The sequence below is a fragment of the Colletotrichum spaethianum genome, assembly GCF_022836535.1.
Source record: "Colletotrichum spaethianum MAFF 239500 DNA, contig34, whole genome shotgun sequence".
In the NCBI taxonomy this organism is placed as follows: Eukaryota; Fungi; Ascomycota; class Sordariomycetes; order Glomerellales; family Glomerellaceae; genus Colletotrichum; species Colletotrichum spaethianum.
The window spans coordinates 15,884-83,809 of NW_026054804.1; the positions used below are offsets into that span (position 1 = coordinate 15,884).

General features: G+C 51.9%; 17 protein-coding genes and 2 non-coding genes across 19 annotated transcripts; 9 read left to right on the plus strand and 10 right to left on the minus strand.

Moving 5' to 3' along the window:
* Positions 1–6,755: 6,755 nt before the first annotated feature.
* Positions 6,756–7,176, minus strand: ColSpa_10206 (uncharacterized protein; the record flags this gene model as incomplete). Its single annotated transcript, XM_049276418.1, has 2 exons — positions 6,756–7,033; positions 7,119–7,176. The coding sequence occupies 2 exons, from the start codon at positions 7,174–7,176 to the stop codon at positions 6,756–6,758; spliced, it is 336 nt and encodes a 111-aa protein (XP_049132375.1).
* A 4,694-nt stretch (positions 7,177–11,870) lies between these two features.
* ColSpa_10207 (uncharacterized protein) lies at positions 11,871–12,380 on the plus strand (the record flags this gene model as incomplete). The annotated part of the gene is made up of 1 exon (XM_049276419.1): positions 11,871–12,380. One exon carries the CDS (start codon positions 11,871–11,873, stop codon positions 12,378–12,380), a length of 510 nt encoding a protein of 169 aa, XP_049132376.1.
* Positions 12,381–13,149: 769 nt separating this feature from the next.
* ColSpa_10208 (uncharacterized protein) lies at positions 13,150–13,875 on the plus strand (the record flags this gene model as incomplete). The annotated part of the gene is made up of 1 exon (XM_049276420.1): positions 13,150–13,875. One exon carries the CDS (start codon positions 13,150–13,152, stop codon positions 13,873–13,875), a length of 726 nt encoding a protein of 241 aa, XP_049132377.1.
* A 2,830-nt stretch (positions 13,876–16,705) lies between these two features.
* On the plus strand, positions 16,706–17,779 carry ColSpa_10209 (trans-enoyl reductase fsr4; the record flags this gene model as incomplete). The annotated part of the gene is made up of 1 exon (XM_049276421.1): positions 16,706–17,779. The coding sequence occupies one exon, from the start codon at positions 16,706–16,708 to the stop codon at positions 17,777–17,779; it is 1,074 nt and encodes a 357-aa protein (XP_049132378.1).
* Positions 17,780–18,864: 1,085 nt separating this feature from the next.
* Positions 18,865–20,864, plus strand: ColSpa_10210 (uncharacterized protein; the record flags this gene model as incomplete). The annotated part of the gene is made up of 7 exons (XM_049276422.1): positions 18,865–19,013; positions 19,089–19,439; positions 19,508–19,617; positions 19,668–19,936; positions 20,044–20,428; positions 20,489–20,700; positions 20,757–20,864. The coding sequence occupies 7 exons, from the start codon at positions 18,865–18,867 to the stop codon at positions 20,862–20,864; spliced, it is 1,584 nt and encodes a 527-aa protein (XP_049132379.1).
* A 2,266-nt stretch (positions 20,865–23,130) lies between these two features.
* On the minus strand, positions 23,131–23,328 carry ColSpa_10211 (uncharacterized protein; the record flags this gene model as incomplete). Its single annotated transcript, XM_049276423.1, has 1 exon — positions 23,131–23,328. The coding sequence occupies one exon, from the start codon at positions 23,326–23,328 to the stop codon at positions 23,131–23,133; it is 198 nt and encodes a 65-aa protein (XP_049132380.1).
* A 559-nt stretch (positions 23,329–23,887) lies between these two features.
* ColSpa_10212 (tripeptidyl-peptidase sed3) lies at positions 23,888–25,696 on the minus strand (the record flags this gene model as incomplete). The annotated part of the gene is made up of 2 exons (XM_049276424.1): positions 23,888–25,059; positions 25,111–25,696. The coding sequence occupies 2 exons, from the start codon at positions 25,694–25,696 to the stop codon at positions 23,888–23,890; spliced, it is 1,758 nt and encodes a 585-aa protein (XP_049132381.1).
* Positions 25,697–26,569: 873 nt separating this feature from the next.
* On the plus strand, positions 26,570–27,808 carry ColSpa_10213 (pepsin B; the record flags this gene model as incomplete). The annotated part of the gene is made up of 1 exon (XM_049276425.1): positions 26,570–27,808. The coding sequence occupies one exon, from the start codon at positions 26,570–26,572 to the stop codon at positions 27,806–27,808; it is 1,239 nt and encodes a 412-aa protein (XP_049132382.1).
* Positions 27,809–27,927: 119 nt separating this feature from the next.
* On the minus strand, positions 27,928–29,322 carry ColSpa_10214 (bifunctional cytochrome P450/NADPH--P450 reductase; the record flags this gene model as incomplete). Its single annotated transcript, XM_049276426.1, has 1 exon — positions 27,928–29,322. One exon carries the CDS (start codon positions 29,320–29,322, stop codon positions 27,928–27,930), a length of 1,395 nt encoding a protein of 464 aa, XP_049132383.1.
* Positions 29,323–30,324: 1,002 nt separating this feature from the next.
* ColSpa_tRNA_274 lies at positions 30,325–30,436 on the minus strand. The gene is made up of 2 exons: positions 30,400–30,436; positions 30,325–30,360 (listed from the first exon to the last, which is right to left on the minus strand). It is a non-coding gene; the product is annotated as a tRNA-Phe (tRNA).
* Positions 30,437–32,070: 1,634 nt separating this feature from the next.
* On the plus strand, positions 32,071–32,648 carry ColSpa_10215 (glutamyl-tRNA(Gln) amidotransferase subunit A; the record flags this gene model as incomplete). Its single annotated transcript, XM_049276427.1, has 2 exons — positions 32,071–32,513; positions 32,537–32,648. 2 exons carry the CDS (start codon positions 32,071–32,073, stop codon positions 32,646–32,648), a joined length of 555 nt encoding a protein of 184 aa, XP_049132384.1.
* A 103-nt stretch (positions 32,649–32,751) lies between these two features.
* ColSpa_10216 (uncharacterized protein) lies at positions 32,752–34,137 on the plus strand (the record flags this gene model as incomplete). Its single annotated transcript, XM_049276428.1, has 1 exon — positions 32,752–34,137. The coding sequence occupies one exon, from the start codon at positions 32,752–32,754 to the stop codon at positions 34,135–34,137; it is 1,386 nt and encodes a 461-aa protein (XP_049132385.1).
* A 2,713-nt stretch (positions 34,138–36,850) lies between these two features.
* On the plus strand, positions 36,851–38,521 carry ColSpa_10217 (uncharacterized protein; the record flags this gene model as incomplete). The annotated part of the gene is made up of 3 exons (XM_049276429.1): positions 36,851–36,910; positions 37,015–37,740; positions 37,772–38,521. 3 exons carry the CDS (start codon positions 36,851–36,853, stop codon positions 38,519–38,521), a joined length of 1,536 nt encoding a protein of 511 aa, XP_049132386.1.
* Positions 38,522–38,771: 250 nt separating this feature from the next.
* On the plus strand, positions 38,772–38,863 carry ColSpa_tRNA_270. Its single transcript has 2 exons — positions 38,772–38,807; positions 38,828–38,863. It is a non-coding gene; the product is annotated as a tRNA-Pro (tRNA).
* A 610-nt stretch (positions 38,864–39,473) lies between these two features.
* Positions 39,474–41,530, minus strand: ColSpa_10218 (uncharacterized protein; the record flags this gene model as incomplete). The annotated part of the gene is made up of 3 exons (XM_049276430.1): positions 39,474–40,892; positions 40,946–41,108; positions 41,172–41,530. 3 exons carry the CDS (start codon positions 41,528–41,530, stop codon positions 39,474–39,476), a joined length of 1,941 nt encoding a protein of 646 aa, XP_049132387.1.
* Positions 41,531–52,875: 11,345 nt separating this feature from the next.
* Positions 52,876–53,073, minus strand: ColSpa_10219 (uncharacterized protein; the record flags this gene model as incomplete). Its single annotated transcript, XM_049276431.1, has 1 exon — positions 52,876–53,073. One exon carries the CDS (start codon positions 53,071–53,073, stop codon positions 52,876–52,878), a length of 198 nt encoding a protein of 65 aa, XP_049132388.1.
* A 1,037-nt stretch (positions 53,074–54,110) lies between these two features.
* On the minus strand, positions 54,111–54,862 carry ColSpa_10220 (uncharacterized protein; the record flags this gene model as incomplete). The annotated part of the gene is made up of 2 exons (XM_049276432.1): positions 54,111–54,749; positions 54,809–54,862. The coding sequence occupies 2 exons, from the start codon at positions 54,860–54,862 to the stop codon at positions 54,111–54,113; spliced, it is 693 nt and encodes a 230-aa protein (XP_049132389.1).
* Positions 54,863–56,380: 1,518 nt separating this feature from the next.
* ColSpa_10221 (uncharacterized protein) lies at positions 56,381–60,169 on the minus strand (the record flags this gene model as incomplete). Its single annotated transcript, XM_049276433.1, has 1 exon — positions 56,381–60,169. The coding sequence occupies one exon, from the start codon at positions 60,167–60,169 to the stop codon at positions 56,381–56,383; it is 3,789 nt and encodes a 1,262-aa protein (XP_049132390.1).
* Positions 60,170–66,591: 6,422 nt separating this feature from the next.
* Positions 66,592–66,786, minus strand: ColSpa_10222 (uncharacterized protein; the record flags this gene model as incomplete). Its single annotated transcript, XM_049276434.1, has 1 exon — positions 66,592–66,786. The coding sequence occupies one exon, from the start codon at positions 66,784–66,786 to the stop codon at positions 66,592–66,594; it is 195 nt and encodes a 64-aa protein (XP_049132391.1).
* Between the last annotated feature and the right edge of the window lie 1,140 nt (positions 66,787–67,926).

The following is a 67,926-nucleotide window of genomic DNA, read 5'->3' on the forward strand; positions in this document are numbered from 1 at the left end:
TGAAATGCGTACCTCGAAAGCATTAGATGGCACATTTTGGGTTGTCAAGCCGGTTTTGCAGTTCCACAACAACGCTGTTGAAATGAGATATAATGTGGGCACGAGGGGTAATGGTGTTGATGAGCCGTTCTGGCCCACTGACCTAACTGTAGAGGTGGTACAGAAATAAAGGCGGCGAGGATGGTCTGGCCGAGTTTATTAGAACAACCAATACGGGCCTTGATTTTTGAGAAAAGCTAAACGAAATCTTTCGGACGAAGATAAAAATAGGAAGATCAGGCCTCTAGAATGATTCTTCGAGCTTCTTGGTTTTTCGCCTCAATGTGAGCGCCTGAAAGAATGAGTAAGAACTATTTAAACCAGATACTTTCAGTCTGCTATAGTATTCATGTCAAGGTAATTAAACCCCTGACTAGTTGACAAAATTTGACGCTTCCTGAATTCGAGATTTTAGCCCAGGAGCCGAAGAAGGTTGCGCCTTAGGTTGCGCATCCGGTAAATTCATAAATAACGGCTCCACGACGTTGAAATGGTCAGCAATAGGCCAAGGCCAAACTTCCATCCTGACAATCTTACCAGCAGCGACTGGTATATCCTCGTCGTGTGCCAAAGTTTGCCAGTATTGCGGGGAAACCTCAGATACTACCTTCCGCTTAGAAGCTCGCAGCCTACGGTTCGGTCCAAGATACATGAGTAGATTAATGTCATGAATCTTTTTTTCTCTTTCTTAATTACCAATGTCGTCGATGGCGATGTTGAGATCTTTAAGGTCTTTACCCTGGTTGTTCTACTTTCGGAGTGGCGCTTAGATGTCGAAGTCACTAGACCAAGTTGTTGACGTCCTCATATGCTAAAGTCGTGTATTCGCCATCTTTGAATCGCCCGAGAGTCTTCTCATGATTCAAAAAGAAAGAATCTTGCTTCGAGCTGGTGCCGGTGGGTGCAAGCCAAGGGAGCTTGTCAGAGGGTAGGCCTTAGAAGAGTGGCTTGTTGAAGCCAAGAACGACGAAAACTGAGCATATCGGTTAATTTCAACTAAATATTAACTAGAACTATGCTTGCTATTTACGGGTCGCAAGGAGTCTGGCGCTGCCCAAGTGTTAATCCATTAGCGGCACAGCCTCTTGAAAGAGATTGAATGGTGTCAAAGTCTGATAAAGCAATACAGCAATTCTTTCCAGGTAAAGATTTAGTTGATGCGTCTAGAGATTTGTACAAAGGCACTTACCCCTACGGACGGAAGCACTGCACCCTTGGCAGCACTGCAGAAATTATTGCTCGGAGCTAACTTTCCATCAATGGTTTGGCAAAAGAATGTACCATAATCTTGTCTACATCGAGGAGAAATCATAAGTTAGGATGGTTTGTACAAACAAACGGGAAATTGAAGCAGACATAGGATAAACTTGCCCTTTTGTACCCACAGACAGGCAGATAGTAGCAATGGATATAGTACTAATAAGACGCATTGTATCGGCAAGGAGAGAACTAAACCGTTGCTTAGCTGGAGAAAATGTCGCGTTGATAGATTGGTAAACGCAGTACCTGTATGTAAGTGACTGGATTTCCGACACTGCAGCCTGCCTTGGCTCTAAATACCTGTCGCTTTAGTTAATCAAGAAAGATACTTATCAATTAGAAGAACCTGCATGAGGACAAATATAACAGGGTTAAATGATTTAGCGTTTCAATTAGAGCAAGCAACCAGTTCGAATCATGAACTGAGTTAGCTGACAGAAAGCCATGCATGTATTTAATGAGTCGCGTTGACCAAATCGGCCGTGGAGTTGCTTTGAGTGAAACCATGAGTAGTTTTATTTGCCAGCTGATGCCTGTGTTATCAACGATAATCACCTCCTTATGGCCCACTTTCTGTAAACTTTCGTCTCGCGCAACGCCGGTGTCAAAACGGCAAAAGAGTTCCCGAGCGCTCTTATTGTTACATATTTCTGTAAGCTTTATGCCGATCTATGTACCCTGCCGAATATGATGCGCCCCCTAGCTTTGAGCGTTTCTAGTATTCAACTTTCTTTTACAAGAGGGTAAAGATTATAATGGACACATGATTGACTTGTTCTTCTATCGACAGTGTATCTCATAGATCAAGCCAGCACTTTCAGCTGGTTCGTTCCAATCGCCAGTTCTATGGCGTTACGTATCAATTGTGACGTCCCTCGTTGATGTCAATTGGCTCGTCAATGGGTTGTGGATCCTATGTGAGTTACCGGGGTTCTATTGCTAAAGTATCTAATGCAGGCTGTCGGTGGCAGCTTTCTTGACTTTGCACGCTTGTATTTCCCTACATTTGTCATCACGCATGCCTTATTAAACAATTGTCGGGTAATGTGTGTCCATCCTGTGAAGAAGTTGCTTCGTTATACGCCTACTACGCTGCTTACCTAATTGACTATAAACATCACCCACCTAATCATGTGCATAAAAGCTCAATTTTGCGGAGCTTATAATGTTACACTCTGACATCAATTGGCTCTTACTCCGAACTCTTGCGACATACTGACGTTCATTTGCAGTTAATGGAATACCTATCCAGACTGTTCTTGCCAGTCTTATCGTGTCGTCCCGTTGTAACTCCCTACCACTGACATAATTGTGTTTTTTCACCTATGTGCTCCTTTAATTGACAAAAGCTCTCGCGTCTCGTGATTTAAGAGTCACAGCCGCTCTTGTTATAAGCGAGGCTAGAGGAAGCCTCTGATCTCTCAACATGTTCGTTTCGCCAACATACTCGTGGAATGACCTTCTCCGACAAACAAGATACCTCGAGATAATGCCCGGGACCCATAATAAATATAGCGATCGCATCTTGCTCCTGTCGGATGACTTGCTAAAGTATAAGTGTATGGCGGAGGGCTTTAGCATAGCATCTAGCTTGTCCTAATCGCCTTTAACTGATACACCTATGGTTATCAGCTAGGTTAACTAAGCCCTATGAACAATTGTGCCACACCGATCCCACATGCAATCTTGAGCTAGTGGTGTTTGAAAATAACACATGACTATAAGAGTGCTAGCGACAGGCACGCTTTAGTCTACTTCCGTCACTCGCTGTATCTACAACTATACCAAGCTAACACCTAAATTACGTCCTTATATTCAGCTCATTGCTAGCGTATCTCTAGGATTCAACTAATAATAACCTATATATCTTCACATCCTCTGCTTTTACTACTACACAGTCACTATATTCTCAATTACTAATAGCCCACTGGTAGCCATAGAGCTACTCTGATATAGATACGCTGTTCATTTTAGAGATCCGATGTTTGGATAGGAGGTGTCCTTTATCTCCCAGGAACCCCCCCTCCCCCCCATGTCTTGAACTACCACATGGCAATAAAACAATTAGCGTCTCCAGAACAGCCCTTTCTTCACAAAATGAGCTGAAAGTCACAGTGATCTATGACCTAGTAACAATCTGAAACATCCATATTCTGATTAGCTGAATTACGCAGTGTCTTTATCGACAACATATGGCGGTTAACATCAGGGATGGAAGCGTTGGAATGCCCCCCCCCCCTCCCCGCTTCAGCCCCGCAGTTGGGGTCACTCAAAGACGGACCCTGGCAATCAGGGCATGTCAGAGTCTCACTTGGGTACTGCAAACAGCCCAACTGCCCGAGGAGGCGCCTTAACTCTGAACGGAGCGGCCACATCTGGAAGATGAGCAGGTAATTGCACAGTACTAGAGTCGTAATTGGCTTAGCAAAGGGTTGAGACTACGATCGGAGCAGCGCATAGAATTTGTAAACCTAGTTAGGTTATAGGTTCCTTCAAAATCTAGAGATATTAATTCTCTATATTGTAATGTTTGTTTTTGACACAGTTCTTCTTGCAGCCGTTTCGGATCCGACAGGCGGAATGGACTGCGTATGTGTGCCAGGCACATAGCACGGCGGCGCCGCAAAAAGACGCGGTCAGACAGTGAAGCACACGATAAAAGCAATGAAGCAGAACTGGAGTGACAAGGACCAAGGAACGGGACAGGCAAAGGTAGGTCAAGCTATTCGTGAGTATGCAAGGTTGACCTTACTCTGGTCAAGATCAAGCCGAAGACTGGCTAAATACTACATGGACACTTGAAAATACACGTGGAAGCAGTTATGGACTATAGAGCTTACAATGGTTTGTGACAACAAGCTTACCACCAAGGTCGTGAAAACCTTGCAGCTTGATCCACACAGCGATGGCTACCAGGAACCTACTACCAAAGTGTGATTGACGCACTAGCGATGGTTTCAATTCCTTAAGCCGAAGATAGCTTCAACTAAAGTTCTCTAAAGACCTTACGCAAAAGCTAAATACTGCTAGACTGTCACGAGCAGCTCGGGACAACCAACCACGCCACAATGCAAAAGCGCCGGTAATGAGAACCTTGTCTCATTGTCCCCTTTACTACATCATCTAGTCATGATCCCGCCTGGCGCATCCCAACGCCATCAGATTGTAACACCTAACCGCAATGTTCAGCAAAGCCTTGAATATGGGCCTGGCCCGTCACACTACTTAAAGATCAACAATCCCTCAAGTTCCTCTTTCTATCAATAATTTATCGGTCTAAGCTGACTTTTGTGGCATCCGGCAGAACGGCAAGATATCCGGTGGGATATTAAGACCACGCATGAGATTGGGTGGAGGAATGGTAACTCTAATTTTGAGTCGGGTCTAGCGAGCCGGTTCCATCTCGACTATGGAGCTATCATCTAGGATCACCCTAATAGGAGACGACCACTGAGCGATAGTCCCTCGGAATCTAGTAGATTTTGGGAGGGTACAGTAGTTACAAAGGAAAAATAGCAACGGCCGCGGCCTGAAGCCCGGTTGTTAAGCTGTGAGTACAATTTTAGTGTTCAAGTTAGCGACGCTCTTAGGCTCAAGTTGTCTCATGGATAACGATATTCATGTTCGTAATCATAAACGAGTCATCAAGTAGCATAGCCTCTACTCAAGATGTTTCACCAAGCCTCGAGCTCAGGGGTGTGCGTCTAGCCGTGAGTTTGGGATGTAAACAGGCACCTGGGAAAGGCGAGCGAGTGAGTTGTACTTTTCAGCTGGCAATGCTGTTAATATAAATATAGAGATTCCTGTTACAACCTCCATCAGTTAATAGCTAGCAAGGGGCTTTGTAAACGTATTTTGTCTCATTAGGATATGGATTTGGAACTAGAACTGGTGATGGGTCCAGAGTGGTTGCCGGAACTTCCGTCCCTATCACCACAGCAGCATATCAGCGCCTGCGATCAGTGCTATCGGCGGAAGCTCCGGTGCTCAAGACAGAAGCCAGCCTGTGAGAGGTGTAACTTTTCAGGACTGCAGTGCACCTACAGCCTGAGTCGACCAGCCGGTCGTCCTCGCCGAGCAGCGTCAATCAGCTCCAAAATCTGCCCACCACCCGGCAACTACGAGAGCCTAAGTAATACAGAAGATTTGTCCATACAAATCCCCAAAACAATCTCGCTCAATGACTCTTCCGGTAACTGGACTCCCTACCTTCGGCTGCGTCCTATGGGCGTTGTCAGATCATAGTGTGCTAATTGCGGCCCCGTAGCACTCTTCTCGCCTGATTGTATTGTGATTGACGCCGTAGCCGACCCATCATGCGACTGCACCGAAGTCCTCCTTCGTTCCGCGTTGAGCCTAAAAGCGGCCGTGGTCCGGAAGATGCAACATCCTGATTTTCAACCAAGCGCCGAAGAGGAGGTTCTTCACATAGCCAACAGCGCGTTCGAGTTGCTCATTATGTGCAAGGATGAGCATGACGGTCTTCCGTTCTTGCTCCTTCATGCTTTCTTGTATCAAATAGACAAATATGTCACGGAACCTGTTTCCCAAAAGGACCTAACGACACCAAAAAGCGGCGGCATACACCTTACGCCGCAAACCCAAGATCCAGTGTTGCCGCGAGCGAATTGCCAGCAGTCTCTAGAACCAGGGCTAACCCCTGATTTTTTAGAGTTGATGCCGCGCGAGCTGGTAACCAAGACTTACTTATTGCTCGCGGCGATATGTTCGGAACTGCTGACAGGGGATGGGGGCTTTTGCTGCGAGCCAGGAATAGAAACCGATTCCTTAAGGAGCCGAGTTTATCAGCTAAAGCTCAAGTTCAAAGCTCGGCTTAGACTTACACTGTGAAATATATACGCTATTATAGGCCTTACAGAGTGATCTCACGGTGCACTGTTAGTATTAATCCTGTTGTCGAATCATCAGCAGAGACTAAGTAGTCGAAACTAAGACTAAAATTCTAAGGCATTCTAATCTGAAGTCGTAAAAGTATCCTATTAGTAATGACCACACTATTTTGGTGGCGATAGGTATTTTGGTAACCTCGATGTGGCGGCCCTCTCTGAGATCTACGGGTAGCACAACGGTTGTTCTACAAGATCATTCATTACTAGAGGGGATAGATTTGAATATTCACAGCACCTGGGACATGATGGACCGTATGAAAAGGCACTAGAAAGATAGGTACAAGCGGTACGTTAATGCTGAGAAGCTCCTATAAGAGAGACCCGAGTTTCCCTGCATTGTGAAATGTGTCAGGTATGCGTACATGCAACCATGGGCCCGATATCGCTTCCTTCTTCTAGGCTCAACAAAACCAAGCCTTGCTTCACACTTTGCCTGCAGATTTTCTAGGCAGATCGCACTTGCACAAATCCAAGAAACTCCTCTTTGTTCCATCTCTTGGGCGTCCTGCTCTTAGAGTCACCGGCAGCTTATCTCCATCGAAGAGATCATTTGAAGAGGAACCACTCAACAGGCTCGCGAGCCTTAATGTTGTTTGCTGGAGTGACCTTGGCATCCTTAACATTAACGGTCAAAAGGAGCTTATCCTCCGCCGTTGCTTTCTCATAGGCATTGAAGCTATCGCCGTCTTTGCTGACGGTGCCAACCAGAGGCTCATTTCTGGCCATGGCCGCAAGGATAGCGTCCCGCGTCACATGCAACTGGAGATTGACGTTACCCGTGGGGGATTCAAGGACCCGGGCGGCTTCATCGGGAGTGACGGCAGCTGCATGGAACGCATATTAGCGTTATATTCCCTTGACTAATCAATGAAATCCGCTTCCTGCGGTTGGGGAGTGGACGTCACTAACCTGCAGCCGCCCCGAGGGAGAGGGCTAGTAAGGCAGTGATACGAGTGATGCAGACCATCTTGGCTAAGACGAAGTGGTTACCTAAAAAATGGCCTGAGTAGGATTGTTTATACTTGAAGTATGTTTAATACTCTGTTATTTATTGTGTTGAGCGCTTGTAGATGAAGGAGTAAAGGGGTTGTGGATTAGGACATCCTGCCTTTTTTATACAAAGCGAGTTCATGTTCTTGATCACCTTCGTATGATCCTGTGCGCTTGAAGGAAAATTACAAACCTCAAAGCCTCGGCCTAGTTCTGTGTTGTATGCTATGGTTGGGCAGTAGAACTACACACGCAGTCTCGAATACCGATGTCGTTTCCGTCCAAGCCACGAGTCGAAATGACCATTCAGAGATTGAGCCCGGAAAAGTTTGGAATTAAGCTTCTGCCTAGTCTAAACTTGTTTATTCTCTCACCCGAGGGCATTTGTGTTGCAGAGAATACTTCCGAACTTTTGGTTTCTAAAAGCTTATTAAGGTCTATGTTTACTGGAAGTACATTGAGTTTTCTTGTTTCCGCAAAACTTTAATAGTAAACGGGGATTTAATTCACACCCGGCTTTAATATCCGTTACCCAGTCACAGGCTCTAATCAGCTGGGTTTGATTGTCCGAAGGCCCTCAACTGACACAAATCGCCGAATATGCAGCCTAAGGCTCAAACCTGGGAGGGATAGAGAACTCACAGTATACGAGAAACAGTCAGCATGAAATCAGTTTCCTAATTCTTTTCTGACATTGGCAAACAGAGCCTTACAATTTCTCAGTGTCGCCTCTCACGTCTTCTTGCAAGTGCCCAACTGGCTAACCTACTCTCTGCCATCCGCGCTACCCTATGCAACACAGCAACACAGCAACACGTGAATACAACTTCATCTTTACTTACATAGTTATATCTTTTCTTGATTGCATCCTATGGCCTTCGTGCGTAATTTTATTTCAAAGCCTGAAAGGGTGAATGCAGACGCCCAAGACCTGCAGGAGCAAAATCTTTGGCTGCTGCGTGAGAATCCTTCGGGCTTGAAGCTGCACCCACCCGAACTGCAGTGTGTTTGTGCAATGCAGCGCAGGATTGGCAACAAACGACTTCAGATCTGGGCATCAGCCAACTTTTTTCTGTGCCTAGCTAGCTTCATGGTGCTCTTACAAATTCTCTTCGGACAACACTCGACTAAGGAACCTCTTACACAAGCCTGGGGGACCTACGAGACGGGCTGGCGGGAGACAGAGCTTCGTATGTTCTTTCTCGTTTCTTAGCTTCCGAAAACGGCTTATCTAGTTCATAAACCTAGATTCGGCCTTTCCTGTGATCGGGCTGGAGAAGGTCAGATTCCAGCAATACGACATACCTGACGACGTTTCAAATTTCATTCCTCCCCAGTCAGATTACACTGGCGAACCAACAAAAGAGATAGACGCAGCTTGGGAAGAGTTGATAGCGCGCAAGTCACCCCAGCCCTCTTTCAAAGTAAACTAGGTATCTGTTTCCAGAAACAATGGGCTAACTATCTCTTCCACAAAAGCGAACGTTATTTTAGTATCTGAAGCGGAGATTGGGACTTACGCGAACCTGACGGTCAGGAACGGGACGGGTTACTACACAGGGTACTTTACAAAGGACTCCGTCTTTAAGAGTGCGCTTGCTTACTAGGGTTGTGGCTTTTGCAGGCTTCAAGTGTATCACAACCTTCATTGCCTGAATAATCTCCGACGAGCAGCATATCAGCACGTCTACGGCGCGCCAGACCAACGAACGCTCCGCCACCTTGGTAAGCATACCGTATAGCAAGACAGCATACTCTTTTGTTACATCTGTTCTGTTCCTCCAGCATGTAAGAGTGTAACACTAACTGCAATTTTCCGCATAATGTGTAGATCACTGCGTCGACCTCCTCCGCGAGGCCAACCAGTGCCATATGGACATGACCCCCATGCTGTTCGATATCGTCGACTCCAAAAACGGAAGCAATACCTTTGCGCTGAAGAGACACACTCATACATGCAGAAGATTCGACTCCTTGCATAAGTGGGCCACGGCGAGAACGGTCTGCGGTGGGCACACGGGTGAATGCAAGCTTACAGAAGGGAAGATGGTGGGCGATAACTTGATGATGCATGATAATCATTAATGAAGGAGGTTGATGACAGGCTGATCTACCATCATGATGTGCAGTCTTCACTTAAATAGAAGTAACCTAGTGCTCGTTTTTCAGAGCGCCTCATTGACATAACGGCTGAATTGAGACTGTCGTATATTACTTTGCTAGTTTATGTTGGCAGGCACAGACATGGTGAAATTACTTTGAGTACCGTGTTGGTGTTCACTGTTCAGTAGCGATATAGCACACGGCAGGAGTTAAGAATATCTCGTTCAAGAGACGGACGGGATGCAGCGTCATCGATGCTAATCCGCAGATAATCTTCGCTAATGGTTAGGGTTTCCAAGACTTTGACGCAGTCCTACAAACCTTTGAAACGATCCCGATGCCCTGCTTCGTCCTGACGCATTTCTCTATCCTTACAGATCCACTTCCTACAGCCCGGCCCTGCCGTTTTCAAGGACGCACGTACTGGCTGTGTAGCTTGACCGCATTTCCTCTAATGCATGCCATTAAATGACACGTTGTACTCAATACACAAGATTCTATTCCCAAAAGTTTCTTGTCCCTGACTTCTTGTTAGTCTTTGTCTGCAAAGTGCCGGAGCTACGCGAGTCGGTAGGAGGGGAAGCGATGAAGTATGCTTTCCGCCGTGACAAACTTTCCGCACCGGACTTTTTTTCTTTTCTTTTTCATAAGACTATATCGATTGTCGGACGCTTGAAGAAAGTTGGGGCTTCAGATTGTGTTACCGGGCTCTGTATCCGTCCCCAAGAAGTGACGTTGCCACCCATTTGACATTGTTGGTCATTGTGGGTTTTAATGTAGGACCGACCTCTGCCTCAGATTTGATTGTTCCCATTCACTTGGGGCTCTTGGAACATTCGTCCAATTCCGACATGGCGATTCATTGTGACAGAGAATCCGCACCAATGCTGCCAGAGTGCAGCTTGGAAAAATACAGGGGAGGACAACAGAGAGCAGCTTGGGCTCGTCGAATGTGTGCTCACCTACCGGATCTGCGGTGGACAGTAGTACTGTCAACGCAGATGTGCATCATCTTCTTGCTGATGCATAACCGGGCAGAAGGCAACAGTACGCCTACTCCCGGTGTAGATATCAACGGCATTGTTCCAAAGCGTGAGATCTTCCTTATGACCAGGTCCTGCCGCTTACCGTACTGTCTTGTACTAATAAGCCCATGCTCTGAAGTGCCGTATAATATTGTGCGATTTGAAGCGCAACTGGAAGAATTCACGAGCAACTACACATCGGATGAGCAATCACTCGCTGTTCGGCACAGGTGGACAGGGCTCTTCCCACGTAAGTACTCACTGTCTATCTAGGGATAGCAGTCTGTAGCGACATTCATCAACATTACGAGAATATCGCCTAACAGAGAGACAATAGTCGGTGGCGGAACAGTCCGTGTTGATGACCACAAAAAGTACGAGTTCTTAGGCGTACCATTCAGTGATCCTGAGAAGATGCTAGGGCCCCTGTACCAGGTTTCATGGACTCATCAGCTTCACTGTCTCGTACGTAACTCGTCCACGCTTGCTAAGATGCAGAACTGAGAGACGCCGGCTCTTAAACAGCTTATTTTGGCAGTAACTAACTACACTTTACTAGTACTACGTCATGAACGCATATGACCAGCTCGTTCGCAATGGGCGAACCGGATTTGAGAATACAATTCCTCATGGGCACCACAGCGTGCACACCAACCACTGCTTCGACTATCTTCGGCAGGCAATCCTCTGCACCGCCGATATGACGCTCGAGGGAGGTGTTCCGGGCGAAGAAAAAGGAACTGATGGGTTTGGACATGCGCACATCTGTCGGGACCACCGCAAGGTCGTGGAATGGATCGAAGGAAGGAGGGTCAATGACGAAATCAATATCTAGCATCAGTCTCTGGATCTAACAGATTGGTGTAGGTAATAGCAGCTTGAAAGAAACCTAAACATGCTTGTGTTGACCTTTTGTTACCTTCTCTTCGTCCCCCGCTTCCTCCTTGAGGAGGTGATTTTGCACCAGATTTTGGCTTCTTAGATCGGCTATAGTTAGTCATCATACTCTTAATCGTGCTAGATGATAACATAACTTCACTTACATTGATACTCGCATTTCTATTGCACGTGCGCCATCGATGCAGCGTAATGAATACCACGACAACTGTGTCTATCCAAGTCTTAAGCCCGCATACGGTCGTCCTACCCCCCACCCCCGACCCAGCATACCGATCCCGGCGGTTCCATAAAGGGGGTCATACTTATTTATAGAGGGTGCTCCCCTCTCCAGGCTTACCGGCTTGCTCTTGGCTTATTCTTTCCAGGGTACTGTCAATCATTTACTACCTACTGGAAACTTCAAGTTGTTCAAACAATGTTTGGGTTCCCCCACTACTTTCAACTACCCTCTCGCAGCAGCTGCGATGATCCTCTCGAGGTCACTTTTCATGCTGTATACCATGAAGAAACAAAGAAGTTTGCCGGAACGCCTGCCATCGCAAGACGCCGCGTGTTATCACTCTTAGCAGCCGCTGTGTTCATTGTTTTGTCAGGCGCAGTACTGTTCTCGTACCGACATCGAGCCAGCATCACCAATATCAGCATGTCGAGTTCGATAGAGTCCTGCGGGACCACGCCAGGCGAGGCTCGGGCGCGGGGTTGTTTGTTCGAGCTACACAACTTCGCATGGGTCCCGCCGGCGTGTTACGACCACGAGCTCGCGGACACATGGGACGCCGACGACGGTTGGCTTTTCTCGCACAACATGGAGGGCACAGACCTGATCCCGAAAGAAGTCGCGCTTCGCGGCGAGCTTCCAGCGGCTTGGGTGCCTTGGAGCCAGCACCTCGCACACTGCGCCTTAATCTGGCGCAAGTTCCAGCGAGCCGTCTCCTTTGGGTGGCCAATGGATAACTGGACAAGCAGCTATAGCCATACGGACCATTGCGCTACTAACCTCATCCGTCGTGACCTGGAGGAGGCCAGTTTCAATAGCCTCCTCTATCTCAAGTACCCTACTTGCGACTTTCGCTGGCGGACGCCGATAACTCCGGCAGAGTTCAAAGCCAGTTTGCCGGCGGCAGCTGCGAATCACAAACACAATCATTCTTGAGCTTACAGCACAACAAGCATGGAGAAAATAGGCAGGGGATCCATGAAATAACGGAGCTCTGGGGGTTAAAGTGCAAGATGGTGTGGTGTTATCGTTACTGTGTATTCGTATAGTAAGAAATTGAAAAGAACATCATCCATGATCCAAGAGCAGACAGAGTCAAAATGCCAGACTCACAATGCACATGCACCTAAGACGAGGCAGGATAGAGCTATGGTAAGTTCACGCTGCAGCATGCATTAGAATCTGCTTCTAAGCAGGGAAGTAGAGAAGTCGTCACCAGCGTGCCGGTCGCCGAGACTTGAGATCGGACGGGAGCCTAGCTTTGGGCCGGACTGATCAAGCTCGTATGACCTCCAATCGTAGGACGCGAATCAAACTGTGTTGACAAAATGACTTACGTTGCTGGACCGGCCAGACCTTATTCACTCGCCAAAAGTTGGTTAGCACGTTTCAAGAATGCCCGAACAGGAATTGCCGAAGGAGCGGGGGAAAGAACCTATTTTCAACTCGAAGGCTTGTTCCAACGAAGGCGCGCTTGGAAAATGTAGGAAAACGTCCACCTCGTTCCGGACAACACTTTCGGCATTATATCGAGCTTTAGAGATTGCCACGCGTCCCTTATAGTGTATGGCATAGCAAAGGTAAGTAATCATAACCAGATCTAGGTAGTGAGGGGCGTGCTGGAGAGTAACACAGTATTCTCATCATCTATCAGAACAAGCCTGCATTCATGGCCGGATTTCCAACAACGACCTCTCAATATAGAATGGGATATTCCAGCGTCGGCTTGACTAGCCCCGGCCTCGGCAACGGGGATGGGGACTCCGACAGGTACAGAGACGATCATGAAGAACTCTCGTCCTGGTCAAAGGCAGGCCAGTTCGAGCCCAGTGAGAGGCCTCATTTCAGATCGAAACTGAGCACGGGTTTCAAGAAGTTCAAATCCGCAGCGCGGGAGTGGTGGCCCGGATCGGCACGCCACCGGGCGGGACTTGCCATCATCGTCATCAGCGCCGCCATCGCCATCTCACTCTTGATCGTTCTGGTTTCCACAGCCCTGGGCAGACCGGCCCGTCCACTTCCACGCTGCGGCGGATCGGTGGAGGAGGCGAACGACCTCGGTTGCGTCTTCGATATCATGTCCAACGCATGGACGCCGCGCGAGTGCTACTTTGAGGACCTGGCCCGCGACTTCCTGTCGTTGCCCAATACGACATGGTACGCCGACGAGCAGCACCGCGAGTTGGTGCCACTGGAAGAGTTTGAGAAGGGCGAAATGCCTTCCGTCTTCCCAGCTGCCGACCACCACGACCGCCACTGCCTGTACACCTGGCGGAAGCTGCAATTTGCGATAACGGAACACCTGATGATTGACACCGACTCTGCATCGGGCAAACACGTTAAACACTGTACCGACTACTTGGTGGGCAGACACCCGGATGTTAAACCTGTTCTGTCTATAAGGTCCTTTTTGCGCTGTGTCTACATCTGATGGTTTAACCCTACCTCTAAAGTGCATTCCATCGAGCGATAGTGGGCACGATTACTGCCAAGACCTAAGAAATCCATTTAAGTGTTACTCGTACTCTGCAGTTTATTGAGTATGTAACAATAAATTATATAGTCCTAGGCCTTTCAATCCATTATTACTACTAAGCTTGTTCTTGAAGTTAATGCCCCAGTGTCTTCATGTGACTCTATTGCTAAGGTGCCCCATCATGAAGCAAGATATATCTAACACAAGCCATCAGAATACCACTGCCATGGCTGCAATGTAGCTGTAGAAAGATGGTAATATAAGGCGCTCAGGATCTGGAACGAACACCATATACGTAGTCTTCAGGTGCGCCAGGTCTTAGTGTGGAACTTAATAATGTCAACAATCAGTCGTTTGTTTGGTCACCGCTCCATGCAATAGGAACGCTCATTATATATCAACCTGTTCATATCGTGATATTGCACGTTGCCTTGCCTTTGATAAGTATAGGCTTGAAGTGCACGACCAGTAGCGTGGAGAGGCAACAATAACTGAGCCCGGTCCACGGCACGATTGGGCAATTCCTTGTATGAGCTATATTATCTGGAATCGTTCTTCTATTTGTGAAAGGGCGTTTGGGGCATCACCAGTGAAACTCAGCATAGCCTTGCGCCGTGGCGCCTCACGACGTCGTTGAAGAGCTGAACGTTAGTCAAGGCAACCCCGGACGAAAAGAATCATTTACTTGAAAATAATGTAATTAAATTATGTAGGAAAATTCTAGAAATACACAAGACTTTCATATAAGACTTATGTTTTATAATTGTACTATTTGTGACTATGGTTCTTTTTTAGTAAGTTAAATAATATAAGAAATGATATTGTGCTTAAGGGAAAGGAGATCTTGTTGAGAACAGGGGAGGTGTGAGAGGAAAAGAGAAAGGCGGTGAAGAGCAAGGGGAGAAAAGAGAGGGGGGGTAGCGGCGTAGTGTAGAGAGAGGGCAGGAGTTGTAGTTGTTTTTGTAAAAAGAGAATTAGTAAACGGTTGGCGCTATACGGCTGTTTGACTGGCTGATTGAAACGGCCAACGGATTGCTCAGCAGGGGATCCTGCTCCTCTAGATAAGCCTTCTCTTGCTGGCTTATCTAAGGGAGAGCGGACGGGTCCCGAGTTCTCCAGTGGGTATGGTCGTATGTGGTATACGTTGGAGCCACTGGTGGTTATGAAAGCTTGGTGGGCGACGTTGAGAAGTACGACCACCTTGGTGAGGGGTTGGTTCATTGTAACATTTGGGGAAAAAGAACCATCAAGAACAAGTTCTTTGATAAGCTGGTTGAGACCAAGAACCACTTCAGAAACTCGACAAGACTACTGAATACTGCACGATCAACAAGTCAACAATCAGTAACAATAACAAGGGCTGCGAACTCGTCCAAGCGTATCACACTGGGTATAATAAAACAATCGAGACAAGAGTTAAAGGATAAAGCTTCTGTCGGATCAGCTTCACGACGCCAATACCAAATGCTTCCTGATGGTTTCAGTTTTACTCTCAATTGAACATACGCCTTTGTCTCAAGGGCCAAGGAAGTCCTTAATGTTTCTCTAGAGAAAGGCCGCTCTGTGAAGCTCTGCAACACCCAGTATTGTTACGCGACCTCTCACAGCTATAAAGACTGTTTATCAATTGGCGAAACTGTATTTCTTTCCTGGGGTAATAGTGTTCCTTTGCGTGATGTCTTGACTGCCATAGTTACTGCGGCCGTAGTGATTATCAATTATGATTGTTACCTTACTAAGGTGATCACTCTTTCCATATGGAGAACACGTTAGAGTAATTATCATAAACTTTCTGCTCGGTCTTCGATCGATGAGAATCAGCCAGAATGTAGGCCCTATCTCTGAGAGTCACCGGCTGATCTTATTCAAGTACAATGCTGCAAGTTAGTAACGGCTTGCCCTCTTCTTACTGCCAGCTTGCAGCAACATGCTAAGGTAGACGACGCGTGGAGCATCGAGGTGCTTTGATGTCATTGACAAATGGAGGCGCCCTTTTTTGTTCTTTGTTTGTTGGGCTTTGATATAGAGTACGTACGGGCAGCCCTTTAGGGATTTTGAGAACATGAAGGAGAGTCAATGGGCTTTGATACAGAGCACTGTTAGATATTTCTCTGGACTTGCTTCTATTCCCAGCTAAGCCGGAGATGTTGATTCGTGTCAGATCAAAAAGGGGTAGATCTTCGGGTACTAGAAGGGATGAGTCCATCCCACCGGTAAGTTGGCGCGGCATAATAGCATCCCGCTTTTATCTTTACTGGTCCTTGACAGATGACAGAAGAGAGAAGAAGAGCCCTAAAGCTCCCATCCTTATTAGAGTCACGGTCTGGAGTAAAAGCATGGCCAAGTTGCCGAGATACGAAGGAGTTGCAAGGATCTATGCAAGGGGGTCCGCCCATTTTTAGAGTTTCCCCCGCCTCAGGACCGGCCGACCGCTTCAATATATCATAGGTTCCCGAAAAACGAGGACCGCTTCGGTCTTTTGAAAAGTTCCGATGACCGATTACCTACTCACTCTTAAGAGACTCGTAAGCCCTAAAAGGCCCCAACGTCCATTTTCTACAGCCTAGGTACCCCGCTATTGTCCGACACTTGGATGTGACCTTCAGCACTGGGAGAACCGTACGGGGGCTGAGACGCTTCGGAGGGGTGGACGCTAACGAAAAACCGTTCTCTCTGTTTGACTGACAATATAAAGTCTTCTAAGCCGGTGGGAGGCTTCTTGTATATAATGTTAACCCCATGCCACTTATGCTAGTAGCGTTTCGCCGTATGTCACATCTTCACAATGTCTGCAGCTACCAAACCATCCACCCCCGCGCTCTTTGTCGACGAAGACTCAAATCTTAAAGTTATCCATGATGTCCCGGTCCCTGAACTTGTAGAAGGCGAAGTCGTGGTGAAGGTGCTCTACTCAGGAGTCAATCCCGCCGACGTCAAACATGGTTCGATTCTCGGGGTACGTCCCACGATCATCGGATACGACTTTTGCGGCCGCGTAGTGAAAGCGGCAACAAATTCCGACTTCAGGGCTGGTGACCTCGTGGCCGGTTACACGCCCACGGGCGTCGGTAGGCCCTTGCGATATGGCGTTCATCAAGAGCATCTAAGTTGCCCGGAAAACATGATGTTCAGGGTTCCAGAGAACCTTCCGCAGACGCACGCCGCCAGTCTGACTACGGTCTTGACGACGGCCGCCGATGGACTATACAACATATTTGGTTTGCCGTTGCCGGGCGAGAAGCCCAATGACGGCTTCAGGCCTGGCCCGTTGTTGATCTGGGGTGCGTCAGCAAGTGTGGGAGCATGCATGCTACAGCTAGCCCGAGCAAGTGGCACATCTCCGATTTTTGTCACAGCGTCGCCTGCGAGGCACGAACTGCTCAAAAAGCTCGGAGCGACGCAGTGTTTCGATTACCGGGCCCCCGACGTCGTATCACGTATCAAGGCAGCAGCTGAGGAGTCGAAAGCGGGCCCGATTGCTTATGCCGCCGACTGCGCTGGGTCTCTCGGGGAGGTCAGCTCGGTGTCGCAGATGGAAGCATGCGTCGACGACAATGCCATCATCTTGTCGGTTGTGGTGCATCCGGGCAAACAGTACAAGCTGCCGCTGGCTTCAGCGGCTGCGCCGGTCAAATTCCAGCTCCGCAACGGACCTCTACTCACATTTCCGGCCCGGCCGGAAGATTGGAAGAGAATGTGGAAGGCATTGATGTGGGCTGTTGACAAGTACGGCGCGGAGTTCGAACTGCCTGCGGTAGATGTGTTCAAGGGTTCTGCGGAGGATGCGTTGGAGAAGGTAAAGATGGTGGCGGAACAGGGCAAGTTCGGAAAGCTTGTCTTGGAGCAGCCAATGTCGTAGACGTTGGTTTATTCATTGCCAACAGAGGCTCGTAAAGGTGTATCTGTTGCTTTGCCTATCTTTTCCTGTTGGCCGTTTACCGAGAGAATCGTTGCCTCTGTAAGGCTTGTGTTATGGCGGGTTCGACTTAGGATGCCCGTTCATTGATATTCCGCATAGGCCACACACAGCAAATCAATAGATAAGAACAAGGACCAAGACACATGCATTGCAGCGATGGCCGGCGTATTTTGTGCATCGAGTCCGGAATCGGGCCCTCCCGCGGCGGGGCGTCATCGTGCCGGGCTCCTCTGCTGATGCAGGCCGACGATAAGCACACATTCCCGGACAAGCTCCGGTTCAGCGCCGGTCTTGCACCCGGCGACTTTATCTCGGGCCTATCACATGCCCGCATCACTATGTAGCCCCCACACCGCCCACCCGGGTCGGCAACACGAACGCCGCGCTCGGCTCCTTGATCGGCTGGGCTGGTCTGGGCTGCAAGTTCGTCCCACACACAGATGAACGCCGCCAACAGAAACGCGCAGAATCTCTGTCTTCTATCTATTATCTGCCGGCTGACTACCACACACCCACTTCCTCAGTCGCGCGCACACACACACACACACACACACACACATACACATACACACACTTATTCCGTACTCACTCACTCCGTCTGTTACTGTCGGTCAGCTGTGGCGCTCCACTAAACTCTTTTTGAGGAGGTCCAAAGACGGCAGGTCCATCATTTTTCTGACGAAATAGCGGGGATTCCGCACGTCTTGCGCAACAGTCAACGGTCGAACCCTTTCCCAAGGAATCCCAGCTATCCGGGGAACGATAGTGGAAACCGAATCGATTTTTCATCCTTTAACCGCTTCGCCCCCCTCCTCCCGAGTTCGCAACAGCCATACTGTCTGCTCCTCCGTCGTCTGGTTCTTGTACCATTCCCCTCTTGACTTCCCCCTCCACCCATCTAAACGACCTTCCTAGTTCTGCCAAAGTTTACTTGAGCCTCAAAGAACGCTCTGTTGGCACTCTTAATTGCGCAACGCCGGAACTCTGTGACTGAATACCTACTCGTACCCTAAACAATCCACCCAATGGCCGCAGATGCAGACGAACGGACGCCCCTTCTCAAGGGCGGCGCCGGCGCCGTGAAGCGGGTCGGTCGCGGCCTGTGGTCTCCCGCGAATCGCATCCTCTTCGCCGGCTTCCTTGTGTCCCTGACTCTAGGACTGACTCAAGTTCCGTACGTGATACCATAATGCATACATTGTTACATGTAAGGTAGATCAACACGAGGCACGAACTGACAGCACCGCAGTATCATTTACGTCTTCCGCGTCATGGCGTGCGAGACCTTCTACGACGGCCACGCACCCTTCGACGGCCCCGCCGCCGATATGTGCCACCGCCGCGAGATCGACGCCAACACAGCCCGCCAGGTGTCGATCCTCGGCATGACCACCTCTGTCTGCGGTATCCTCAACCTCTTCATATGCGGCGACCTCATCAAGCGCTGGGGTACCCGTTGGGCGCTCATTAGCCAGACGGGTCTGCTCGGCATCCGCGTCTCGTGCCAGATTATCGCCGTCTCGACCGGTGGTCAGAGGGGTATTGACTTGATGCAGTACACTCAGCTGATTGGTATCATCGGCGGCCCGCGGGGATACATGTAAGTGGGAAAGAGCGAGCATCCCATTCAGACTGACAGACGGACGCTAATGCAGTGGTGATTGCCAGGCTTGTGCTCAATACCGCCGTTGCGGAGGTGGTTGAAAGAAGAAAACATACTGGCGTATTCGGCCGGCTGCAGGGCGCAGTAATGATTGGCACCGCCATTGGCTACCTTTGTGGGTATTGCCCTGGTCCTCTTCTCAACACCGACTAACAGTTGTTCCAGTGGGTGGTGTTCTGGGCGATGTCTTCGGCATCGTCAGCCCCTTTGTCACTGCCGTCGGCTGCTTCGCGATTGCTACGACTTACGGCGCCATCTTCTGGCCAGCGCCGCCTGAGCAGAGCGACGAGGCAGCGGCCAAGACCACACCCGGAGCCTCCGGCTTCCTGGCCCCGATTAAGGTCCTCATGCCTCAGAAGTACCGTCTCGAATCCGGAAAGGTGGTGAGGAACTACGGCCTTGTCTTCCTGGCTCTTGGCATCTTTTTCGGCGTGGTAAGTGCAAGCACTAGGTCATTGGTTGTACGGTATTCCCTCCAAACGAGCTTGCTGACCGATGCATCCTGTAGTTTGCCACAGGATATGCTCCGATCCTTATCCAGATGTACGCAACCTCCCGTTTCAACTTTGGTACCACAGAGAACGGCATCCTCATGTCCGGCAACTCGTGGATACGTGGCATCTTCCTCATGTTCATCTTTCCGGAAATCATCGACAGCGGAAGAAGGTGGTTCGCTTCCTCATCTCACTCCGGAGCTCTTCAGAAGACACTCACTCAGGACGAGCGTAATCTCATCCCAACGCACCCGGAGGACATGGACCCGGCGCCTGGCTTGATGAATGCCTCGGAGCCGACAAAGGCGCCACCCGAAGAGGAAGACGAGGACAGTACCTTTGACTTGTTCTTCTTGCGGTGGAGTCTGGTAGTTGATGGAATCGTCACTTCCCTCGCTGCTTGGGCAACCAAGGGATGGCATGTTTATGCTGGTAAGCTCGGGCACTTCGCAGCGCTGATGAACAACTTTGATATACTAACACTGCAAACAGCTGCCTTTCTGCTTCCGTTTGCTTCCGGATCAGCCCCAGCCGCCAAGGGTGTCATTACAGAAATGTGCCCACCTCACATGCGTCAAGATGCCTTGAGTGCCATCACCCTTGTCGAGAGTGCAGCTACCCTAACGACGCAGGGTATTTTTGGCTTAGTGTTTGCCACGCTATCAGAAATTGGCAAGCCCAATTTGACGTTCTTCGTCAATGCGGTAAGTATTTTCTGGTCATGCTTTTTGTCTGTCGAATACTAATGATCGTCGCACAGGCCCTCGCCGTCATCGCCGTCGGCATTTTGCTCATGGCCCATTACCCCCCTCCCAATGCCACGAGACTTGAGGACGAAGAGACTGAAGAGAACCGTGTCCAGGGCTAGTTCTAGCGACGATTTACGAGGTATTATCGACAGACGTTGACATCCAAGTTCGACTATCGGGACTGGATTGGCAGGTCTCAAAAGTCATTTTCATGGGATATTATGCACAAGGGAAAGGGCTTTCCTCCCGTAAAAGTTTGTTGTCTTTTCACTCACATGCAGCATCATAGCATCTAGATTTCTTCGTGCTGCCCAGTAGACAGTACCATTGGAGAACTCAGGGGAGGCGTCGCCGCGTCGGTGAGTTGGTTGTGTGTATTCTAGAGGAACTAACATTAGCACCCCTGGGTTAGGTGCACATAGATAGGTTTAAAGAGAAATTAAAGTCGTTGTTTTGATCAATATTCTGCATCTACAACTCAGCACATGAGCCTGGACATGAATGGTTTGGAGGAACGACATATTCATGGTCTATATGTTCCAGCTATTTGTTCCAGAGTCATGAATAGCCACAGACTGGCCGTAGAGCCAGGTTGCCCTGGCTACTAGTAACAGCGGGCGTGGACGCTGTTTTCAGTCTGTCGGTATAACATCCATCTCACCAGTTCAAGTGGAATGTCCCCCTTCCTAGTCATCTTTAGATTTCGGTCAAATAAGCCTTCAGGCAGAAGATGCGTGTGGAATGAGGTGACTCTTTCAAGCAACCACCTAGGGCCCACTCCGATTGCCTCGAACGCGTAGTAATTGCAGCGGAGACGTGTTCCGGTGTCATCTCTTCATCGTAGTGCTCGGTATAGAGCTCCTTGCAGGCGGGGCTGCAAACAGATGCCAAGTGCGTTACCAAAGAGGCTGCTATTAGCCACAACGGTACGGAACGCACTCCAACTGGTAAGATAACTCAACGTTGAGCCTGGATTTCTTCTCACAGGAGTCCATCGATCTTGCAGTTGTTGCTGTCGTGCCTGGAACGGTCACTCACGACGATATCTCGTGGAAAGCCATTGTCCAAGGTGTGCTTAGGAAGAATCAATGAGGCGACCTCAGGTAGATCTGCAGTTTACAGGCGGCTTCAGATCTCCTTCTCAGTAGTGTATACATATCTCGGCGCACTGAGCGTCGAAGAAAGCCTAATGAAGAGGTGACGCGATGATCTTGACACTGTCAGCAGATTCGTGCGTGACGCACCCAATAAGGCTCGCGCGAGTCTGGCGGCACAAATTCGACCCGTTTTATACGTCTTATTGTGGATAAGCAGGCCGTACTTAGAACGCTACGGCTGGAGACCGGCTTCGGGGTCATCTGGGCGCTTCCCAAGACGATGTACGCGGCGATGGTCGATGCACGGTCGTTGTTTTGCGTAGGTCCGCCTGCTATCCTCGGCTCGGGGAGTATTCTTGATATATCCTATCCGATAGGGTTCACCACAATCCACTTGGTTCTAATTATCTTCTATTTATTTTCAGTCTTCTCATCTTCGTCTGAGAGATGATGGCAAGCGAAAGGCATTTTGGAGTGTGGGAAACAGGAGCCTGTTCCGTTTGAATCATATTCTTTATTGGTGTGAGTTATCTGCTTCACAATTATCCACTTCTGAAATTCCATGTGAGCCGCTATGCATGTTCCGCCTCAGTGTTGCCTAATGAGGAGGCTGTGCTGACCATGTGTCATATCCCGCGCCGCCTCGTGATTCGTCCAAACCGAACGATATGCAGCCTTAGTGTATGCCTCGTACAGTGGTACTTGAGTAGCCTGGGAGAGGCAATGGATGTTATTTAATAAACATCGGTTCGACTGAGCAGAGAAATTGACTTTGTATGTGTTTCGTATACAAAATTGCAGCTGAACAACTATACACGAGATAGCAAAACGGCTGTGACAGACGATAGACAGCAGATCAGCAACAATTACCACAGATACGTCAGCAGTATCATCTTTGTTTCAATAATAATAATTGAGAAAAATGGAGATCAACTCAGCGTCACTTTTGCGTTCTCTTCGGGGGGTCGCACAAGCCGCAAAGCTCTCTAAAGCGGAGATTGAGCCGATCGTTCAACAGCTGTTCTCCTTGACAGTTAGTCTAACGCTCAGAAACTGGCAATGCTTTTTGGAGAACATTACTCCAAACGAAGATAGAGACTCGCCTAATTATGCTAGTCTCAAAATTGCGCTCGCAGTATCGTTTCTGCGTGAGACAGCCCGTCAAAATCAGTCAGCCTCACCCGAAGATCTCGACCAGTGCTGGGACATGATCTATCAAGCTGTTACCTGCAAGAAATCCCTAGCCTTCACGGCGGCACGAAGTGCCCAAGGTTTTCTCTCCGTCGCTTTATGCAGCCTCGTCAACGACGGCAGTATCGATGAGCTTTTCCGCCTCCATGTCTGGCTGCCGGACGGCAAGCGCGGTAATCCCGACTTCAGACTGCACTCGCATCAGCCTTTTGCACAGAGTTGGATCCTTGCAGGCGAGGGCGTAGATCACACCTGGGAGGTCAAGCCAGTTGAGGAGGCTGGAGACGCTACGCATGCCGAATACGTTATTGGGTGGGACGACGGAAAGGGACAAAACAGCGCATATAAGACTCACCAATCCTCTTCGACTGTCAAGAATACAGGGAATCTCTTTAAAGCTACGGAAACCCATTCCGAGGTTCATCATAGAGATTCAACATATACAATCCCAGCTGCCGCCTTTCACACTTCCGACGTGGCACCTGACGCTTTACATGCGACGCTGTTCTTTTTCGACTCACACCGGGGCTTTATCAGAGATGCCGGAGTTCTTGGACCCAGAGACGGAGATTCTTATACTCAGCTGCGGGATCCGGCAGGGATTTCGCCTCGCGCGCTGGTAAAAGCAGTAGAAGCGGCTCGCTCACTAGGACTGTAATGGCAATACTAATTACGAAGACGCGGAATAATACATGGGGATGCGGTCAGAAGACCATACCTGAGTAGGATAGACTTGTGAGTGAGTAAATGGATTGATGATAAACGAGGTCAATGGAATGGTAGACGGGTTTGTGCCATTACAATTTGAAGTTCCACAGAGTTTGATAGATCTTTACCATTCAAGTTATTAAACGTTACTCAAGTGCCTCGATAAATTTGGCAAAGTCCAGAGTACCAAGACCCGTTGCCGGATCCCACCCAGTAGTCGCTAACCAGCCACTCTCCACCTCGTTACCAACGGCGCAACTGCCACTTGAGCCACTCGTGACATCATTAATCGCGGCGCGGACTTTATCGGAGTACAAAAGAGGGTTAAGGAAACCCAGCGGTGGCTTGCCCTCTCTCATCCGCTTGTCATTGGCAAGAGCAATCATGGCCGCAACCACCGGCGTGCTAGCACTAGTCCCCTTTTGCGTCCAACCGGGCTGCATCAAGAAACGAGAACCGATAGCCGATATATCAGGAATTCCTCGGCCTTGGGGTGCATACCAGCCAGAGTGCGATCCGTTGATGGCTGCGATGTATGTCTTGGCCGCGGATTCTTGCCAGGCAGGACGTTCAAAGTACTCGCTGAATCCACCAGAGCTGTACCAAGACGGCTCCGTTGGGGCGTAGCTTCCCGTAGCACCAACGCCTGTGACATAAGGACAGTCTACAGGAAACGACGGGAGGAACTTTGTCGTGTTCTTGCCATCGTTTGAGACACAGCTACCACCCACGGCGCCCGCAGCGCCACCGTCTCCGCTTGCGATAATAACGGATACCCCACGAGCGGTGACTTGCATGAAGAGGTCGCAGACACGACGAGCGTACAACAACGGGATGGATTGCTCGTCGTCAGTGTAAGAGATGGAGATGACGTGGGGAATCGTCTCGCGAGTAACAAGGGCTTCCAGGAATTCGATCCAAGGCTCGTTGGTGTTCTCACTGGGATCCAACTCTGTACCGTCATCGCCGATTTTAGGGCCACGACCACCGGTTGAGAAGTAAGTGACATTCATCGGCTGTATGAACGGCATGCTGTATTGAATATCGAGCAGAGCCTCAACGCCGTTGCCGTCCGTAGTGTTCCCGCCACCGTTGATAGACTCCACGGTAAGATTATACTTGGAGGAGTAGTTGGTAGTGTTTCGCAGTGGACTGTACGATGCTAGGAATGCTTGCATGGTTGGTACACTGGGATACTGCTCAATAAAGCCGGCGATGCCAAAGTCAGTGGGAGACTGGTCGTTTGGCAAGCTGTAATTGATGTTGTATAGGTCCACAATACAGTCGGGGGTAGTGTAAGACCAGCAGCTTTCGGGCACTAGATGTTGTCAGTGCTAGAGAGGCGTATTATGGCTTCCTTCAAACTCACTGGTGCTCTGGCGCTTTGTTTTGCCCGTATTCCGCATTCTGATTTCCCGTCTCGGTGGCATTCTCACGAATTGGGTGACGGGATAAACAAATTCGACATGCTCCGAAAGCTGGGCCGGGAGCTTGTACTCCTTGGCCCGGAGAACCACCTTCCCGTCGTTGTACTGATACTTGGAGAACTTACAGTCCAACAAGTGGTTCGCCTTAGCAACAGTCGTGTTTAGGCGAACCCCGGTTCCGTCTAGAACGAAGTCGTGGATGTCGTTGGCCTGAAGCCACGATGCCACTTCGGAATAAGAGTCTGCGCTTGGTTGTTGGAAATATCTCAGAAGGTCCCTAGAAATATGGGACCCGTACTCAGAGTGGTTAGGGTCGCTGGTGACCTCGAGACGTGCCTTGAGCTCAGACAAGCCGGGCTGCTTCAATGCAACGGACAGCCGCACCGTGTTGAGATCATGGGCCGGAGCGACGTGTCGCCAGCCCTGGGGCAGCTGCTTGACGGACTCGTGAACGGCATTCTTGCCTGTTGCTGGATGGCCGAGAGCCAGTCCGCTCAACGTCAGAGTCGCAGCCCACAAAGATCTCATGCTTTCTCAGTCTCCTTGTTTGTGTCGGCTCGGGATGAAGGGATTGATGAGAAAGCGTGCATCAAACCGACACGCACTTCGTATAATTATAGCGTCTGATATCAAAACACAGGGAGCTCTAGACAAGCTTTTCGGCAAGACTGCCGAGGTCGTTGACCCGCTCCTTGGCGATAAAGAACGTCCTGTTCTCTATTTGACATCATCGTGAAGACTCTCATCCGGGGGTGACCCATGCAACCCATCCCCACCTGGCATAGTCTCCGCTCAAAAGCTCGTATTCAAGACATCGGACGACTGCCGAACTGGCAACTTCCAGCCCTGCCGATGGCCCTGGCCCACGAGTTCACCCTATCTTTCGGTGCATTGAGCCCAATTTCCTGTTGGCCTACACTTATATGGCAGGTGATTTACCTCACTGCAACCCCAGCCCTGCACGCTATATGGAGTCTATCACAATCTTAATACGAAGAAGGTCCCTGCCTTCGTTTCCATAGCTGCCATGCTTTTCGTGGTTCTTGTTAAGGAAATATGAGGTGGTATTTCTGGGACAATAGCGGGTAAATCTACGTGGGACGTGGGTTTCCAATAACTCTTCTCCAGATTCTGCAGGCGATAGACCACTACGGCGAACTGTTGCTGGACTTCTTCCGCTTCCGTGGAGCAAGACAAAGTCCCAGTTTTAAAATAGCGTTTGCAATACCCCATTTTCATGTTCCCCGCCAAAAATTTAGTTTAAAATGGCTCGCAAGAAGAGCATCTGCTCCATTAAAAGTTAATAAGAGAGACTAGAGTCCTCACTTACCGAGTCGAGATTATTTCCTCCTGCACGATTCCTTCTCAGCTACTCGCTGAAACCCATTCACAACCAACAGAATGCGGACCCAAAGTTTCGTGATGACGGCTCTTGCCAATGGTACACTCGCCGCCATTCCCACTGTTAGCGTCCCTCTGCATTACTACTATGGCGGCGGCTACAAGATTGCCACCAGCCTCGTGAACCCAGCCAGCAACATCTCGGTCGAGGTCGTCTTCGACCAGGGATCTGAGAACTACTGGGTTTTCGGCCCCAACGCTATCAACAACTGGGGCTGCACAAGCTTATTCTGCCAGGGTCAGTGCAATGTTACCGTCGAGCCATTCTACGACTACCCGCACAGTCCGTCGGCCACGAAGCCGGAGCTGTTCCCGGCGCTATATGCCTACGGCGGGTTCACCAAGATCGTCGAGGCATCGGAGAGCGTCAACGACACTTTTCTCTTTGCTTCCGACTCTGGCGTCACATCGATGGTCGACGCCCGCGTTGCTATCGCGACCTACATGCAGCAGCGCCTTGGCTACAACGGCCAATGCATCCCGGCCGCGTATGACCTCGGCATCTTGGGCGTTTCACCTTTCTACCGCTCTGCAGAATGGAACACCACGGGCCCTCACGTCCGTCAGGATCTCCTCGAGAAGGGTCTCATTAGTGCTCCGGTCCAGAGCCTCTGGTTCGACGAGCCGCCTGCCGAGTGGAATGGTACCTTCACAGGCAATGCCATCTTCGGCGCCATTGATCTGTCCAAGTTCACTGGTGAGCTCGTCAAGGTGCCTCTTGTCAAGAACGACGGTGGTGCTACCGTCGGATACTTTGTCGCCCCTCCCGTGGTCAAAGTCAAGAACACAACCTTTGACAACTCGGTGGACAGAAGCTCCTGCCAGCTTGACTCCGGCACGCAGATCAACGACTTACCCATCACTGACTCGGCTCTTAACTCATTTATGGCCACCACTGGTTTGACTCGAGACTCTATTGGCCACGTTTCCTGGAACGGCAGCTGCGACTCCGTCCCCAAGGACTTGACCATTGACCTAGAGTTTGCCGGTGTTGACAACAAGACGATCACTATCAAGACCCCCATCCGTAATTATATCCGCAACAATGCGGACGCGGAACCTGCGTACTGCGCGCTTAACATCGACGTGGGTGGCTGTATGCTCGGTGCACCATTCGCTACCTCTGCCTTTTTCGCTGCCGACGATGCCGCGAACGAGATTGCCTTGGCCCAAGGCGGTATTTCGAAGAAGGGAGACGAGGTTGATGAGGCTTCCCTCTCTCTCACCATCCCCCAATGAAGACATGAAGTGTATATTATCAGATAAAGTAATGAAAAAAGAGCAATTTAATGTCAAAAGTTTCCGTCACTAGGGCAAAGTACAAGTTCAAATCCGCGACCAGCTGCTACATGAGAATTTCACAGTTCCGGGGCCTTGCTGCTTGTTCTCGGCTTAATCTTCACATAGAAATCGACCGGCCTCAGGTTGAACCAGCCATCCTGCTTCAACTCATACGACGGATCCGCCATCGTGAAATCAACCTCCTTAATGAGCTTTGCCACAACAACCATGTTCCAGAGCCATGCGTAGTGCTTGCCGATACATTCGCGCTTGCCATTGCCATAGTACCTCTTCACACCCATCGGCAGCTGGTCATACTTCTCGCCCACCATGCGCTCAGGCTTGAATGCCAAGGGGTCCTCGAACACCGAAGGATCGCGGTTCACTCCGGCAAGAACGAGGATCATGGGCTGATTATACGCGACCTCATATTGGCCTCCTGCAAGCAGCACTGGGCTCTTGTCACCCTCCTTAGGGATAGGTTCGATGTTGAAACCCGGCGCAGCGAAAGACAGTCTCAGACCTTCCCGAACGATGCCCTCAATGTACTTAAGCTGCGCCAAATGGGCATATGTCAGCTCGCCGCTACCAACGACGCGGTCAAGCTCCGCCCGCGCAGTGGTGATGACATGCGAGTTCTTCTGAAGAAGATAGATGATGGCGCTGACCAGGCCTGGAGCGGTGCTGCTGCCAATGGGCATGGTAACAATCTCATCAATGACCTGCGAGTTGGTGAAAGATTTACCAGACTCGGGATCCTCGGCGTTAAGAAGGGCGGCAAGAAGATCCTTGCGGTCTGATGGGTTGGTTCTTCTATGCTCCACCAAGTCTGACGCATACGACCTCATCATTTCTGTTGCCTTCTTGAACTTACTTCCATATACGAGCCAGTTCAAAAAGCCAGGTCTGTTTGGTCGCTGCATAGCCTCGGATGTCGAGTCCTCCATGCCCTTGAGCATCGGGTGCTCAGGGCCGGTCAGGCAGTTGAGCTTCTTGCCAAAGAGCGCCAGAGTGGTCGCCTCTAGGTTGAGTCTGTTCAGCTCGCCAATGGCAGACACCTCTTCGTTAGGTCCGAGGCCCTTCCACTTTTCAAGTAGCTCGTTGGTTGTGCTCAGCATATCGTCGAAGCGGTCTGCCACGGACTGTGGTGTCAGCTTGGGCGCGATGATGCGGTGGGCGACACCCCAGCTCTCCTCATGGTCGTAGGCTGTGAAGAGCGAATCGTGGACGGCGTATCTGATCTCGACAATCGGACCACCGACATACTTGCGGAATCGCTTCTCGTCGCAAAGCTCTTCAGCTAGGGCGGCACCAGCAACAAAGACAATGGTGTGTCCCAAGACTTTGATCTGAAAGATCTCGCCGTATTTCTCAGAAAGCTTCTTCAACGATGACCAGGTGTTCTTAGGGTCCACATCGAAGATGTTGCCCAATAAGGGCACACCAGGGGGCTGAGGGATTGGAGTCGGCATGGCTTTGGTTTGTCACTGTCAATGAAACTTAAGAGGTAAATTATTTGAGAAGAGGCATTGGAGCACACGAGTGTTCTCAAGCTCCCACTTTAAAACTTGAGAGCCCCCCGCCCTGCCCAGCAATGCCAACCTCCAGGTCTGAGTTGGAATCCTTGTTGTTACCCCCTTCGCGTCATTGCCTTTGAATTGTCTCTTAAAATGTTTCACCGAGAGCCACAGCATCTTACAGGCGCGACGGCCCGTAATTAACACATGGCCGTTATCATTGGACTGTTGGGTGTCGATCTCAGTTTGCTTTCCTGCTTTCGGGAAAGCCATGTCTCACAGAGTCAGACACAAGCTGAAAGATTTTGATGGCGCCCTCCTGCCGTTACACATGTGCGGGGGATTATGGACAGTTATTCTCAGTATAATGCAGCTTCCACTGTGCCAAAAACTACTTGTCTGCAACTTTGGGCGGATATCTCTGTGCCTCAGCCTATCGAAAACAGTCTAGATGAAGTAGGGCATTAGGGCCTATTCTGGGAACGTCATCAAGGAAAGGGTCATCAAAGATCTTCGGGGGTCTACGAGGTGGCTCTCCCTAGCCAGTCATTTAGTGAGACATGTGTTAGCAAGATCGCTTGGCGTGACTGGTGAGCATGTGCCTTTGAGCTAACACCCTAAGAAGCAGCTCCCACTGACTGGCCGACCCTGGAAGAATTGAATTAAGGAAAGGCAAGTCCAAATCTCCCAAGAGATTGATGACCTATACAATTGTTTCCATGGACGTTAGAATCTGATACAAGAGATTTTTGAAGCAAAAGCTGACCACGTCAACGAAGGACTTGGTCTCCCTGGAGGTAAACCAAAAAAAAAATATTTGCTTGTCTGCGTATATAATAAATACCACACACACTACGTCATGTTTATGGATGGAGCTTGTAATTTATTGTGGATTCAATTGAACCACTTAATCGTGGGGGAAAACTCAGCTTATGCCACCAAGACAAAAAGCGAAGATGCGGCCAGTGTGGATTGAACACACGACCTTCAGATTAAGTGAATGAAGTTTTTAATGGGTGCTAAAGATCCATACTTCAGTCTGACGCTCTCCCAACTGAGCTATGTCCGCCAGCTATCTTCGGGTTCCACATGGTTATGCAAACTTTATGTACTCACTCGACGCCGACACAGACAAGACTTTGTTGAGAAATGTTGAACGCTGAAGTGCACCTTCAAATGATTACATAGCAACGGGGAAGTAATTATGCACAAGACCTGTGAAAGCCAACACCGAAATTTCAATGCCCAAAGCTCATGTGACGTGGATCAGCCAAGCTTGAACCCTCCCTCAAATTTCTGTAATACCGATACGTTTTGCTTGAAGCTGTTGTACTTACAGTAGTTAGTACGCTCTCGGTGCTCCAAAGCAACATCGATATCTTTCTCAGGTATCCTAACAGAATTTGAGGCGTGAGTGATAACAACTATAACGCCGGAAACCGCTACCAAGGTACCTCTATTTGTTGGTAAAGCAGGTGGCAAGCGGTACGGTGTCGTCAGCTCGGTCAACCTCATTCTAGTCAAAGGTTATGCCCGGCAAAGGACATCTGCGCCCTGTTGGAGAAGTTTTTGACCATTTACTGCTGGTAGTTCAGGACGTCATCAACATAATCAGACACGGGAAAGTCGTGGTCAATATATCTTTTGGCGTTAACCCTGAGCAGGACTATGATAAGGGTTTTTTCCTCCCAGAGACTCTTTACTTGGATTCCAAAGAATCGAGATGTGGAAAAGACAATTTGAAGCTCACTTGTAACAGTGAACTTTAACCATTCGCTTGGAACGGTGAGGTCTTCGACAATGTATCCTGTCTCCGGGATCATGACAGGCTCATAGCTGAGGACCCAGGTCTTGGTCCCTGAATCATGAGTCCTGCGCAGATGCAAAACCAAGATCCGAACGATCAAAGCCTTGGTGAGTCGGCGGGCTACCCGTGCCCCGCCTATCTACTTCTGTCCCGGTCCACCTAATCCGACCTGTCCCAGCGGCGCCAGCAACTTAGTCTGCGTCTGCGGATACACCTGCTCAGGCTGTTTCTGCCAACCTACGCCGACGGGAACGCAGGCTTTTCATGACCCAGGTACACCCGACATCACCAGCCAACTGGAATTCGCTCCGCCGACGGGCTGCATTACCGCCGGTCCCTCACAACTTGCTGGGGCCTATTGAACTAGACTTTGTAATACACTTGACAGTCTTCTATGTCTCGATTGAGCAAATAGCGTGCGCACACCCCATAAGAGCCAAACTCCCTCCTCAACGCCGATCCCTGTGCCAATGAGGGATCTCATTTAGGCAACTTTATCCAGTACTTGGTGTTGGCGGAGATTCACCAGCGTTCGGGTAACCGCTAGCGGCTGCAGCAGGGGCCTGAAGGGGCTGCAGATAGGTACCGGTATGGATGCCATCGGCCTCAATCGGCGAAGTGGGATTCGATTGTTATCGGAGTCAACGCTGGTCGGGACCATCCCTATCTCTCACATATCAGTTTCCCCGCAATGCAATCGGCGAAGCAGATATCTACAAGCTTCGCCACGGAATATTTTCGCCTACTTCAGTTTGCAAATATGTCTTGGCTGCCACTCTTCTATGTCTGTTAGAGGAAGAGTCAATAGCCACTCTGTGATGTGCGGTGTCCTAGACTCCTGATATCCCACAGCAGAAAATATTATGGACATGCAAACGATTGAACTCGACCCAACCATGCTGCAACTCAACCTCGTCGAGGCTTCGATTGAAGACATACACAATGCTCTCAACTCGGGCTCAATAACCAGCGTTGAGCTGGCTGCCCGCTATCTCCGTCGCATAAGCACGTACGACTGCCGCAACACATCACTGAACTCCATCCCGGTTCTGAACAACAAGCTGTTTGAAGAAGCAGCCGAATCTGACGACAGGCGCGCATCAGGTGCACCAGTGCGAGCGCTCGAGGGTATACCTTATACCGTCAAGGATAGCTATAAAGTCAAAGGGCTTGTCGCCGCAGCTGGATCGCCCGCATTTAAAGACCTCACCGCCAATGAGGATGCTTTTCTAGTTGAGAAGATTCGGGAAGCAGGTGGCGTTTTAGTAGGCCGGACGAACATGCCAGCGGTTGCGTGCGGTGGTATGCAAAGAGGCATTTGGGGGCGGGCGGAGAACCCGTATAACCCAGAATATCTCGCAGCTGGATTCGCGTCGGGTTCTTCAAACGGGTCTGCGGTCTCTACAGCGGCGTCATTCGCATCTTTTGGACTCGGCGGAGAGACGGTGTCCTCTGGGAGGTCACCCGCCTCTAACAATGCGCTTGTTGCATACACTCCATCCCGACATTTTCTCTCCCCACGGGGGAGCTGGCCGCTATACCCAACATGCGACGTCCCTGTTCCTCACACAAGAACTATGAAGGACATGTTTGCCCTTCTAGACGTCATCGCCGTGGAAGACCCAATCAAGAAAGGGGACTTCTGGCGCGAACAACTGTTCGTTAAGCTTCCAGAACCGTGGCAGGACAGGCCGATATCCTTCAAAGAGCTAGCTGGATGCAATTCTCTCTCAGGCTTACGGATTGCGGTTCCCGAGATGTACCTTGGCGGCCCTACCCCCTCTGGAGCAAAGCCAGTGACAACAAGCCCAGCGGTTGTTGAGCTTTGGAAGCAAGCGAGAAAAGACCTCGAGGCGCTAGGTGCTGAGATCGTTATGGTTCTCGACTTTCCTGCGGTGACAGCCTACGAAAATGATGAACTTCTGCCTAATGGTTGCCCAAAAAGGCCGAATGACTGGGTTTCCATGGAAAGAAGTGCTCTCATTGCTCATGCCTGGAACGATTTTCTCAAAAGCTTTAAAGACCCGCGAATTCCGGATCTCGCTGCAGTTGACCCATTCAACATTTACCCAGACGCACTACGAACGGAGCCTGAATTGAGACATTTCGACAAGCCTAACGCTATTCTGTACCACAAACTGGTTGATTACATCAGAAATGGCAGTATCAACAACATCGAAGGGCTCGATGTGGCTATCAAGGCTTTGGAAGGGATGCGTAGAGTTCTCCTTGAAGACTGGCTCACAGATCTCGGCTGCGACTGTGTGGCTTTCCCGGCAGCCGGAGACGTTGGTCCCGCCAATGCTGACTCTAGCTTCGAAGGCGCGGACTTGGCATGGCGAAATGGTGTTCATTATAGCAATGGAAACAGGACGATCCGACATTTGGGGATCCCGACTGTGTCCGTGCCGATGGGTATTCTTGCCGATAAGGGCGTCCCGATGAACTTGACCTTCGCTGGGAGAGCATACGATGACGTCAAGTTGCTGAAGTGGGCGAACGCCTTTGAAGTGCAGACGCAACGACGGATCCCGCCGCCTCATACACCAGCCCTAGACTCGGATATTGTGCAGCTTGATTCTTCGGTTGAAGAAAGGGCTCCCCGTCCCGAGTTGAATGTTGAGAAGTTCGAAGTTGCTCAAGGCTGCTCCGGTTCAGTACTTGACGTGATCATTGACGGTTCTGTCAAGACAGCGACCTATATTCAGGATGTTCCAGTATTGGAGGTCACGGTCGACGGTGCAACGGTTCCTTTGGAAAAGATCAACATAAGTCCAGAGCCAGAGACCTTGGAGGGGGAGAGAAGATATCACTTCAGAGTCCGAACGAAGACTCCAAAGCCCGTTGACAAGAACGGGCTAGAAAAGACTTGGGTTCCTGTCGCCCGTGACAAGAACATGGCTGTCATCCTAGCTAGGACTGCTATTGGTGGAAAGGCGACTGGGTGGTTCGGACTCATCTAGACAGTTTAGCTACGTACCCCACGTTGAAACTGCTTGTACACATCGCAAACCAGCAAATAAACTAGCGATTCTTGAAACGTAACGTTTTTGATTGACCTCAATGAGCTGCAGGTGTAAAATCAGAACTGAACATGCCTTTTTACAGCTCTTCTCACTCTATCACCTCCTTTTTCTTTTCTGACTGCTTCATCTCCATGGCTGCTAGGGCTGGGTAGTATGAGAAGCACAGCAGTCTGCCCAACTGGAGTAATCTCTAATCAATAGATGTATCCTGGTTGCATTAACAACGTCTTCTTTAGATGTCTTTTCTTAGAACTTTGTAGTCTTCTAAATTCAGTCACAGTGAAATACTTCAACAACCTTTTAACATAACAGTAATCCTCAAGGCAAAACACCTTATAAGAGGCTGTCTACCCTCTTCCTAGAAAAGACGTTAAGGGCTTATAATAGTCGTCAGGCTAGTAGTGACTGTTTGATCTCTAATCCTACATGTCCTATTATCTTTATATCTTTGGTCTCTTCCTTTTTATCATCAGTGTTTGACCCCCCGACTTTATTTCCTTTGGCCCAGAGAGTTTGAGCAAGATCTCTACATTAACGAGATGTAAACATGAAGGAAACACGTGTCGTTCCGATGATCCCATCGTTCATTTTGTTATTGTGGTGCGGACAGTTGTGACGTGGAATCGTCTTGAGACGGTTTAGGGCTGGCCTGCCATGTCGCGGAGTCGCCAATGTGGTCCGCTGTCAATCCAGCTCTCCCAGCGGGGTTCATGCCAGCTTCTAACTGTCTCTTGTAGGAAACGTTGCGTAATCTTTCTGCCTCTGCTGGGGTGAGCCTTAGCTATAGCCAAACTGGTTAGAAGCTCACTCATATGAAGGTTGTGTATGGAACCGGGGCTCACGTATAACTCTATGCCAATAGCGTGGATTGCCAATGCTAACCAGAGGGCCATCCCAAATGGTAGACTAGCAGCCGCTCCAGCCTCAGCAGCAGATGTGGCGTTCAGAAGATCCGCATGAACAATCGTTTGTTGACCGGGGTTGGCCCCAGAGAAGTAGAGTGCACAATCCGGATATAACTTGATTGTTCGGTTTGTGTCACCAACCATGTACGCAACTTGGTCACAAGGGCGTGCAGCGTAGTAAGTACCGTTAGCGCTGATGATGGCCGCACATGAGAATTGGATAAGGCGGAGTGTGATAATGGAACCGGCCTGCATAAGATTGTTTAGTGACTGGAAACCTAGAAAGACCGATAGGGGTCACTCACGTAAAACCAAGCTCGCAACATCCAAGCTCGGTGCTGCTCAATCTGAAGCCTCTTGATGTTGACATATGCCAACGTAAGTGAAACAATGAACATGATTCCCAAGAGACCAATCCCAGCTTGGACATCGAGACCACCACCAAATGCATTTCTTGCAATCATGAAAGCTCCCGCGGTACCAACGAGCGACAACAAAAGGATGATGTAGCCGCTGATACGATGGAACAACAGAACCTTGTGGCGGATCACAGGTACGAACTGAAAGCATGCCAGAAAGCCAGCAGGAAGAATCCCAGAAAGATGGATAATGATTCCGGCTTTTTCGTGACCTTTTTGGTAGTTGAAGCATTCTCCGGGAGCTGCGCCTTTGCAAAATGTGTCGAAGCTGAGGTATTGCAACCGGGCGAGGGTGAATCCCATGAGGGCACCAAAGAAAATAAAGAAAAGGACAAAGTTGTAACCCTTAGAAAACCCAAGTGGGTTGTAGAGTTTTCTGGTTGCGGCGACGAAGCCATTGGCAGGTGGTCGAGTTGGTTGGACCATTCTTGATATGTTTCTGTGATTCAGTCTCGCTATATGTTGTAACTATGAATGATCGAGTTGATTGTATCTTCTGGGGGTTTAAAAGTACGCCGGATAGTGTCGCTGCTAGTCGTTCCCTCGGACCACATGTTTCCGGTAGAGAGCCATGTCTCTCTTATATGTTTACCTGGCTTCATCATCGCGATCTTGCTCCTTGAGATGGAGAGACCCTCGCGTATGCGCAACAATATGATGGAGGTCGGGTCACACGCGTAGGACAGAACGTAGAGACGCTGTACCGCTTCGGGTAAGATAATGCGCGTCTGCTCGTATGTTGAAAACGGGGCAATGCAAATTGAGGTCGATGAATGGACAATCGGACGCCTGGCGTCAAAGTCTCCCGAATCGAAGATCTCTCGAGCTTGACAAACCCACCTACAATCCACAGCGCGCAGAATGGTTCCCAATGGGGTTTAGGCTTGCGCCACGTTTGCAACGTCGATCCGACTCGCGTAAGCATGTGGACTTGGCCTGGATATGTTGCGCCTGGATGAGCGGCGCATCTTTCGCCCGCATCCATAGGTCGTCGTCGTCATTGACGCCGTCAGCAGAGGCGTTTCTCATGTGCTTATCGGACTGGTCGCTTTTTTGCAGCCGCAAAGCCATTCAGAGTGAGGTCGTTCACTTGTCTAACATCTTCTTGCTAGCCCGCGGCCTCCGCTTCTAAGGCCCGTACGTAGGTCGGCCGCTCCACCGCCTTTGAAGTTGATGCATAGCTGCCAATCGCCCCTACTTTCTCGCGCATTCCTCCGCAGTTGATAAACGGGTCCGAATCCGTGGTTTTTTCCACCATTCCTAAATCAGAACCATCTCGCGCGCCGAATCCACCGTGCCCGGGACCCTTCAAAACATTGGCACGCCATGGTCGGGGTTCCCGGACGCTCAAAGGGTTGCAACACATGCCGGAAGCGAAAGAAGGGCGTAAGTCTGCCAACACGAGATGATGTGTTCTTGTGCTGTTCCGACATGCACGGTATTGACAGAAGCTGTGCCAGTGCGACTTGCAACGTCCCTCATGCGGACAGTGTCGGAAGGCGGGGATCGAGTGCGCGGGCTACGAGAGGAAGCGCATCTTCGTCAACGTCACCAACCCGGCGACCAACCGCAACTCGAAGGCGGTGGTTGCTTTTACGCGCACAATTATCCAGACACCATCTTTATCTCAGTCTGCCTTTGAAGAAAAGACATTCGATCTGTTTTGGGATGGGTACATGCCCGAGGCCCCATTGTGTGCCCCTGGAAGCCCTATCGTGAGATACTCCAACGCTGACTGGGCAACAACGGCCCGCGACCTCTATCGTACCGATGCCGCGTTACGAGAGAGTTTATTGGCACTCAGTCTGGGAACCATTGGCCGGCGAGACAAGGAGCAGGGGATGATCGATGACGGCCTGAAGTTCTACTGCAAGGCTCTGAGTGAGCTAAATATCGCGCTCCGACATCCGAAGAGATGGAAGACAGACGCCTTGATGTTGGCTGCGAGGATTCTTGGATTCTATGAGGTAAGATACACATTCCTGGTCTTTGTTCAAGCTGACTTGAAGTATCTGAAGCTACTGTATGGAGCTGATGATAGGGAGCGACATGAAATCTCTCAAAGTGAAAGCTGGGAGGGCCATACCATAGGCGAGATGGCCTTGGTATTGCAACGCAGTCCGGAGGCTCACATCGAAGGCCGGGCACACGACTTGTTCTCATCGGGACGATATCATTTGGTAGATATTCTCTCACTCTCAGAGCTCGACGCACTTGTATGTAGTCCTGCTAATGCTGGCCGAGTAGGTCATCACCCATATCAAGCGCAGACGCAGATGTCCGCTCAGCCACCCTGCTTGGAAGACCGTTCCATGGCAAAAAGTTCCCAAAACGTCGAAAGACGTCTTGATCGATATCTTTGTCGACGTTCCTGGCCTTCTCGAAGACCTCGATTCTCTGAGGAGATGCAAGGATAATTCCGAGAAAGAGTCAAGGCGCGTCAGGCTCGTCAGGGAGTGCTGGCATATTGACGAAGAGCTCAACCGGTGGCTGGATGACCTTAGTCCTAAACATGAGCTAGAGGGGCTCATGAAAAGAGGTCTCGACAATCCATCAGCCTGCGATGTCGTCGTTGCTTCCGTCATGGCTTTGAGCTGGACGATAGCACTCTTGTCCTACAGCACTCTCCGTCTTGCAGTCGGTGAACAGGCCAGTCTGGAGTTACCCGAGCGGACAGACCCCCTCCTCTACTGCACCAAGATCGCCGACATTGTCGATGTCTTTTTCCATCCTTCAGCGGGCACTTTTGGGATACAGTCTGCGCCGTTACCGATAGGCATGGCTTTGGTCTACCTGAATTCGTTTGAGGAAGGCTTCAACTGTGAGACGAAATGGAAGTTAGCTGGCTTCTTCGGGCGTACGGCAAGCAACGGCATCGGCATCGGCAAATTTCTTCTGAGCACCCAACGAAATGGATTGATAGCGAATAGCCCCACGCCGGTCACGCCTGATGGTATCAGGGCCAAGGCACAGGGTTGGATAGGTGCTGCAGTTTAGGTCGCATCGGCTTCTTCCTTAGGCGAATGGACAGACTTAGAATTGTCAACGACCCAAGCTTCCACAACAGGTCTCAGCAGACCGAATACTCATTGTCGGTAAGTGGCAGGGGACCACATTCAACGAGCCTTGCTGCGACTAGCCCTACCAGAATGAGGGCTTCGTGACTCCACAGCCCACAGGATGCATATGGCACAATTTTCACGTCAACATCCACAGCAGTGATACACAATCATCACACCCATCATCTGCCCTGGTGGTCTAGCGGTATGATTCTTCCTTAGGGTTCTTGATCATTCATTACCTTGGAAGAGGTCCCAGGTTCGATCCCTGGCCAGGGCCTAGTTAACTTTTTGCACTTCACAAAAGCACCTGGCAAGAATCTGGAAGGAATGACGGACTTTCTTGTGTTCCCACAGAGTTCGCAAAACCAAGAATAAGGATGCACCCGAGCCAAATTTGTAGTATTTCAGGGTATTTCTGCAAAATTGTACCCCTGCGGCGCAGTATTCAAGACACTGTATGCGCATAGGCCCTGGCATATGAGAGACTTGCTCGGAGTGAATTCGAAGTAATGCAAAGCCCTGAGCTGTGTCTAGAACATCAGCTTAAACACGAACCGCACCATACATGTCAGGAACAGTACAGTCCATTGTCGCATAGGATAAATGCGCTGCATAACTTAGAATCCGAACCACGCCTGTACTGAAGTTGCACAACGACAGCTCGTTGCCACCATGAGTTAGTTCCTTGGGGAGACCATATTTGATTTCGAACAAGGCGGCCAAACTCAAGCTCCGGAGGAGTTGTCGCCTATGATGAGTAGCCTTTTGAAAGCATCATGAGACTATAGCGAATGTTTTTAGGGCATAAGTTTTTGATATTTGATGAGATTAGCTGTTTCAGATAATCTCACTATATTCGTCCCAAATCCAGATTCTTAGGAAGCAAACTAAACAATAGAAGAGACAACTTTCTTCCTGTTCTGGAAGATGGGCCGTTTGCTGTGCGACTTGAAGCTGCAAACCAAACCAGTCCTCGGGCTTCTGCTCACACCTCCGCCAACAGCTACGCCCTTCCTGTCTAGGCCTATCGCCCTCAAACTTGTAATAACTTTGCTGTAGTCACCAAAGAACCCATGCGCCCTTGTATCCCGTCCGGTAACGAGCCCATGGCCCAGAGTGACACCCCAAACACCAGCGACGTTCAGCGCATGTGCATTGGAGTCCTGATCCGGCTGCAACAGAACAGAGTAGATGCACCCCGTATACCTCACCGGGCGATCCGCAACGTTGGCAGGGAAAACCCAGCTCTTGCCCCCGTTCAGGGAAAGCGGGTGCCAAGGCGTGACGACCAGGCTTCCAACACGGCACATGATCTCCCTCTGCACCGGCGTCTTGAGCACGGCGATGACCCGGCGCGGACCCGAGGGAGTTTGTACCGCGACGCCCCGTCGAAGAGCTTTGATGGGGACCGTCTTACCTGAACCCAGCCGAACTGGGGTGGATGAGACGAAGCAAACGCCAGACGAGCTGTTGTACGAGCTCATGACGACTCGTCCGTGATGGGTTGCCATGTGTTGGTTCGAAGGCGTCGGCGCGGGCAGGCTGTCGAACGCCGCGTCCAATTTATCTCTGCAGGCAATGAAGAGAGGGCTGTGAACTCCATATTGAAGCGGGCCGGGGTCTTTGAAAGTGTTGCAGATTTGGCGAGTGTGTGCGTTGAGGAGGGACGGAAGGTAGTGAACGCCCCATTTGATGTAAAAGTCCGGCCTTGTCAGGGCGAGAGAAATTTGCCCCTTTGGCTGTTCGCCCACAAGGTCCTCGATGAGAGACTTGTTCTGGGGATCGGACGGGAACTTGTTGGCGGGGAGGCCTTTGATGAGGTTTTGGAATTGTTCCAACATCTCGGGCGATATGTCATTCATGGCCTCGTGTTCGCCGTCGTCGCGGATAGGGATGATGGAGGAGAGAATGGAGCAGATATGAGAGCGAGAGAGGTGGTAGGCGATTTCGGACTCGGGCAGGGTTGTCGGAGTTTGAAGAGATTGTTCGGCTGTTTGCTTATAGGTGTTGCTGGTCATCCGGGAGTACTCGACCACTGCCTTGATGGTCGACTTTTCTGCTGCAAGGCCTTTGGGGGCTGTGACGTTGAGGAAAATGTCTCGTGATTGGCCGTACTGAATGTTTCCTAGAGATATCGAGAGTTGCTTGGCGCCGTCTTCATCGGGAAGTGTCAGCGCCTCTTGCTTGACAACAGAATCGCCAGTTGTCTCCTCCAGGTCGATGGAAGCAGGATAGTTCAGGTGCAAGGTGGCGTTAATAGCATAGGTTGCCTGCAAATTGGCCACGGCGTGGACGAAGACAGTTCCCTAGTGGTGAGGTTAGCTAACAGAGAGGAGCTTGTAGGGGCCTGTGTGCTTACAATCATGCCAGCATCGGGGATGAAGGAGTAGTTTCCACCACCAATCTCGGCAATGGACTTCAGCAGACCGGATCTGAGGGAATATCCAAAACCAAAAGTGTGAATCGAGGCAGGCAGCTGTTCCATGCCACGCAACTTGGGGACATATCCCTGGATCGGGCACCTGCAAAACCGTTAGTCTCCAGCAATAACCTGCCAAGGGATCAAGAGCAAGGGCATGGCCTACATATGATTCGGCATCCCGTCCGTCAAGACCATCAGAGCGGGGACCCTTCCCATATTCTTCTCGCCGCCCGTGTTGAACAGCTTAATACCCTCCATCAAACCATGCCATAGGTTCGTTGCGTCGATCTGTCTCATGCCATTGATGTTCTTCTCCGCGATCGTCTTGTTCTTCTTGTTCATGGGCATCAACCTTTGCACGACCTTGGCCTTGGATGCAAATGTCACGATCCCTAGTCTGTCCTCATCTCCCATGGTCTCCAGGACGGTACGGGCGGCATGCTTGACTAGGTCAAGCACCGAAAGGCCGTAGTTCTCAGTCTTCTCGCCAGGGTTGACAGGGACTGGCGCATTGGCGCCCATGCTGCCCGACACGTCGATGACCAGGACGATGTCACAGGGCACATGGCCGATGGGCTTGGCGGGCCGTTTTGGGGGAGTGATTTTGGCAATGAGGCCATCTTGTGAGGGAAGCGGGTGGATGGAGAGGACAATGTCTTCAGAGGGGCCGTCTCCCTGGACCGTGCTGGTGCCCGTCCATGTTGATAAGTCCGATTTGACCGAGTCTACACGCGATACAGGGGGCGAGGCGCTCTCAGAAGAGCTTTTGGAAAACCACTTTCTGACCTTAAGCCTGTGTCAGTGGAAGATTTCTGTGATTATCTCAATATCACCTACCATTGTGAAAGTTGTGCCGTGATGTTCTAGGCAAGCTTGAGTTGAAGTGCTAAGTTGACTGAGGATCGAAAACGAATGCTGATATTGAAAAGGTGTGCATCATGAAGGTAGCACAAATATATCTAACTTATAAAACAAACAGCCTCACGATTGATTCACTCTCTGGCCTCTGGTGAGATCCGTCGAGGAGGGGCTGTTGCGGTCAGACACCCCGGCTCGCCGCGAAGGAAGGATGAGGCCAACTCACATCTCACTCCCTCGACCAGCGAACGTTGGCCAATGGCAACTGGCGCTATTCATTTACTCAACTCGACTAATCCGAAGTCAGGCGCGTCTGCCTAAAGGCAAACTCCCCTCGCGAACTCTACTTTACCAAAGCTTGCGCCCATTCAAGGCAGTGTTGGCCAGATCGCCCTTCCCGCAATGTTGGTTCTGGACTTTGGTGGGGACAGAAATTGTTTGTCACCGGAGCCAGCCCGAGGCCGGCGCCCCGGTGCCGGGCCTTTTTTGGCGCAGGCGTTTGGGCAAACCCCAAGGCAGAGTCTGTCCCAAGAACCAAAACACCGGGAACCTGTTGGTTGTGTGTAATGAGATGGGAGCAATGCCTCTCTATGGAGCCCCGGGGCTAGAAGCGGCCGTCGGGTCGCTCAGCCTCACAGCCATCGGCGAACCCCATCCGCCTCAGCCTCTTTTGCGAGGGAGGCGAGCGCTGTCGGTGGACAGTCATACGGCCACATAAAGAGCCAGCCAATCCTCTCTGGAGGAGACACCAAGGCCCAGCTTCGTCTATGCTATTGTCTCTTCCTTTCATCACCGTCGTCGCCGCTATTCCAGTTGCGTTCATGTTGGCTCTATTCCGCTGCTCGTGAAAGTACCCTTGGCCGCTGGCGGCCTGTGACTCAAAGTGCCGCTCATGTCAGACGGGCTGCCGCAGCAGCAGTACCCAACCAACACACCCCGCAGCTTCATCCGTCGTCTCATGCTCACAGATCCCACAGACAGTCAAGAAAACATAATTCGAACTGCAAGAAATCGAACGAGAGTCTTGGGAGGGACTCTATTGGGTGCGTGGAGCCTTGACCGTAGCGAAACTCGACCTCCCTTCAAACGGCCTCATAGCGTCCCCTTGCCACTTGAGGGGTCCGTCCTATTGTGCCAGGATGGGCGCGATTGGCAATCATGCCTTGCAACAGCAGAAAATGAGCTCGCTAGGACTCTCGCTCGTCTAACAGGCGTTGTGCAGCGGCGCAGCACAGCCTCTCATTCCCACAATGTGTCGCATTGAGAACCCCCTCTCAATATGCAGGACAGGGATGGCCGCCGTTCCCCCAGAGCGCAACTCTGTCCCCACAAGGGACCCTGCCGCCGCCCCCTTTTTAGAGTTTCACGTGCGTTCAACTCTTTGGCAGAAACATTTGCGTCATAGCTGAGGGTGTTGGGTTGGGGGAAGAGACAAGTGAGTGGGTGAACAAGAGGGTGTGACTCTGAGAGACGAAGAGCTAGGCTGGAGTACCGAGGCCTTGGCGCCGCTTGGTCATTTCCGGCGACAGTTACAGACCTGGCGCCTGAAGTTGGTGTCGTTTAGCCCGGCTGTCGCCTGTCAGGGACCGTAACATCGCTGGGGAGTCAAGGAGGGGTTGGGCTCAACGTCGTTGCGCATCGTCATCAACTTGGTTGCCCTAGGAGGGTGCCTTGATCCTCTGACGTAGACGGATGAAGACAAACACAGGGTTTATCAACGAAAGTGGACGAGCAATCGGAATTGTGAGATTCTAACAACATGGTTGAGACACTTGCTCACTTTGTTACGTGTGCTCCAGGACCTCCAGGCGAAGAAGCGTTGGACATTCTACTAATATCGTCATCTGTCTGTGCCACGGCGCTTCACTGCCTCTCGCCAAGAAGCACTACACCCGGGCCGCACAAGATGCAAAGGAACGCATTCGTCTGTGGAGAGACCGCTGTACAGTACAGAGAATGAATGAGACACCATCTGATCGTGACGAAAGAATCACGAAAAAAGGCCCGCCGTTGGAAAAAGGAAACTATCGGCGCAGTTTCTGGACGTGTACCGTACAACACCCGAGTGTCTTCGCCTCGCCCTTCCACCCTGGCAAACCTGGCCTTTTTTCGCGAAGCGCCTCTGGAACGAGGAGACCGGGGGCGTCATCTCCATCAGCATTGCCTGTTGGTGGCCAGTGCCGGATGCCTCGCTCTCATATGTGCTCGCCTGGTTGCAACAGACGGCCCGTTTGACGACGGGGGAGATCCGGGAAGAGGCCCCACCCAACGGACATCGCCGGTTTGCATCTTCTCCACCAGCGTTTGGCGTCATGAATCGAGCTCCGGGTCGGTGGGCTGTCCAGTGAGTCGATGTTTCCCAGCACGGGCTGATGCACCACCTTAGGCCGCATTGAAGGCCCCCATCCTCTCTCTATTTCTTTGTCCTTATTTTTGGTCATTTCACATTGAGAGGTGCCTCTGTTCTGTGGGTTGTTGCCCGACCAGGAGATATTTTTGGCGATACTCCTGCCAACCCCCGTCACCCGTGGGCATTTTGCTTGGAACCCGCCACCACCCTTGATGGTTCGACAAATCAGCGCGACCCTCAAAGTTTCGGAGGGCAGAGGTACCCCAAACCATGCTGGGAACGTTGACATCCGTAGCTCGCATGGCGCAGGACTGTTGCGACTGCTGAGCCTGTGAGAGGCTGCCATTCTTGCCCCAGGTTTTCCACTTTCACCCCCCTTCACCCTCCGCCTCCGAGCCGTCCCCTGGATGCATCTGACCGTTTGGATTCGGGAGATCTCAGTCGAGTCGATCCTGCCCATGTTGCGGGGTAGAAGGAGGGCGCCATCAAGGGAGCTGAGTGACGGTTGGGCATATCCTATAGCGGATGCACGATTATTACCCTTCTAGGCACCTGCAAAGGTCATCAGCCAGCCCTCCTCCTGGAGCCCGTCAAGACTGGATTGGGCGGGCGGAGCGAGGGTCGGCCGGTCAGGTAGTTGGATCGTCAGACTGACAAGCTCCAAACCTCCGGTCAAGGAGTCAACAAGTCTCGCCCGCATTCATCTCGTCTACAGAAGCCCATCCCCGGCTTTCAATCCGAATAGCCCGGCGGCTGTTGGCTGCATCCTGTGTCTCTCCCCTCCCTCCCCCGAGTGCTCCCCCTCCGTCTTCCATGTCTGCCTCTCCACATCGTGCTGCATGGTAATCGGGGCCCTTCCATTAGCTCGGTTTGCATTTCGATTTCCCCAGCATTTGCATAATAGACCCTCTCCATCCAATGGAAGAGGGCACCCCCGCGATGGGCCCAAATACCCAACTGGCAGACCGAACCTCCCCTGTCTTCCCCCCGACACCCTTTCCCCTAACCCTCGCCCCCGTCAAGCTCCCTGCAGCTTTCGTGCAGCGGAGCTTGCAGCCCAGTCGACGTGGGGGAACACTGGAAGTGGAAAGCCGGAAACCGCACGTTACCTGCTGCAAAAAGCTTGTGAGACGAACTGCAGAGTCCTTTCCCACACCCACTTCATCTCTCCCCTCCCCCGGCCGCGTGCATGCAGAGAACGAGGCCGGCATGGTCGGAGCTGGGGAGCTGGGGAGCTAGGGAGCTAGAGCTCTCTCGAAGTTTCTGCGAGCTGTCATACATAGTACCGTGTTTGGGTAGCTCCATGTTTTGTTGGCTTGATGGAAGACAACTGCGTCGGGCGTAGCGTCGTGCCTCACTTGCGCATCTCTGGCAGCAAATGGAAGCCCATCCTGCTGACGAGGGAACCAGCCAGGATAGTCCATGGAAGAATCGGCCGGATGGGGTGTCGAGGTGGTTGCCATCCCACCAGACGACGGAAGAAAAGAAAAAACGACCTCCTCCCCATCTGTGCATCTCCAAGCGCTGTGTTTCACCCGCCGAACCCCGGAGCCTGCCGGCGAGAAAGGGTATGGGCGTGCGGGTCTTGGCAGAAAGTGTAAGAGCCGGACAGAGGGCGGAAGCGTGGTGTTGTTGAAAGTGTTACTCGATGGCCGAGGGTAAGAGAAATCCATGATTAGGATGTCCCGCCGAAGTCGCATTTGCCCAAACGCATTCTTTTGCTTTTCCCTCCCGTTCCACGCCTGCATTTATTTTTTTCTCTTGGCTCGTGCGCACGCTCCTTGACACCTACGTCAGGCCTCATCAGGGTCGGGTGTGTGTGTGTGCGGTCATGTTGGCCTGTCATTCGCCCGCTAGGAGGAGGACGAGAGCGAGAGGAGAGACACACAGAGGCTGCGCATCCTTTCCCCAGAGTCCCATGTCGCAGCTCAGAGTTGTCGAGGTGTAATAAGGCCCTGTCAACCTTTGAACTAAACCCCGCATTGGATTCGATCGGCACGTCGAGTTGCTGGCGTCCGGCTGTGCTGCGCGGCCACTCATCTCAGGGTCCAACCAACCATGAACCCGGCCACGGCACCTGCTCCCATTTTGCCTTGGGGGCTTGACTGCTTTCTATGCGGATGGGGTACCTTGTTGCATCCTTTTTTGCCTTGCCGTGGCCTTGCCTCTCTCCCCCCTCAACTCTTTTCGGTCTGCTATGCACACCCGACCGAGCCGTGCACACCACCACTTACACACGTCTCTTCCGAACCACAGCCGCTCCGGGCAGACCAGGGGTCCAAGGCTCCGGGAGGGCTGGCTGGAAAGGGCAGAGGTGTGAGGGTCGAGGGTTGAGGGTGGGCAAAAGGCAAAAGGGAAATTGTCTATAAGTGCAACCTCCCTCCTCCGTCTTGTCCAACATGTTTTTCCTCTTCATCACTCACATCGCTCTCACTCTCGACAACTAAGCCTCAAAGTTCTACGTCCAAAGCCTCAAGAAGACAACAACTACCAAACACACCTACATCAACAACCACCACCAACCAACCAACCGCCAACATGCCCGTCGCTCCCTCCTGCTGCAAGTGCGGAAGCATGATCGTCATCAGCACCTCGTGCCCGTCCTGCGGCCACCACGAGTGCCGTACCTGCCTCTAAGTGAAGAATCTCTTCCATGAACCGGCGGTTCAAGGGAAACGAAAGTGGAAGAGAAAAAAAACTTTCCAACTCTTCCGTAGTACATTACACCGAGAGAGGCTCCGAACACCCATCAATACCAAAAAAAACCCCCAACCCATTACACACGCAAACACAAACCAGGCTGGCCAACGGGCCCCCCACACCACCACCCCCAAGCCGATGCATTCCGAGCCTTCATCCACTTTGGCTCGCTGAAAATCTGCGAGGCCGTGAGGCTCCAACGAAAATTCTTCGGCACCACCACCTCGCCTCGAAAGCCACACGACCAACCCGTGCGTGAGTGCCTAAACTAAAGACCCCCTGGGTGGACGGGCGGTGGCGACAACTCAACCAGAAACCCTGGCTCTGCTCTTGTTTCCTTGGCGTACGGAACTGTTGCATGTATTTTTTTATCGTTTTTTTATTGTTGTTTTCGGCGACCGATACCCCCCATACCCACGTTTTTGTTTGGAAACGAAATTTTTCAGCACAGGCGTTGGTACGAAGGATGGCGGACGGACTCGAGGGACGGAATGCTCGGAAGGGGGGAATGTCGACTGTATGGGGATACCTTTTTTCGTCCAGTCACTGGAATTGTACAAAGCACGCGTCGCCGCTCAGTAAAACAATCCAAAAACCCCTCATAAAAATCAACAAACATTGTCAACACAAAAATTTTTTTTTTGAACAAAACTGAATCTTTTCCCGTGCACTGTCACCCTGTGCGAGAGTGAGACAATAGGTGAACAGGGCAATAAGCGGAGGACGCCGAGATGCTCAAGCCGGTTTCCAGCTGGACTTCCCCCAACCTCGGCGCGCCCCTGTCAAACGTGCGTGAGATGACGCCGGGAAAAGTGGTTCTCGTCCAGCGGCATTAGCGCCGGAACTTGCGCTTCAGCATCCACAGGAACCACGGATCATGAACGGCCCACGGTGGAGGCAATAAGAGGGAATCGCGTGTTTATGCCGGACCACCACAATCTAACTCTCGACCCATCGTGAGACGTTGTCGCACGACACAGCTTGCTGCGTGTGGCTCGCAAGCTTACTGCAAAAGGCTTGAGAGGGGGTGTACAAGGCGACGAGGGATGCTACCCCGTCCGATCAGCCTGCATCGCTCCCGTCCCAAGGCATCTTGTGAGCAACACCGCAGGAGATCGTCGGCTCTCCTCACGTTTATTCCTTGGCCCATCGAACGTGAAGTATCCTACACTGACCCGATGTACATAAGTGCAGCAGTCGAGCCGTTGAGCAGCCTGGCAGATCGACGCGCTTGACCAAGAGTGCACTGGCAGGTATCTCGCCTACGACGCGAGACTCTCGTGGCGCATCTGTTCAAGCACGATGAACAAGGCCAGTATCGCCAACGACGTGCCACCAACTCTCAATTCTGGCAATACGTCCTGCCGGTGCGGGTCGTTCAGTCTGCCCACCATCTCGAAGCCGTACCACTAGTCGGAACGAGACCACTGGGCCATGTCGATCACTGCATCTGCCGTCGCTGGGGTTCCGGAGCCCGCCTCCAAGGATAGACGTGCATTGAGTCCTACAGTAGTCGCTTCAATCTGATCAGATGCCAAGCCAACCACACCAAGTCTCGATCGAAACAATGACCAGGGTTGCCTTATCGGCTGTCAATGCCGCATCACAGTAAGCCGTACCGCAGCCCCGACCAAAACCGCCACAGTTACCCATCCGGGCTACCCAAGATGTTTTCTGGCATTTGGTACATGCTGAATGATGATAACAGATCCGTTCTCAGTGTTGATCCTGTACATTGAGATGGCGGAGTACGAACCCTTTCAAAGCGTAGTAATTCCGAAAAGAAAGACTCATGAATTTTGTCGACAGTAAAGTAAATAGTCCCTCGACTCTTGGGTGGTAGAGTTCGTGGCCAGATTTCTCAATGTTAATATCTAGCGACGTGAGCCGACCCAGCGGGACTTGGTGTGGGAGATGCTTGCGATGGCATACATCCTGGAGCACAAAAGATGGCTTCGCCATTCCGAGGACGTAATCTCCCCCTGCCAGACAAACGCGCATCGTTTCGACATTTGGCGCATGGGTGTATAAAACATCCATCAACATGTTCGGTTGTTCAACGTCAACGTACAAGTTGGCAGGATAACCGATAAGCCTTGTCCACCATTTCAGAACAGCTTCGGTGAAGTTCGCGATGTCAGTATCGCCCAGTCTAATCTTGTAAGGGTTGACCCAGTTTGATTCGAGTTTGAGGTGTCTCACACTGTGAGACAAGTCGCTGCGGCTTATGAAAGTTCGGAGGAGCGAGATCAACATGTCGTGGTCAATGGTTACTTCAATGCGACTGTAGAGGAAAGGCCGAACAATCTCTTCAAACACTTTGGAGGTTCTGCAAAGTTTTGCGAGTGTATTCTGCTCGAGTTTCCAGTCTCGTTTGCAGTCGACTTGGTCGTCGCCGTCGCGGAGTGATGACAGATCTCACGAATGAGCTCCATGGGGAGTGTCGAGATTCTTGCCATCTTTTTGGTCAATGTGTGCCCTAGTCATTAATATCAGCTTGATTGCTTGAAAGCAGGAGGAGATCATGTGCTAATCCTCGGAAGGTAGCATGCGCGATGAGATAGGGGAAACGGCGTTGAATACGGCGCACGCCGGACAAAAGAGGTACTGTAAGTTGCAAAGGGCCGGCGTCTGCTCCGTTTGATACGACATCGAAGAGCAGCCGTACCGGAAGTAAAGGTATGTCGTCGTCGTCGTGGGCTTGTGTACGGTGGGATCAGAAAATGCGGACCGATACGTGGAAGAGCCTAGGTAGCTCCTAGGTAGCTTGGCCGCTTCCGAGCTCCGACGCTGCCTGAATCATAGATGTTTGTTTGAGAGAGTAATTTTATGTGTTCGGTGGGTAAGAAAGAGGTGAAGTTGAAATTTGTTGGGCGGAAGACGAAAAGCAGGCGAGAGAAGGCAGTGGGAACGCGGCAGGTTTGAGGAAGGTGCCGCGCGATTCCCGACAAAAGAGGAAAGAACAGCCACGAGGGGGTTTTCAGTACTGGCGTGACTAAAAAGTCTCTTATGTTCAATACTGGATAGCTCATTCTTTACCTTGAACTTCCTTACTAGAAAATGATTATTGGGTGTTTATTTTAGTTCAACTATTTCTTCTTGCTTCTTTTCATTGGCAAGCGCTGAAAACCAGACTTCATCTAGTGGGTTTCCCTTACCTTTTGACTATCTTGGCGAATTTCTGCTTTACTTGCACATCCTCACCAGTCAAAGAGGTCTGGCTTTCGGATGGACTAGATGGTTTTCGAAGCGATCTAACTGGGAGAGATGCAGTAGATTCGTTATGATGCTGGACCCCCCAATTATGGAAACCTTTTTGATGAACATGAGACTGTCTAGTGCTTCTGACTTGAAGTTGGCATCGTTGGCAGGACGAGTGAAACGGTCGCAGCGAATGTTCATAGATTTTCTCTTATCCTATTGTTTCCTTCCCTTTCCGTCTGCTCCTAATGACTGCTCACCACGGCCAGTAGATCTCTGCTCCCACCACTCATCGCAGGTCCGTCTTCGCTTCCATAATTGGCCGTGATAGGCGTTATTGGCCACAGCCTCTGCTGCTACGGATTGCTTCGAGCGTTCCGAGCATTACTGCTACTGCTCCTGCCTAGTAAGGCATGCCATCCAGCGAGAAACCCCAATGGTGTCTATTTCTTGGGTTGGGAGACTGATGCCGTCACGAATGTTGAAGTCAGGAACATGGACGTGAAGTGTTTCGAAACTATCTTAATCACCTCGCGACTAACGTTGCTTTTCAGAGATGCCCTTTGTTTGACAGCGTTCAGTCATCCTGATATGTTTTCTTCCAGAGCTCATAAGCTCTCTCCTCTCTCCATTCTTGGACCCCAAAATATCCCAATACGCAAAGCCCAAACAATATCAAAATATGGAGGCTACTACACGCTCCGGCAAGCTGTGCTGAAGACATATAACATGTGTTATGGAAAAGCAGAGTGTCACGGTGGATACTGCAATGATTAGGGCGGCGTCTCCATCCCAGGATGATCTACGATGACAAAAATCTCTGCTACGCAATGTATATTTCGCACGAATGCCGGGTTTCGGCGCTGTCGCAATCGTCAGTCATCTTTGCGTTCCGAGCAAAAAGAAAGGGGATAACTAGCAACAACCAACCGCCAGACGTTGGACACTGGGAAGAATTTTTGGCTAGGCATTAATTTCCTCTGAAAAGAACGACAGGTTTTCATTCGTCACCTGGCAAGTTCCCGACAGAGGACAGTCAAATCGGGTGATAGCCAGTTGGAGGCCATCTTCCTCTTCACGATCCAAGTGCCCGAGACACAGCAACCTAGCTCCCCGAAGAGCTGGCCTGGTCTCTCCAGCAGAATCTAGTTCGGGAATTAGGACGCACTGTTGAGACGCGTCGCAGGGAAGCTTGTCCAGTGGAGGGACGTGGCAGACCAGGTCGCATAGCCATACTTTTCCACGGTGCTGTATCCTGACAGAGAATGGATCGGTGATCATCCCCTTAGACTCAAAAAGAAAGAATCCACCGTCAGAATTGTGTTCCGGCTTTGTTATGAAGATGGCTTGTCCGGAATCTTCGGCGGTGTAAGCCAAGAGGTTGCCCTGAAGTAGTGTCTTCAGGGGTTCTGGGCCTCGGCGCTGCTGGCACCCATCTGTCGAAATGGTCCTTTGCCGAAATTGGACGATCTGCAGGGCTGAACATCAGGGCTGCAGGAAAGAACGTCATACAATGCAGCATGACCTTGGTGCGTTCCTGCAGCTCAGGTATAGCTTGAATCTCAGAGGCCTTGAAATCTGTGAGGTTTGCAAGAATGACATGGATGTCATCATTCTTTGTTGTCGAACGTTTTCCGAGGGCGTTCCAAATAGTGACAAAGTGTTTGAAGGCAATTTTTTCGTCGAGTTTCGTTCTGTTCTCCCTAATCTCTAGCCCCTTCGCCCCTGTTTGGGACTGTTTGTTGAATTGAAGGCGTAGGTCGTTGCATAACATCCATTGTGGCAAACGGTCTGTAGTATCCCAAAAAGTCCAGCGGTTCCATACAAATATGCGATATCGAAGACACCAGAAGGCTCTCATCAATTTAATAGGATCTTTTCGGGATTTCCATACAGCTCTGAAAGAAAGTGTGGGATCGATATCCCAGTCGATCTCGACTTTAAGAGCGCAATCGCGGAACTGGAAAAGACACTCTCTAGCCAAGAGGCCTTCTTGCAAGGTCCAGCACCTGCTGTTCCACTTGGATGCGAGGCATCTTGCCCAGAAGCTCTCTGGAGGCTCTTCGTCTCGACGCAACTGTCGTAGTTCATTGTCCAGAACCAAAGTTGCTTGAGCACCAGAGTAAATGAAAGCCATCAGGTTTATGGCCTTCATTCGGAGCGAGTTCTGCTCTGGCTTGACTGGTATACACAGTGTATCCATCCAAAACGTGACTTTGGTTTCTTGGAGGGGTAGAAAGAGGATGCGTTGACTTAAGGATCTGATGCGCAGCGCTGTCGTTCGTTGGTGCATCCTAAGATCGCGATTAAGACGTCGCAGCTGACATGTCGGTAACGCATTAGCTTCCGAATTGCCCAACCCGTCTATCCATACATGCGAGATTGCCGTGTATTGGATGTCCGGGGTTAGCGGAATGACGTCTAACTCCACATGTTGATCGATAGTCTGGCGCATTGATACTAAGGGTATGTCACCATTAGCTATCATCGCAACCACCTTCTCCTCATCAACGCTGCGAAAGTCGCAACTGCAATTATCATCGTAATGTTGTATCTTGTAGGTGCCCTCGGATGTGTTGTAGGCCCCACACTTGGATGCCGTGCAATGCGCTTGAGAGATGCCCTTTCTCTCCCTTCTTGTGATGGAAGACAGGTAGTATGTAGTCATAAAAGAGTCGTGACATTCAAGAATGGATATTCGGTTTTCGCACCATCCACTTCTCAACATGCGTTTGACCAACAGGGACTTCAACGGCGATCATCTCTTCACGAAAGTTCTGGGTAGCTGAGGCCCGAGTCTGCTTCGCAATTCGCACCAAGAAAGCTGGTCGAACGAGTGAAGTTGAGCCGGTCCCGTCCTAGCGATAGCCACCAAATGCATGTAGTTGGCCAAGAACTCGACTAGAATGCCGACTGATAGGAAGACGGTCATGTTGGGACCGGCTTCGTCGTCCATTGTTTCGAAACGATCACACATTAACGCTGCCGTCCTGAGTCGTTGCGGCAACTCCTTCGCTACTGCTGTCGGGCATTTACCGCAACGTAGTTGAGCAGTTAATCGGTCAAGCAGGTCGACGACTGGCGATGCGTCAACGATGTCGCAAGCTTCACCGTCGATGACGCCTTGTCGAACAAAAGCGGATCGCTTCAATGGTTCGTCGGTCAACTTGTCGATTAATCCAAAGAACAGCCATTCTTGAACCAACGCGGCTTTCCCACGCAGTGGCATGTCGGTGAACAAGAAGGTAGATTGCGTTGAACCGAGGTCCAACCGTATGGGGAAACTGTCAAAATCACCATCATCCAGCCTATACCTGGGCAGGTATGGAACTTTTATGGGCGGTAACGCTGGGTTGGTCGGATAAGGCAAGTATTCCATTCTGGTCTCGAATCCCCAGCGTGGGTAGCTGCTAGGAGCGATGCATGGGGGGAAGTTGATACAAACTCAGTCGATGATTGATGGATACGATCGCAGAGGACGACGGTTCTCTGTAGAAAACAGATGCGAAGCTGGAAGAAAACAAAATGGCCTAAGATCAGAACCTTTGGCTGCCTCACCGTCACCGTCAGCTGTGGCTGTGCATTGCCTGCCTACTCAACCCAACCAGCCAATCATTCAGGAACATAAGCAGATCAGGCTGGTGTCTGTCCTGCATATTATTCCACTATTCAATAGTCAAACAATCACGCCACGTCCCTCTCTGTAACAAGAACCTCGAGAAGTAAGTCGGTTGGTTCAACATTCTGGGATACGACGTTCACAGGTGTTGGAACATCGACTGCAAGCGGACTGACTAGCCCCTACGCCAACTCTTTCATCAACACGATCAAGATTGAGATGTGATGACTACATGTTTGCAGAACCATTACGATGGCATAGTTAAATCTCTGTTTGAGTCACATTGCATGACATTGAGCTGCCTAAAAGAGAAACGTAGCAGCTAGCCATACTGCCCTGCCAGCAGTTCATCGTAACAATACAAGCCGCCTCATCTACTCAATATCCCTCGTCATCCAGATCGAGCCCTGCCCCGTGGGATACACCTGGAACCCCAACTTCTCATAAAATGGCACGACTTTGGCATTATCCTCCGCGACACCAATGTGCACGCCCTTCCCGTACAGCCGCTTCCCGCTCTCGCCGCCCTGGGCCCGGTCCGCCTCCCTCAGGCTCTCGACAAACGCGTCAATCAGCTTCCGCCCCCATCCCTTGCCCTGCCACGGCTCCAGCAGGTCAATGTGCATCGTCGCCCTCCACCCGCCCCAGAGGTCCCGCCTCTCGTCGTCGAGCACCAGCCACGTCGGGTTGAAGGCCTGCTGCAGCAGCGCCTCCTCGTTCACCTCGCCCGTCTCGGGCACGTTCCACGGGGCCTTGGCCGCCAGGCTCGCGGGCTTCCGCCCCGCGAGCTCCGTGGACGTCTCGAGCACCTCCTTGACGTAGCGCGGGTAGGCCTCGGCAAAGTTGTTGACGTTGGGGCACCCGATGCAGTAGCCAACGGCGTTGCCCTGCCCGTCGTCGAGGATGTGGCAGGTTGAAGGGGAGAGGAGGGTGAACTGGTGGGTCCAGAGGTAGGGCGCTGTCCTGACTGCTGCCTCGGAGTGTTCGAGGGAGGGCGGGAGCGTTGCGCGGCACTGGGCTGGGGTCAGTCATGTCGGCGTGTGGGTGAGGGGAAGTGAAGGTAGGGATGTACAATGTGCCCTGTCGCGTCAAAGTCGGACGACTTGTAAGGGCGGATGAAAGCCATGTTCCTGGGCGGCGATGAGCGATGTTGCTGAGTGTCTGAGGCGGCGGAATGGCGGATGGACGTTTGCTGCGGTGGTTCTGGTCTTGGGGTCTTTGCGGGGTAGTGGGGTATCTCGATTTGGCCAAGGATGGAACGGAAACGATCTCCTTGGATAAGCGGAATTGAAATGAGCCGTACACAGGCCTCTTGGGAGCCGACCGAGGGAATCCGAGGGCACCGAGCCAAGCAGAGTGGGAAGGTGTATGAGAGGTGAAGTCTCATGGAGGGGCTCGTCTCGCACCGGTACCCGTTGTTTTATCAGGCCAGGCCGGCCGGCATTCCGGGCCGAGGCGACCCATCTCTCCCCGCATTTACCGTGCTTACCCGCCGTCCCCGTCCTGGCCATCGGCAGCCACGAAGATCAAGCTCGAAGATCAAACTTGCCGAGTACGACCTGCAACAATTCGCTACGGCCCGAGATATTATGAGGTTTGTGGAATCACATGTTGGGAAACAACATAGCCCACCAACGTGAATACCAGACAAGCACAGCCTCTGAACATTTTCGCATGTTGAATCTTCGTGTTTGCGTCGTGAAAGGTGATATCTACGTGTCGCCAAGCGTTTCGCATGCACATAATACCATGCTCTAGGACAAAACTGCCTTCTTAGTCTTATAAAAAAACCAAGCTCAAATTAAGCTCACCGCCAGTCATAGTCAACGACCGTCGTGTCTCGTCTTCGGCGTGATCGTTTTCTGCCAACAGCCCGTAGTATGGAACCACAGATTCGACGACACCCGCAACTCTTGCTGCGTGGGCAGCATATTGACCAGAGCGGGACCCTCGAAAACGAGTCCGTCAGCCGAAGGATGGACCGCAGATGTAGCCCGGCCAAGCCTCCTCATTACAAGCAAGCACAACTTTTGCGATTCCCTCTACCCAAGGAGCCGGGGATTCCCTCATTTTACCCTGGCAAAGCCCCTCACGCGTCAGCCACACTTATCATCACATGGTCCCGGTTCACAGACGTTGGATGTTGATCCTGAAAGGTTTGATTGCTCCACTACACTCACTCTAGTACATGGTATATCGCACTCCGTCCTTAACCCGCCAGCCCCGGCCACAGTCTCGAAAGATTCTGGTATTCTTCAAACAACCTGCCTTGCCTACCAACGTTAAGATATTGCCCACGGTAGACGCCAGGCCCACCACCAAAAGACATTCAGCAGGCACACCGCAAAGTTGAGGACCCCGCCCAATTAAGACTCCCTCCAGGAGCCGAAAATCAACAAGGCTGAGCACAGAGGTGCCGCGGCCCGAGAGAAAGAGTGACAAAGAATAAGAAATATACAATAGGAACAACGTAATCGTACGACCCGTTGTGGGTAAATGAAGAAGACAATGCAAAATACAACAAACGTTCTCATAGATTCGTGATGACCGTATTCTCCTTCTTTGCCCGCCAACCTTTTTTTTCAATAACAACGAAAGATGATTAGAGTTGAGGTAGAGAGTTTCGTGGCAAACTGGTGAGAGTTTAGATCATGCCGCCGGGCATGGATCCATTGTTGAGGCCGCCAGTCATGGCTGTGGGCGCAGGCATGTTGGGAGGGCTGTTGCCACGGGTGAGGCGGGCCCGCATGTTCATGCCGTTGGCTTCGCTGATTGTCTTCCGAAGCCGGCGTCGCTGGGATCCCGGGCCATCTTCGTCATCGCTGATGGAGAAGGCGCTGTTGCTGTCAGCGCCTTTTTCATTGGGAATCGGAAGCGGTGGCGAAAGGGGAGAGCTGGCGCTCATGTCCTCTTCGCCTCTGCGACCCATCATAGAGCCAATCATGTTGCGGCGCTTAGGGTTGATGGGAGGAACAGGGGGGGCGTTGGCGTGAGCAAGCATGTTGGCGTGGAGGTTGGGTGTCGAAGCAGCGGCGCCGAGAACGCTGCCGGACCTGGAACGCGAACCGCTTCTGGAGCGCGACTCCGATGTCTCCGGAAGGGCCACGGTAGGAACCCGCGAGGTGGACGAAACAAAGGTTGGCTCGGAAATGTCCCTTTTCCTGACCACCCTCTTCATGGACTCATCAAGGCGGTTGGCGACAGGGGCCTCGGAGTTGGGCGACGGGATGGGAGGTGCTGAAGGTCGACGAGAGGGAACGAAAGAAGGTGTAGACTGACTGACAGGGATCGAGGGCGAAGGGATGGGCGCCATGGGAGAGACCGGAGAAGGTTGCCCCGAATCGGGTCCTCTGCGACGGTACTGAATAGCAAGGTTGCCCGAGGAAGCGGACCGGTCGAGGGGCTTCGCGGGACCCGTGGGGTACGGCTGAGGAGGCATGATGGGAGACCGACGGATGTTAGTGCCGGGGAGGCCAGGGGATTGCAACAACGTGGGCCGACCTGAAGAGGGCCCATTAGGGCTGAGGCCCATTCCGCGGTCCTCATATGGAGATGAAGCGGTGCCGGTGCGGAGCCGGGCGGGACGATGAGACTTGTCTCCGTTACTGGCTTCCGAACCACTGCGTTCGCGCTCCGTCCGGGAAGGAGGCCGAGACGCCGCTCGTCCCACGCCGTTGCTGGGCTGAGGCTCTTCACTGGGGGCCCGCTGTTGGTATGTGATAGGAGGCGGTCGTCGGTCACGGGAGGCGGATCGCTGGCTGGGAGTGTGCTCACGGCTAGGGGCGGTCCGCGAGGCCGGCGGGCCAACGATCGGGCTCGTCATGGAACTGGGCAACTGACCAGGTACCGTCGGGACATTCGAGGCACTCTTTTGAGCCTCCAACAACTGCTTTCTGGCCTGCCTGAAGGCCCTGAGTCCAGCATGCATTGACTCGTCCTCCTTGTCCTTGTTCGTCTCCTGCGAAGGGAGTACTGGGGTCGTTTCGGACCTGGGAAAGAGAGGCTTCTCGCGCTCCTCGTGGACAAGGGGCTGGGTCTCCTTTTCCTCAAAGCTGAATTTGTTCGGGCTAGGGGCGCTGCTGATAGTCGAAGAAGCAAGGCCAAGCATCTTAATAGCCTTGGAGTGCTGGCTGTCCTGACGGTTTTCCCGGTTGCGGTCAATCAAGGAACCGCGGCTCGTCTTCTGCCTCAGAATACCCAACGGGTTTGGGCGAGGCAGGGACGGCTCTCTAACACGCTCCACGGGATTGGGTGACAGAGATCGACTGTCACGGTCAGACTCGACGTACGACGTGAGTCTCTCGCGGACCCGACGCGCGCCGTCCGCAAGTTGGCTGGCGAACTCGTCGTGTTCCTTTTCCATCTCAGTGCTTGAGCCCGTGTTGCGCTCCGATGCATTCTGGTTGTCGGATGGCAGGCTTTGACGAGGCTGAGGAACGGGCTGTTCCTTCTGCTCGTTCTCGGCCTCATCGTTTCCGTTGAAGGTCGAGTTCCTCCAATCCGGAGATTGAACTTCCCAAGGATTGGCCATGACTCCCATGTCTGCCATGGATTTGGGGTCATATGGGTCAAGTGGGAATCTGGAAGCGAAGTGGGACGTCTGCGGTGCTGATCCGTAGAGGGAGGATGTCGCGCTGTCGGTGCGGAGGTGCTGGCGAACCATACCACTGAGTCCAGTTGACGAGGGAAGGGTTGGGGAGTCTTGAGACGAAGCCTGAGACTCAATGGACACGACAGAGGCGAGAGGAAGAGTCGGGTCAGATACGGGCGATGGTTCAGCGGAGGGTCTGGAGCTGAGAGACAAGGGAGTCGGTACGGAGGTTTCTCTCAGTGCGGGATGATCGCGATCGGCGGGCCGCCTCGACGCGCCGTGGAAGGCCGCAGCGGACCTTGCGTTGTCGTCTTGCGGAGAGATCGAGTCGTCGTAGAAGCTCAGTCCGGCCTCTTCCTCCTTCACAGTCGGCTCAGTCTGAAGGATGGGCTCGGGCTTCTCGACCGGCAGTCTTTGAGCCGAGGAAGACGAGCGCGACCGACCGGTGGTGTGAGAGGCATTAGACTCGGCACGGAACCTATTGGTCGGTGTCTCACGGCCTTGCTGAAGCTGGAGCTGTCTTTGGGCGTACCGCGATTCGTCGTACGAATGGAGAGGCTTTTGAAACAATCCCATGGCGGTAGCCTTGCCCCGGTCACCGGGCAGGATGGAGTTCTCCTCGCCTTCGCTGATGGGAGGGCTCAAAGGCGGCGCGCCGCCAAACGACGGCTTGGGTTCCGGGTTCATGATGCCCAAATCCATGGGAGGGATCGGACTCCCAGAGGTTGGCGGGCTTACGGACCGCAAGTTGGGAGCACTGCCCTTGGTAAGGACTCTCCTCTCCCCGAATCGGTCGTTGAAGAGACTGCTTGTTGGCGACGGCCCATTCTGTAGGTCGGGCGTCCTGCTACCGAAATTCCTCTGCCGAGACAGCGTGTCCATGCGCGACAAGGCTGATGATTGCTGTTCTTGAAGCTCGTGGTTCAGTCCAGTCTCGTAGAGGCGCCGTGTGCGAGTGTAGGTCCTTTCCAGATGAGGGGTACCTGCAGTGGAGCTGGGCGCGGTCGAGTTTGATTGCCAGTCCTTTGCCGCAGATGTGGGTTGAGACATGACTGAGGTCGCCGCAGTAGAGTTACGACCGACCGACGGTGTAGACGACGTTGTCGAGTTGGTCTCCCGCTTGCTGTTGTAGCCCGTAGGCGGGGGAGACTCGGCGCGCGTTAGGTCGATACTCGACTGTGTCTGGTCTTGTTCATCATCAAAGGACATTTTGGATTTCTCAGCTTGTCTCCATCTTTGAAAAGCCGACTTGGAAATGTCGTCGTCGTAGAGGACACGCCCACTCATACCGCCGCCCTCGAGATTCTTCGAGGATGTAGTTCCGGAGGGAAGCTTATAAACCTTTTGTCGTCCGCCGAACAAGTTGTTGCCTTCGCCAGGCTTGGCTCGGTCCATGACGCTTCCCGAGATTGAGCTGGCGTCTGCGGAGTGGTACGAGTCCATCCGGGCAAAGGGTGCTGCCTCTTTCCTGATGGACTCGACCTCGGCGATATCTGAAAGTCCACTGGTACTTGCACCCAAGCCGAAGTCCATCAGCCTCGACTGCCGGTTGGGGAACAAGACGCTGTCGTCGCTGGCCTTGCCAATCTTGGTGTTCGGGTCGTCTTGTTCTCTAAGCATAGAGAATCGTGCCGAGAGGCCCGTCATTAGCAAACTCGTACGGAAATCGTCGCTCGGCGGTAACGCGTTTTCCAGGTCCAGCTCCTTTTTCGGCTCCTCTTCCTGGGATTTCTTCCCCTTGCCGAACAAGCGGAAAGGTGTGGGAGAATCCGACTCGTGAGAAGCCCTCGGCACAGAGGCAGCATCTTCCTTCGCCTTCTTCTTGGTACGGAATCTGTTCATGGTGATTACTGTGGTATTTCCTGCACAGACAAGTGTATGTGTCGGTCCGTTAGAGAGTCCCCTTTTTCTTCTCCTTCGAGGCAGTTTATCGAGCTCGGGAATGGCAGTTCTTCATTAGGCGTCTGCGATTAAGGCTCGTCGGGATGGTATGGGAAGTTGGGACGAAAGGCGAGTAGTTTGTTTGAAACGGGCAATGTCGTTCGGAATGATTGGTCGAGAGAGCGTCTGAAGTTGAGATGCCTACACACGCAAAGAGCGGAGTCGTCAGCAAAGATTTGACAGGAACCCTTGAGTACACGATCACGTTCCGGTCTCAGCTCCAAAAAGATTTCGACGCGAAGAGGCAGCGAGGCAGCGATTGAGTTCAGCAATGCGTCGGAGACGCTGGAGCTGTGCTTAAGCCCCGTCGCAGCTGGGCAGAATTGGGACGAAAACACTGGCCAAGTTTTGGGATGAATGCAACAGGTATCCAAGGCAGAGCAACACCCGCACTGGGAAGAAGAGGCAAGGGGGGGGGGGGGGGGGGGGGGGGGGTGGATGGGGGGCGAGAATGTCATGATATGAACATGAACATACCTGGATCAGAGGTCGTGCTGTGTCGGGAGCGTTTCAGCAGGATGGAGTTTTGCTCGGCTGTCAAAGTCGCATGTGAGCTTATGGCTGTTCTCAAGTCGTGAGGCGGAAGTCGAGAGATATTCGATTGGAGACGTCGAGACGAGTATCGATAATAGATACGGCCGCTCGAAAATCACGAACTCTCCAAGGTCCAACCAAGGTCGTACGGGAATCCAATGGTCTCCTGCACAGAAGGCTGGCAGCAGACAGTGTGTGTGGTACGGCGACTTCGGTCCAGTGGTTGCACGCGATGCAAGAACTGGGGCTAGACGTTTTGCATTCGGCGGATAGGTGTTCCCAGAGAAGAAGAGAAGCAAAAAGGCTGCTGTATCATGCCCTTGCTGACAAGAAAGGGAGAGGTTCCGTCGGGGTGTAATACGACAATCCCGGTCGACCAATGTTGTTTGTGCGGTTCAAAAAGTCCGCAGACGCCAAAGCTCGCAATGCCGTACGTATGTCTATGTTGAATGAGTCGACGAGATACAGACAAAGGCGGGCGGCGAGCAGCGGCAGCGACGAACTGGCTGGGTTGCGAGTCGAGAGACGGCGAACTGGGAGACGAGGCGAGATGGTGTACAAAAGAAGGACTCGGGTCGGTAGGTGGGCGATCTCTTGAATTGGGGAGGGTTTGTTTTTCCCTGTCCTTTTCCCTGACAGGCAAACAAAAACGAAACCTGGGTAAGAGAAGAAGAAAGAGAAACGAATGACTTGGGGTCGGTTTACTAGATGAATCAGAAAATCAGACTCAGACTCCCGACTCTCGAGGAACAGGGTAAGGAATGGCAAGCGAGTGAAGGAAAGTGAGTGATTGGCGACGGCGAGGATTGGAAGTGACGGGAGAGAAAGGAGTGACCCAGGAAGGAAAAGAAGAATAGCGGAGCAGTGGACCTGGATAACAGGGCAGAGACTGGGTGACAGGCACTAGAAATTGGAGAATCCGAGCGACGAACGGGGGGTGTGAGAGGGATAGGGAGAGGGGGACGCGAAGGGCAGAGCGCGCGCACTCACAGAACAAGAGACAAACCAGTCCAATGGTCAGTCAGGAGGAGGACCAGGGGCCGAGAGTCGGGGGACTGGGATGGACGCTGCACAGCGGGACGGATGGGTAGAGCAGGGGGGGTGCAATTGAAGGGTGAGGTGTGATGTGACGGCACGGGCGTGGGCGTGGGCGTGAGCGTGAGCGTGAGCGTGAGCGTGAGCGTGAGCGTGAGCGTGAGCGTGTGAGATGAGATTGGGTTTTATCTGCCGGCAAGGTAAGATAGTGGCCGCGAAATGGCGGCAAGAGTGTCGGGACACACTGAGTGGAAGTGAGAGCAAGTACCTAGGAGAGGAAAAGAGAGGGAGGGTGGGCCAGGGAGGGAGTGAGAGAAAAGAGAGAGATACCGAGGGGTGCAAGAGGGCGACGACGATGGAGGAGATAATGATGATGATGATGATTATGATGAGCCGGACAGGCCCTGACCTGGTCAGTCCAATTGTCTGTACAGCATCTGTACCCAAGCAGCAAGGCAGCTGAACAGGCCGGACGACGTCGCAGGGCTCAGAGACACCCAGAACTGGCGATGAAGAAAAATACTCCGTCCGCCCACCAGGCCACGGCATATTATCTCATCGACCAGATCAGCAGACCAGGAGGCGGGACGAGACTGGTTTGGACGTACCTAGTGAACACGTCGGTAGTACTAGGAGGTATTACACAGGACCTAGTGCCGGTACAGGTAGGTAGAGGGCTTGATTCGCTTGAGGGGGCGCTAAGAGCAAAGAGGGAGAGGAGGAGCGGGATTGGCCCCGGCTGGACGCTCAAAAGAGATCCCCTGTGCGGTGTTACCCGGCCGGTGGCCTACCGAGCCCTGGCATCTTGTTCCTGGGCTTGTCTGGCTTTGGTCTGGTCTGGATGCAAAATGCAAGGGACCCGGACCCCAGTTCAAGCTGCAGCTGTGGTGTAGCGCGGGTGGGGTTTGTCGTGGGTTGGCCTGTACGTACCTATTGGCGGGCGAAGCAGGAAGCCAGGGGAAAAGCCGTTTGGTGGTGGTGGTGATGATGGCGTCTGTTAGTGCATGCCCACGCAAGTGGTGACGGTCCGCGTGTGAGGCATAACAGCTCCGAGACGCCGGCGACTTTGTCCAGATGGATTGATTGCCAGGGGTGTCAACTGTCAAATTCGAGGTGGGTCTGTCTCTCCTCTCCTCTCTTCTCCACTCCTCTCTGTCCCCGGTGTGTGTGTGTGTGTGTGTGTCTCTCTCTCTGTGGCGGACACTCCTGAATTAGTGTCTCTCTTTTTTGCCCACTTCTGTTCAGTGGGTAGGCATCTTGGCCACGGACCGTCCACAGCCGGTGATTCCTTCCACGAATTGGGCTGCAGAAAAGTGCCGTGGTACCACTGTACTTGCTCATTTGGTAGGTAGTTATGTAGGTACACGGTGGCGAGGAGAAAGGCAGGGGCGACAGGGGAGACAGGGGATGCACAGTCCAGCAGCGTCTCTATCCATCCATCCATCCACATTTCCTCCTGCGTCCTAAATGTTTCTGGGCCATCTGAGGGAGGAAAAGCAAACGCAAAGCCCGGCACAAGACCATCTCAGCCCGAATGCAGGAGCTTCGTCCTATGCGAACCATAGTACGGTACGAGGCTCATGTTCATGCAAATGCAACGCAGGGGGGGGCTGGAGAGCAAGCCAGCCTTTGCGTCCTCCTTCTCTTCCGCTCTTGCCCTTTCTCTCACTCACTCTCTCGCTCTCTCTCTCTTTTTCCCCCGCCCGTTCGAGGCAGCAGCGCAGCACAGCACAGCACAGCACAAGCATATCCGTCCTTAGTCAGCTGTTCGGGCACGGGCACGGGCACACGCAACTGCAACGGCGGCGAGGCGCGGTACGTACCCCGTCCCTTCCCTTGAGATCAGGGCTCTCCACCCACTACACCGGAAGGCAGGAGCATCCAGTGCGTACGCGCCTGCGCCCCCAACGGCAGGTGAAGCTGCAGCTGCAGGCAGGTAAACTAGGTGCAAGTGCAAGTGTGCGCAGCCTAGCTACCCGCCCTTGCTTGAGATCGGGCAGGAAGCAGGAGTATTACCTACAGTAGTACTGGCCAGAGCATGTACGAGTGCAGGTCATGTGCTCCTTCCGGCAATCGTCTCGAACTAGCACGGGGAGGGGGGGCGCATCATCACGACCCGGCAGGAACACTGGCCATTCCTCCCTCCCAGACTCGGCCTGAAGAAGGAATTATCATCAAAACAAATTCAGCGTCTCACCACCCTGCAACACCAAGCCAGATTGCCATGTTCGAAGGGCGGCAAACAGAAGAAACATGCCTGGTCATCACCCTACACCGGCACGCACCCGCGCTTACCTATGACACCGCCTCAACGCCAACATGCTCTTGATCGGCAGCGCCTGAGGCCTCGTATGTCACCGCTCGCCTCTCAACCATCGCCATCACCAAAGACCGCCTCAAGTGTTTGTTATCAAGCATGGTGGTCGTGTTAAGAAAAAGCACCTCCTCTCGTCGAGTTTGTCAACATTGCCGCTTCACCATCCCCTTCCCGCTTCTGCTCGGCAGTCTCGCCGGCCTTCCGTGAGACTGTACCATCCCCTCCCGCCAGCTTCAGGTCTCGCAAATCTACTGCCTCGACCATGGATCGTCAGCTTCGGACGAAACATTTTGCATCGCGAGCGAGCAAGCAAGCGAGAGCTGTTGCCGTCCCCTCGTCCCGCATACTTGTCGGCGAAGGCTGTTCTTCCCGTCGCCTATCTGATCTCATTCTCGCCCTGGACAACAAACGGACGAAACTCTTTGCTGCCGAGTTCAACCATAAACATCAGCATTCAGTGTCCCTGGAATTTTTGCTCCCAGCCATCCGCCTGTTTCCCTCCTGCGCTCGCTGAACGGCTGGCTTCTACTCCACACCAACTTTGCCCGCATGCTTTGCTTCGTTCCGCTCCGGAACACACGCACATCACTGCTACGACGTCTAACCCCGAGTCTTCATGTTCAATCATCCCTCCCCTTCGTTGCGAGCTGCCCAAGGAAGCTTCTTTCTCACACGTCGCCAAATACCGTTCCTCTGGTCAAACGCGAGATCAAGACAGGGGTGTGGCTCTAGCATCAACGGGAGCTGGCTGCATCCCACACCTTATTGCACACCTAGGTACGCCCGATCCTCCTGAATGCTTATACACGGTCCGGCACTGTTACGGATGCCGGCATCTTATGCGTTATCTTGAGCCACGCTTTCGCCATAGCTCCAGCATTGGCCGGTAAGCACACGGTTCAGCGGTTCCATTGGGCATAACCCTCCTCTGTGGTCACTGACATCGCCCTCGTTGAGCGTCTTTAACCTTAAAAATAGACAGCTTGGGCCAGCTTGCAGCGCTCGCCGTCTCTGTCGATGTTCACACTCCAACCCAGCCTGCATCGACGCTTCCATGTTGATTGCTAAAAGGTCGTGGAAAGCATTGACTTGGGCACCTGGATTGGTAGATTGACAAGCGCCGAGACGCGCATTAAGAGTGGGCGTGTCTGCAAAATCACCAAGAAACCTAGGGGCTCACTAACAACCCGTCACTTCACCAATTTGTCTCACCACTCCGCCGAACCATCGCGCCAACCGTTGCAAGATTGTCGCACTCTCTGGATGGCTCGCAAGCTCTTCCCCTATATGTAGCGGTCGGGAGCATATGAATAGCAATGGCCGAAATTCATCGTTCAAGATCATCAGTTCCAGCAGCCGCAAGGAAAGGCCTGGCTCGACTGAAGTCTGTTCAAAGTTGCACCCCGACTTTTTCGTCTGTTAAAGCGAGCTTGCCAATCTCATGCGACTGCACTGGGTATATTTCCAGGGCAGAGAGCGACGTTGTGTGACGCCCTGCGCTGCACCTGTCCCTTGGACCCCTTTTTTCCAGTCCCGGCTGGCTTACGATGGGGCGCTCACGGCTTTCAAAATCTCACCATCTGCGTGCAGTGGTCTTTTTGGTTCAGCCTCAAGTCGTTCGAGGGTACGGTCCGTTCTGGTGGCGGCGTCCTTGCATCAAGCGCAATGAAACCAACTCCGTCATCCACCAATTAAACATGCGACGCAATACTCGTACACTGATTTACTTACCCAAAGTCCTTCAGGCTTGCCCTTGGTCGTTATTTGCTGCTTGACACGAGATCGAATGAGCCGCAGGAACGCCAGTCTTATCTACGCCATTGTCGTCAGCTTGCATCACAAGTCGTCTTTTGGTGGCTGTTGCATCCCGGCGGCGTCACCCGAGGTCGAAGATGTGTCTGTCTATCTGGTGTTCCCCCGCGCCCCTATTGTATTAGTCTTCCCCCTGTCCCCTATTCTAAACTTCACCCTTGCGAATGGTTCTTTGCCGCCGTCGTTTGTGGGCAAAGGGAAATGAGACGCGCATAATAACACGGAAATCAGCGTACACATCGCTTAGACTCAAGCGCAATCGCTGTTAGTCGTAGCCCTTTGCAGTCTGGCCTAGCCGATCGGGACAAATACTCATTGTCTCTACTGTGACACGGTTTACCTGGTCAGCGTCGGCCCACGCCCACCTTGCGAATCGCCCGTGCTGCCATGCAACCCCCGCGTTTTCCTCACTGGGGCGGGTTCAAAAGCTCCAGCTGATTTAGGTAGTCAAAAGGCAATTCCATCATCGCTACCGGCAGGCTTCCTCTTGTCAACTGGTACAACCATCGGCTTCGCGTTTCAATGTCGGCGGCGTCTGTTTCAAACTCTGCATGTCTCGTTGCTGGGAGCCGGATCATTCGATCTCGCAAGACTACTGCATCCTCGTGGGTCGGGATTTAAATTATCAGGCCCTCTGCTTCGGGCCTCTACCGGCCTGGACCCACGGCGACTTGGGGCCATAGGCGGGACGAGGACTGGAAGGCTCCGCGGAAGAGGCGGCACTCGATTGCGGCAGAACAATTCGGGCCCACGCCTTGCCTGTAGATGTCTCTGAATAATCTTCCTCCATCGAGTCGGGATTGCCCAACGGTTGCTCCATGTCTGTACAATTTGCGCCTCGGCGGTGGACACAAGTAAAAGTAACCCACAGTTCCCGATCTGCCAACTCATTTGTCCGGACCAAGCCAATCTCTTGGGTTATATTGAAGACCCTGTTCGAACGGCTCCAAGCTGCGCCTCCGTCCGTCAGGACACACGATGTTGGCTTCACGAATTATGCAAATCCGCAACTTGATTCGTGGATATCTGGAGGCTGTTTTTTTGTTTTTTTTTTCCTCTTTTGGTTTTTGGGGGAGCCAAGTTTCTGTGATTATGGACGGCAACCAGCAACCACTTGGTCTTCTTCAGCTTCAAAGTCTTCCCACTTACCGCTAGCCAAGCAAAGGGGCACTGTCAGGCTGTTCACAAGCGAACGGCGACAATCTTGTACTCACACCCCCTTTCAAACGTCGATGAAGGGCAGCTCAACATGCAAACATCTCTTTCCCCCGGTTCATCCCTGCGGATCAGCCGTGAACTTCCGCGCCCAATAGGAATTCTCTCAGTTCCTGACGCTTTCCCCTTCAAAATGGCGATCACTCCGTCCCAGGCTTTATGCCAAGAGATGGTGCGCCGGATAACGGCTTCGTTCACCAGTACTTGGTCTCCCGCGATTTTCCACCGCTAGAAAGGATGTAATGAGATGCTGCTCTTGCCGGAGAGCAATCATTATAAACTTTGCGTATGTTAGTTCTCCAACGTAAAAAGAAAAGGCTAAATCCATCCCAGCCAGGCGGACAACAAGCAAGAAAAGTCTTGGAGGGATTTCGATGAAGAACAAGAAAACCTTTAGCTAGTGTAGCGAACAGCATGCCCGCGATGATCCCCGTACACACATGGATACGTGCACAAGACGGGCATATATCTCAGGTCATACAAGCCCGGTATCCGCTACGCGTGCGAAACCCCAATGTTGGGGGCGGCCAACTAGTTGGACTTGACGACCGTCGAATAGCCCAGTTCAAGGCTTTTATCGGCTAGCGCCGCCGAACCAACGGACAGGTAGACAGGGCAGCCAAGGACTTCCGACATGAGGATGAGCATACGCAAGGCTGCTGCAATATCGCAAGCGAGTTTGCGCTGAATCCTAGGCAAATGACTGCTGGTTGTTTAGGCTGCAAAGTCATCCGGCAGACTGTTG